Source organism: Mustela lutreola, chromosome 9, assembly GCF_030435805.1.
Source record: "Mustela lutreola isolate mMusLut2 chromosome 9, mMusLut2.pri, whole genome shotgun sequence".
NCBI lineage: Eukaryota > Metazoa > Chordata > Mammalia > Carnivora > Mustelidae > Mustela > Mustela lutreola.
In genome coordinates, this window is record NC_081298.1 from 28,534,479 (window position 1) to 28,605,215 (window position 70,737).

Sequence of the window (70,737 nt, forward strand, 5' to 3'; positions counted from 1 at the left end):
AGGCAAGTCCTTTTCCTCTCTGGACTTGGGTTTCTCCACCAGTAATAATCGTGAGGGTAATTTACCAATCCAGGTGCCAAAGACTGTTAGATAGCACAGATCGAAAAGCTGAACAATGTCCCAAGGCTGTGGGGACTCACAGACCCACTCCGCCGTGGGTTGGAGAATAAAGTGGACTCCCCACGAAGGCCAATTTTCGCTGTGAGTTGGAGAGTAAATTGGACTCCCCACAAAGGCCAATTTGACAATCAAATCAGAATTTGAGATGCCCATGCCCTTTGACCCAAGAGCTCCATTTCCAGGAAATAAGCCTACAGATACACTCATGTTTATGTGCAAAAGACAAGTTGTTCAATGCCCATTGTTTGTTACGGCAAGAGGTGGGAAACAACCTAAAAACCTAAAAGTCACACACAGAACGCTCATTAAATAAACTATGGGGAATGCACAAAAGGAATAATGGGCAGACCTTAAAAATAAGCTAGATCTAGGGGCACCGGATTGGTTCAGTCAGTTAAGTGTTTGCCTTTGGTTCAAGTCATGATCCCAGGGTCCTGGGATCGAGCCCCACACAGGGTTCCCTGCTCGGTGGGGAGTCTGCTTCTCCCTCTCCCTCAGCCCCTCTCCCTGCTCATTCTCTCTCTCTCAAATAATAAAATCTTAAAAAAAAAAAAAAAGCAACAAAAAATAAGCTAGATCTATGAGCCAATTTATCTCTCATAGATAGATGTGAGGATGAAGATGATGATGATGGCTAGAGAAAGATGTATGTGTATCTGTGTATCTCCCTTTCTCATATACATATATATGATATGTGTGTGTAGCTCATATGATACACATATGTATGATACATATATGACTAGGGGCTAAATACTGTCCTGATATGCTGCCATTTAGAAAAATATACCTGTGTCAAGAAGATCATACACACACACACACACACATGCACACACACGAATACCCATGTAGATATGCTTGTGTATCTCTGGAAGGATTTGGAGAAACAGGTTGCCTTTCAGGATAGGAAGTGGAACAGAAGTCCAGGTTGAGAAGGAAACTTACTTCTCATGGTAACATTTGTTTGTTTTCAACCCCCGGTATGCATTATTTATTTAACTAAACATACAATGTCTTGGGCATGCTTTATCTCATTATATCTTCAGAACAACCTAGAAAGAGAGTACTCTTACTATTCCCAAGGCACGGGGAGATTCACTCATTTGGGGGAGGGATGTGGGAGTGGAAGGAGACTTGATGTGTAAGGTTTGCCAATTCCCACAGGGTAACTTCTCCCACCGTGGCTAATTTCACGCTGCCAGTGTGATGTCACCGAGCAGAGCTGGGAAGAGATGCACATGATCAGCTCTCCTGGGCCCGGAGGAACCAGCTCCAGCACACACCTATAAGGGTCCCTTGCACTCGGAAGGAAGGCACTATAGACTTCCCACTTCAAACCTGAAAGGGTCGCCTTTCAAGAGCAAAACAAATATAAGTAAATAGATCACATCAGGACCTAAGAGCAGCTTCCAGGGATCTTTAGACAAAGATGCCGGAGCATTTATTTATAGTGTAAATAACCTGCCTTGTTCTGCAATGGATTTGAAACAGAAACCCAGAAATTAAAATTAAGCATCTGGGTTTTATATTTGCAAATTGCTCTGCCATTCTCTTTATGAAATAGTGCACACAGTTATACAAGCAGAAGGCAATAAAAGAATAATAAATTAATCAGTGTTAGCATTCTGTCAACACAGCCCCATAGACTTACCAGAGCCAGCCATCTAAATTAGGAAGTTGGTTTAGAAACTTTTCCAGTGCTTTAACGGGAGGGGTGGGGGCAAGAGGACCAGATACACTTGGATTTGAGCTGCGTTCTAGCTCTGCCACCTGCTAGGCATCTTGGGTAAGTCACCTTACCTTCTGCATCTCAATTTACACACGTGTCAAGTGAGGACAGCGGCACTATGCGGATTCGCAGACAGAGGCACCATGTTTACCAGGTGAGGTTAACCTGTGGTGTGTACCTGGACATAAGGCAGGGTGTTTTTCCCTAAAAAATTACCCCAGGTTATAAAGTGAGATTTGCCTTATATTTAAGTTCTGACAAAGGCTTACAGAATGTTACATATTCCCTAGACTCTTAATTACTTGATTTTAAGCAACAAAGTATCCTTTGAGGAGGACCAATTTATAGAAGTCACCAACAGAAGTGATTTAAAAAAGAAAAAAAAAAAAAGGCAAACAATCTCTGATACAGACATAGTCATTATCCTGGGAGTTGGCCTCATGCCCTGTATAATGAAGCCAGCCTTCTAAAGATGACTTTAAAAGCAATAAATTAGAAGCTAGGATGTTGTGATCGCAAATATAAACCGATAGGACCAATGGAAAAACAATAGTGTCCTAAGATTAAGTGAATCAGGACTTCGAGGTTAAAATCTTTCAGCAAGAGAATCAATACAGGCTCAAAAAGTCTTGCATCACACACAATTTCAATAGGAGTGAAATTTGCTGTTCTAGAAAGTGAGTTGGGTGATTCAGAAACCATCCCTGGCAATAATAATGAAGCTAAAATCAAAGACACACAGGAAGAGACGGAATAAAACTGGTTTGTGAAATATGAGAGCGGAAAAAAACCAGTATTTCCCAATTAAGATGTTATTTATTAATATATATTTAAATTTATTTAAATAATACCTTAATCTTGAAAGTACTGTCTACCTAAAATAATATTACACATAGATATTTGATTATTTCATCTCCAGCCTTAAGAATTGATATGTTCGAGTGCCCCCCCAAATACTTTCCTTTCTGCAATCTTCTTATTGTGAAAAATGAGAGGGTCGCTTTATATTTCTGACTTCCAAATACTGAGAGAAGTGTGTGCAGGCACTTAAAACTCAAGATAGTTCAGTGTGATTTGTGACAGGTGCTGTTATGGTTGTTAATACTATTTTTATTATGATTGTTCCGCCACAAGCTGGGCTCTTTGGTTGTGCTCCTCAAAGTACTTACCTGGATTAGGGTTCCCTGATCTTCTACTTCCTAGCTGTGTGATCTTGGGCAAGTTGCCTAACCTCTCTGGGCCCCAGATATTATTTCTATTATTATTCAATATTATTATTTTTAAAAAAAATTTATTTCTTTAAGATAGGAATAATAGTAGTACTTCTCAATAAATTAGTAAATATGTAAGAAATGTTTGAACCAGTGCCTGGTAAGTGCTTCTTAAATGTTATTACCATTATATTCACCAACAGAGAACTATATTTATAAACATGGCAGTTTTCCTCACAATGCGGTGAGATTTTATCAGCAGGGAACTTGTCTTGCTCATCCAGATCCCCAACTCACACAGAGGGCCGAGTGCCCAGTAAATGTTGGCTGAACCAATAATGAGTTCTATAGAGAGAGGAAGGCGATGTGCAATGTTGGGGTCCCAGCTCAGCACGTGGCTCACAGGTCACTGCAACGAACAACCCTTGGAGTTGGATACCTAGAGTGCAGCCTCATTCCTCACTGGCCAACTAAAATTGAAAATAAAATTACAGTGCAACACAGCTGGGCAAAACTGTAGACTGCGATTGGTGCCATCACTATGGAAAACGGTAGGAAGGGTCCTCAAGAAATTCAATTTAGACCTACCATAGGATCTGGGAAGTCCACTTTTGAGTATTTATCCAAAGAAAACTAAAACATGAACTCAAAAAGATACATGCACCTCCATGTTTATGGTAGTGTTATTAATAACAGTCAAGATATAGAAACAACCCAAGTGTCATGTCCATCAATGGATGAATGGATAAAGAAAATGTGATATATGAATATATATTTATATATATTTTATATATTATATTTATGTATTATAGATATATTTTCTAGATCTATAGATAGGAATATTATTCAGCCATAAAAAGAATGAGATCTTGCCATTTGTGACAACATGGACGGAATCTGAAAGCCTTAATGCTAAGTGAAATAAATCAGAAAGAGAAAGACAAATACTGTATGCTCTCACTTATATGTGGGAACCTAAAAAAAGAAAAAATAAAACACCCCAACAACCCAAGCTCACAGATACAGAGAACAAATAAATGGTTGCCAGAATTGGGTGGGTAGGTGACCTGAGTGAAGGGTGTCAAAAGCACAAATTTTCTGTTAGAAAAGAAGTTAAGTCATGGGGAGGTCAAGTACAGCACGGTGACTATAGTTAATAATACTGTATTACATATTTGAAAGTTCGTAAGAGTTAATCTTGAAAGTTCTCATCACAATAATTTTGTAACTATATATGATGATAGATGTGGATTAGACTTATTGCAGTGATCATTTCATTACACATACAAATAACAAATCCATACATACATGAAGCTAATATTGTATGTCAGTTAGATCTCAATTAAAAAAAATAAGACTATGGGGAGCCTGGGTGGCTCAGTCGTTTACTGTCTGCCTTCGGCGCAGGTCGTGATCCCAGAATTCTGGGTACGAGCCCCGCATCAGGCTCCCTGCTCAGCGGGAAGCCTGCTTCTCCCTCTCCCACTCTCTGTGCTTATGTTCCCTCTCTCATTGTCTCTCTCTCTCTGTCAATTAAATAAACAAATACGTAAATCTTAAATAAAAATAAACATTTTAAAAAAGACTATAGACTGGATCTTTCTGTCTCCACACTGAGTTCCTTCCTGACAGGAACTGGCTGTTGTTCATCTCAGTCCCCCTCGCTGGCAAACAGCAGGAGTCCATCAGTACTCCCGGAGCAAATGAGCAATGAGGTGCACTCTGCATTATTGCACAGTGCTTTTTAACTGAATTTTATTGTTTTATTCATCTCTATAAAAAAGTGCCTAAAAATTAATAACCAGGGATGCCTGGGTGGCTCAGTTGGGTTAAGTGTCTGCCTTTGGCTCAGGTTATGATCCCAGGGTCCTGGGATCGAGTCCCACATTAGGCTCCATGCTCAGCCAAGAGCCTGCTTCTCCCTCTGCCGGTTGCTCCCCCTGCTTGTGTGTTCTCTCTTCTGACAAATAAAAAATAAAATCTTCAAAAAAAAAAATCCCCAAAAATATACATTGAAAGTTTAAATTATACAAAAATGTTAAAAGTAGAAGAATCGTCTGGAAGGAATTCTTCTTGGCATCTAGAGTATTATTTATCTAAACATTCCTTTATGGATGCATGAAACTAACATGTAAGTACACATGGGCTTATCATGTGATGGTTTCAGACCACAAATCAGATATGCCCGGGTTTAAAATCAAGCTCCACCTATTTAGTCGCATGGCCTTGAGAAAATCACCCCTCTCCGTGCCTCAGTTTCTTTTTCTTTTTATTTATTTATTTGTGAGAGAGAGAGCTCTGCAGAGGGAGAGGGAGAAGCTGGCTCCCCGCTGAGCAGGGAGCCCCACGTAGGGCTTGATCACAGAACTCTGCGATCATGACCCCAGCCAAAAGGAAGGCAGATGCTTAACCCCAACTGAGCCACCCAGACACTCCCGATTCTAGGGAAAAATGGAGATGATGAAGCCCTCTCTCTAGGCTTATTGCGGTCTAAACAGAGCACTTAGGCTAGCGACAAACAAAGAGAAACAACTCCGTGAAGACTAGCAGTTATGAACTTACAAATATATATTAAGACAAAATATGAAGTCCCATTATAGATCCTAGTTTACATTTCCTTTTTTTTTTTTTTATGTAACAGCATGTTGTGATGGTTCATGCTTGTACATACAGAGCTAATTCCTTCTTTTTGATGGCTATGTTATATTCAAATGCGTATGTAACTAATCCCTGTCTGCTACCTGAGTATTTCTAACATTTTACTATTACAAATAACTACAATAAAAATCCTCATTGCACACATATTGCTCCACCCTTGGGGAAGAAGATAAGTTCTAGAAATGGGACCGCTGGATCCGAGTGCATGAATTTTTAACTATACGAATAAACAATGAGTTATCAAACTGCCTTCCTAAAAGGCTGTATCCTTTACACTTTGGTCAGCGAGTGTACTTTGTTGCCTTGTGGCTGTATACACTTCAGCCAGATTCCCCAACCGTTTCTTTTGAATGTCTGGGTTGTTAACAGAATCAGGGACTTCGCCCTGCTACTTCTGCATTATACTCCCTTATCTTTTCCCCAAACCATCAACAACTCCTAAGAACCTAGCAACCAATTTTCTGCAGCAAATGTTCAGGTATATAGCCTGGCGGAGAAGTTTTATACTATTCCCAGACGGGAGAGGAAGCAAGGTTGGAATTCCTGAGCCTTTTTGGAGGCCAATAGGAAGAACAAGTGAAATTAGAACAATCCATTAAGTTTGGGAAACCGGGTGCCGGTATCGGCTTGCATCTTTGTTTTCTGTGACTTGGACCCTCGTTAAAGAGACAAGAGGCCACCTTTGCGGAGTCTTGCTGGGGACCGGATGTCTCCAGCGCGCCCTGTCCCCAGGGTGGTGATTTGAGTACCTAACTACTTGCGGCTCTTGCGATGCTTTAGGTAATAATAGGACAACAGGTGCCCGTCAGAGCCGGAAGCTGAACAGCGCCACCAAGAGGACAGGCTGCCTTAGTGGTAGCTAAATCCCTCGCCCACTTTCATTTTTAATTTTGATTTTAATCCAAGTAATAAATATACATAGTGGTTAAGAGTGAGTACTACAAACCAGATCCTATGACAAGGCTTATAAGAAGAATGCCACCTCCAAGTCTCATCCATGAAGCAGTAACTCATTTTGTGGTTGTCTCTTCAAATCCGTTTATGGCAGCACTTCCAAGATTTTTAAATTTTCGGCTTTTCTATTAACTTACAGCAATGGAGAATAAGCACTTAGTTTCCCTCTCTCTCTCTCCTCTCTTTCTCTACACACACACACTCACACACACACACCCGCACACACAGACACCCTCTCCAATTTTCCCCAAATAATTACAGCATAATTTTTGGTTAAATCAATGGGCTGTTTTTACATTACAATGACAATGTAATATTATTTCCAGCTAAGTGTTGTAGTTTATGATGATTACAATGTTTTTCTTCTAAATCGTTTTTGTTTTCTTGGCTTTAATAATCACTGTGTGCCTTATTTGCTTAGTTTTCTCTGTAATAGCTCCAATCCATCTCCCAATTCTTTGCCAGAACACCAATCCTTCATAACGGCCTCAGCTTTGTGTTCAGTCTAGGGGCAGGATAGTGTAATGTTGTGGTTCTTAAAGCGTAGTCAGTCCCTGGACCAGCAACGGTACAGCATCGCCTGGGACCTAGCTAAAAGATGCAAACCATCGAGCCCTACCCAAGACTTACCAATTTAGCTTCCACTCTGGGGCTGGGGTCCAGCCCTCTGTTTTTTTAACCAGCCCTCCAGGGGATGCCGGTGTGTACTTGAACTTGAGAACATCTGTTTAAGGGTTAAGAGCTTGGATACCCAAATCCAAGGCTGCCAGAGGGCCTGGATCCCAGCTTTTGCACTCCTTTGGGATAGAAGAGCTTCCAGGGCCCAATCTCCCCATTCACTAAATGGGGACAAACCAGGTCTCCCACACAGTTGTTAGGAGCTCCTTGGCCTTGGGGAGCCATACCAACTCCAGTATTCCTTGGGGACACCCCTCCTGGAGCCCAGTGAAACTCGTTCCAGCACGGGAGGGGAGTAAACCTGGCTGCAGAGAGTCTCCCTGGGCCTTCCTGGGTCTTCTGCTCAGAACCTGCCGTCCATGAGCCTCTTCTAGCACCCCCAGGGTCCCCCGAAGTGAAGTCCCCTCCTCTACCCCCTGTAGGAGCCTCACTCCCCCTGCCACAAGCACCATTTCGCAGCATTCTCTGTCAGAGGCCCCTGCCACCTAGCCCCACCCCCCCCTCCTCCCCACGCACTCTGTCCCAGCCCTCTAGAGCCATCTCCTGCCCCTCCCAGCTTCCAATCCTCCCGCAGTCCTCCACTCAACCCAACCTTCCCCTCCTGGGCCAGAGCTCCTCCTTTGGCCACAGAGCCACCCCCATACTATCCCTGGGGCGCTCTCCTCCCCTGGAATACTGGGATGGGCAGGGAGCATCACCATTCTGCCTTCCTCCTCCCTGCAGTTCTCAGGGTGACTATCTCTGTAGGCCTCAGATTTCCTGCTCCTTTTGCTTTCTGCGGTGCTCGGCCTATCACAAAGGCTTGGGAGATCCCTAGTCCTCATCCTGGCCCACAAGTTCCCGTCTCACCACCAGCCCACCACATCTCTGTCTCCCTGTCTCCTGCCTCTCTTACCCCATTCCCTGCCTTCCAGCCACACCGGGCACCTTTGCACCGCTCTTCCCTCCGACACAAATGCTCTTCCGGTAGATAGGCATTTGGCTGACTCTTTTACTTCTAGCAGGTCTCTGCCAAAGGCTACCTCCATGGAGAGGTTTTCTCAAGCCACCATTCTAAAATGGTACCTGCTCTGTCCCTTGCTGTCCCTTTACAAACTGCTTCAATGTCCTGTGTAGAAGTGTTATTTACGACCACATAATCCCATTACGTGTTTAAAAACCTTTTTTTTTTTTTTTAAGATTTTATTTATTTGACAGAAAGAGAGAGTATGCACACAAGCAAGGGGAGAAGCAGAGGAAGAGAGAGAAGCAGGCTCCCCACTGAGCAGGGAGCCTGATTCGGGGCTCCATCCCAGGGTCCTGGGACCTCACAGCTGCCCCTCCTCCCTTTTCCTTCATTTTTCCGGTCACTGAATGCTGGGTTCCAGTCACGTGTCTGGCACCACGTGAGGCTCCGGGGATATGGAGGCGGGCATGCGTGCTGACAGAGAGAGGTGTGGAAGAAGGCTTGCCCTAATTTTCACAGAAATGCTTACCCTGGGGAGGGCTTCTCAGGAAAGATAGAGTGAAGAGTCTTGGGTCTCTGTTCCAATCCTAGCTGGGCAACCTCCTCCCTCCTCAGTCTCTTCATCTATAAAATGGAGCTAATGATAGTAGCAACCTCACGGGACTGGCATGAAAATACTTTGTTAATTCCAGTGGCTGACAGACAACTTCAATAGCTATTGGCAGTTGGTTATAAGAAGAAGAGGGTTCCTTCTGTAACTTAAGAAAAGCCAGAATAAAGAAAAAAAAAAAAAATCAGTCAAGCCATCAACAATGTTTCAAGCAGCCTGGCCCTTCCCCCACACACACAAAAAGACGTACCTTCCTCGTGGTTCCCCCAGAACTTCAGATCCAATCTCACTTTTAAGACTCAAGTGGGATAGGGGCACATGGGTGGCTCAGTTGGTTAAGTGCCTTTGGCTCAGGTCATGATCTCAGGGTTCTGGGATGGAGCCCTGCATCCGGCTCCCTGCTTGGCATGAAGCCTCCTTCTCCCTCTCCCAACCTCCCCCTGCTCGTGTTCCCTCTCTTGCTGTCTCTCTCTCTCTCTCTGTCAAATACATAAATAAAAATCTTAAAAAAATAAACAAATAAAAATCTTAAAAAAAAACATAAATAAAAATCTTAAAAAAAACCCTCTGAGGCCAGTAATGGCAAACACTGGGCCAACCTTGCCTCAGCACCATGCAGCCTTCCAGAAACTCTGAATAAAGATACAGGTGTTCATGGCATGACAGGATTTGGGTTTGCCTTTTCACCTTTTAAATCAACTTTATTGCAGTATAATCTCCATACAATAAAATTCCATCACCCAGAAAATGTGGGGGCACTCAACTCCCACCCCAAAGATAACCCACCGATGCGTTTTCTGCCACCATGGATCAATGTTGCTTGACTTTATATTCATGGAGTCACACAGCATGGACTCTTTTTAATCCTTTTTTTTTTTTTTTTTAACAGCTTTAATGAGGTAAAGCTGGAAAACTGACCTCTGTAAACCGCACCTATTTAAAGCGTCTGATTTGAAGCGACTCACGTATTTCCCAACCCTGGAAATGATCATGAGATAATTTTAAGATAATAAACATATCCATCAGCCCCCAAAAGTTTTCCTCACGTGCCTGCCTCCCCACCCCAACTACTAATCTGCTTTCTGTCACTGTAAATTAGTTTGCATTTTCAAGCACTGTAAAGAGAATCATGAGGTCTGTACTCTCCTGTGCCTGGTTCTTTCATTCAGCATCATTATTTTAATTGAACCATTCCACCCTGGCAGCATCTCACTAGATAGGAAGACCACAGTTTGGATATCCATGTACTTCCTGATGAACATTAGAGTGTATTCCAGTTTGGGACTCTTATGGAAAAAGCCACTATAAGCATTCTTATGAAAGTGTATTTGTGAAGATAAATTTTCATGTACCCTGGGTAAACAGAGAGGCATGAGGTGCTGGGCTGTAGGGCAGATGTTTATTTAACTTCATAAGAAACTGCCACACTTTGTTTTCTTTTGTTTTGTTTTTTTTCCCAAAGTGGTGGGACCACTCTACACACTCACCTGCTGTCTAAAGTTGAACATCAAGCTTGTTCTTGTCTCGTGGTTTCTAGGCTTCTTCCTGCTTCCTTAAAGCCTTACCACTAGTTTTAGCTTCAGGTGTCCTCCACCCCCACATTCATATGTTGAATTCATAAGCCCCAGTACCTTAGAATTTAACACATTTGGGGACAGGTCCTTAAAGAGATCATTAAGGAGGGTGTGGGTGGCTCATGTGATTAAGCATCTGCCTTTGGCTGGGAGCATGGTCCCAGGGTCCTGGGATGGAGCCCCGCATCGGGCTCCCTGTTCGGTGAAGAGTCTGCTTCTCCCTCTCCTTCTGTGTGCTTGCTTGATCTCTCTCTTTCTCTCAAATAAATAAATAAAGCTTAAAAAAAATAACGAGCTTATTAAGTTAATACAAGCCCATTAAGGCGGGGCCCTAATCCAATAGGACTTGTGTGTGTCCTTACAGTAAGAGAAAAAGGTACTCACACAGAGGGAAGACCTTGTGGGACAGTCAGAAGGCAAACACCTTCAGGCCAAGAAGAGAGGTCTCAGGGGAGAAACTAAACGTGCCAATACTTTGATCTTGGACTTTTAGCCTCCAGAACTGTGAAAAAATGAATTTGTTAAGCCACCCAGTCTGTAATATTTTGTTAAGGTGGCCCTGGCAAACCAACACAGAGGACTTCTCATCACCATTTTGCAACCATTATAATAATAATTGATCCAGGCAAGAACCTTCAATGAACGCTAAAACCAGCAGACAGAGAGTGAGATGAAAAGCAGGATAGTCTCAAAATATCTTCCCCCAAGATACTTTTTTTTCCTAAGATTTTATTTATTTATTTGACAGAGAGAGAGATCACAAGTAGGAAAAGCAGCAGGCAGAGAGATGGGGGAAGCAGGCTCCCCGCTGAGCAGAGAGCCAGATGCTGGGCTCAATCCCAGGATCCTGAGATCATGACCTGAGCTGAAGGCAGAGGCTTAACCCACTGAGCCACCCAGGTGCCCCTCCCCCAAGATACTTATTAATTACAAAGGGGAAAACAGCAACTTTTCAGTGGAGTACGAAGGTGGACATCATCTTAACCAAATGATCAAAGTAAATATCACTAATTTTGGGACAAACCAAGTTATGTGCCTTCTGATGGGATACACTCAGGACACGGTTTCTCTCAGTGGCATTCCTACCAAAAACGCATAACCTGAATCCAATCGTGAGAAAATAAAAGATTCAAATTAAGGACATCTACAAAATAACTCACCAGTACTCTTCAACAATGTCAAGGTCATGAAAGACAAAGGGTGAGGAACTAACTCCTTCTCCAGATTAAAGGAAACTAAGAAAACAGGACAGCTAAATGAAACCTGCCATCCTGAATTGGATCCTGGGGAATGGCTACATTATTGGGACAATTAGCAAAATTTAAATCTTAAAGGTGTATTAAAAGAATCATGTCAACACTAAAATTCCTGATTTTGATCATTACCCTGAGATACTGCAAGACAATGTCCAAGTTCTTAGGACATACACACAGAAGTATATCAGATAAAGGGGCAAAACGTCTGGAAATCCACTCTAAAATGATTTAGAGAAGAAAAGTATACGTACATATTATATACACAAACACATGCACAAAGGAGAATATGATAACACAAGCGTAGCTAAATACAACAATTTGTTATTTGGGTTAAAAATATCAGAATTCTTGTGTTCACTTTGGCAGCATATATACTAAAAACTGAACGATACAGAGATTAGCAAGGGTGCAAGGTTGTTACCCTGTGCAAGGGTAACACGCAAATTCATGAAGAGTTCCATAGTAAAAAAGAAATAAGTATATGAGAATTCCTTACTACTCTTGTAACTTATATGTAAATTTTAAATTTTAACTTCTCCCCACCCCTACCCCCCACGCCGCCTCGGGGCAAATTACATCCTTTCAATGGCTACACTATCAGAAGTGGCCAGCTCCCAAACCCAAACCCAAACCCAAAGTGTTCTTTTATTCTTTTTCTCCATTATACTTATCCATGTCAAAAATTATTGTTGGGCACGTGGGTGGCTCAGTGGGTTAAGCCTCTGCCTTCAACTCAGGTCATGATCTCAGGGTCCTGGACCAGCTCTCTGCTCTCTGTAGGGAGCCTGCTTTCTCCTCGCTCTCTGCCTGCCTCTCTGCCTACTTCTGATCTCTCTCTGTCACATAAAGTAAAAATTTTAAAAAATTGTTTAGTTAATAGTACCTGACATTTACTTGTGTGCAAGGTCCTGTCCTGTTCCAAGTGTACAACCACAGTGACTCCTCCGACTACTGTTCTTCCCATCTTGCAGATGGGAACTAAGACACGAGAAAGTTAATTAACTTGCACAAGATCACTGGTATCATGTCTCCTCCAGGGGCGTAGACCTTCAACTAAGGTAGACATTGTCTTGTTCACTGCCCTTTCCCTCTCACTTAGAACAGTGCCTAGCGCATTATAGGAATTCAATAAATACTCACAGATTCAGTTTAAAAATAATGGGTACCTACTAGGCAGTGGAGTACAAAGCAGTCAATAAAACAGCACTTGCATCCAATTAGTCACTTAAATATATTCATGTATACTTAGCCACTCTTAATATATGTATTTATATATAAATTTTGCATACACACATATTTTCTTTTTTTCAATCTGGCGCAATCGACGCTGGGAGGTTAAGGTCAGCCTTGCACCCAATTAGCCGCTTACATATATTCATATATACTTAGCCACTCTTCATATATGTATTTATATTTTTGCATGTATTTATTTTTATATTATATTTTTATATATTTGTATTATGCATTTATATATTATACATAGAGATTTCATTTGGAGCTATCAACGCCGGGAGAGTAAGGTCCAATCACCCATTCCGCAGAACAGAAAACGGAGGCACCGAACGGAACAATGATTTGCCCAGAATCAAGGGGCTATTGGCAGGCAGGGTGTGGATTCCAACGCCGTCCGGAAGGTTCCCAGGCGCAGCCTATGAATCAATCAAACCGCCCAATCCAACCGACCAATCGGTATTTATGAAGCGCCTACTGCGCGCAGCCCCTCTTCACGCCGCGGAGGCGGAGGAAGGAGGCTGTGGTGGGCAGGCAGCGGCGGAGACCGGAGGACGCCGCCGCTCGGCGGAATTTGGCGCCTATTTTTTGTTGGCTGGGTGTTCTCGCCTCTGATTGGGCCGCGGCGCGGCGTGCCCGGCGCGCCCGGCTGCGGCTGCTCTGTCGACCTTGGCTAGACCCGGGCGGCGCGGCGCGCGACCGGCCTCCCGGGGGATGGGCCACCAGGAGCCCCCGCTGGCCCGAGTGCGGGCGGGAGGTGCGGCTTATATAAACAGGTTATGTAAAGGGCTCAGCTGGCGCGAACACGTGGAGAGCCGCGGGAGTCCGAACACCCGGGTCCCCCCCTCGAGCGCCGCCGCCGCCACCCGTGCCGCAGCAAGCTCCAGCGCACACCCGGCCGGAGCCGCCGCCTCTCGCGCCGCTCCGTACCAGAGGCAGCCCTGGCCCGGAGCGGACCATCCCCAGCCCCGGGCGCCAGGGGGGAAACGGGCCGCCCGGAAGTGGCGGGACGCCAGCCAGGTAAGGACGCAGGCGGCCCAGTCAAAGCAGCCGCCGGGGCTGGAGCCACCTCCGCCCCCTCGGGCGCTTGGGGAGGGCAACTGGGTCCCCAGTTTGGCGGGCTCGGGGACGCGGTACTTTTAAGCCAACCTCCGCCACCCGCCGCCCTCGGGGACTTGGGTCGGTCCGCAGAGCTCCGCTCAGGCTTAATTCAATGGACTGTTTACACCCGGGAGAACCCAAGGCGGGATGCGAGGAGGGGAGTCGCAGAGGGGACCAGACAGGGGAAAAGATTTCCACAGTCAGAGTTACCTCTTAAGGCAATTTTCTTAAGTCATGAAGACTGCTGGTCCTCGTTTTTCCTACTCTTAGGCAACAGATTAACTGCGAAGGGGGGTGTGTTTTGCCTTTCTTTCCGGTTCCCCCTCTGAGCCACAGCCTAGTGGTTTCGTCCTTCCCGCTTTCTCCTCCCCTCCCCCGTTCAGTCAGCGGCGGCGGCTTCCGTCTTAAAGGGGCCGCGGCGGCCGGAGGAGGTGGAGGTGGGACGCTCTACGGCCTGCGCTCTTTTCCTTCCTGCTTCGGCCTACTTGGTTAACCGATTCTTTCGCCCGCAGGTCACAATCCAGGGTCCCGCTCCTCCGCGTCCCGGGGCCGGACGGAGGGATGAGGCAGGGGGGACCCAGGCAGCGCCGTTGCTGCTCCCCCCGCTGCCCGCAGCCATGGAAACGGGGGAGGAGGACGGCGCCCGCAGAGGTACACAAAGCCCCGAGCGGAAAAGGCGAAGCCCAGTGCCGCGGGCGCCCAGCGCGAAGCTGAGGCCGGCGGCGGCCCAGGCCATGGATCCGGTGGCGGCCGAGGCCCCGGGCGAGGCCTACCTGGCGCGGCGGCGGCCAGAGGGCGGCGGCGGGTCGGCGCGGCCGCGGTACAGCCTGTTGGCGGAGATCGGGCGCGGCAGCTACGGCGTGGTTTACGAGGCAGTGGCCGGGCGCAGCGGGGCCCGGGTGGCGGTCAAGAAGATCCGCTGCGACGCCCCCGAGAACGTGGAGCTGGCGCTGGCCGAATTCTGGGCCCTGACCAGCCTCAAGCGGCGCCACCAGAACGTCGTGCAGTTTGAGGAGTGCGTCCTGCAGCGTAACGGGCTAGCCCAGCGCATGAGCCACGGCAACAAGAACTCGCAGCTGTACCTGCGCCTGGTGGAGACCTCGCTCAAAGGTAGGAGCGCCGCCGGCCGTCCCGCCCACAGGGGACCTGATCCCACGGCTCTGGACCGCTCTGGACCGCTCGGCCCTGGCGGGCGCCCAGACACGCCCTCCTTCTCGGGGGCCTAGACGTTTAGACCCTTCTCTCCCCTCAGGACCCCGGATCGGTCCCTGGCGCAAACGGGAGCTGGTACTTTAGTAAAAAGGGGCTTATTGAGTGTTCACCGTTATCTTAGTTAAGTGCTCAGTGAAGGTGGACTGTTAGTGTCAAACTTCTAGTATTCTGAGTTTGCCTGGGAGATGAGGGAGATTGGGCTGAGTTGGTGGAAGAACTTCAGAACCCCCTCTCTAGGGCCTCTTCTCTTTCCCTCCCCAAACTAAAAGAACTTTGCTGGACCCACCCACACCCAGTCCCTGCCTGGTTCCAAATGTCCTGACACCCTTCAGCTCCACCCCCAAACTCTTGCTTCTCAGTCTTACCCCCCCCTCCCCCAGCACATCCCAAGGCAGTCAAGCAAACCGGTGGGTTTCCTGGCTAAGTCCTCTGGGGCCTGCTGGATAATACTCCTGCCTCAGGTGGGCCTAGAGCTGACACATAACACAGAACATCTTTTTTCCTCCTTTTCTCCGTTTTACATACTTTTTGTAAACCCCCTGAGGCTGGCTGGCTTGGGTGTTTATAGGGAAGATGGGCTTTGGGGAAGCAAGGGGGCTGCAATCGTGGGAGGGCTAATCCTGATTTCTGGGTTTTAGTTGCAGTTAGTTGCACTCAGTTAGGGAGTGAGTTCATCTTTGAGTGCCCAGTCTCATGTGTCTTGTTCAGACTGAAAATTGGCCAAGGATCTCTAAAGACAGGAGAGGGCCAGGGGCCTGGAAAGGTCTTAGGAGACTTTCTTAGGGGAGAGGTTAAGTGTTCCACCAATGTCCTAGATGTCCTGTAGAGTGACTTTGGGTAATAACTTTTAAAAGTAAATTCTCTCCTCTTTCTATACATGGAGAAACTAAGGATTAGAGGTAAACAAATATAAGTTGAGGAGGTTAATCAGCTTGTAAGGAGAGTTGGGATTTCCTTATAGATTTTCAGAGCGTAAGTGACATAAACCCAGATCTGTCTTGATTCAAGGTCTGGATCTTTTCATATGGGTAATGATGCCCTCGCTTCCCCAAGAATAAACTGGAACTGACCTTTAAGAATGGGAAGGATTTGGGGTGGAGTTGGACAGGGCATTTTGTTTGTGGAATTTTTGCCCAATTTTAAACATCCTGCAACCCATCCCAGGAGAACTCCGTCCCATTTTAAGTCTGTTGTTTGACAGTGGACTGGGGGATTTGATCAGTATCACTGGGAGTCCTTTTTCAAAATAGGTTCTCACTTTTTACCCCCAGCCCTGCCTCATCCATTCTGAAAAGCCCACCCTCTCTCCCCAGGGTGAATATATTTGTTTTGAAAAGACTTTCTAGGAGATTCCTTGAAGCTTATCTGTATCGTGCAAGCTATTCACTTCCATCCTCAGACTGTCTTCTCCACTATGATTGAACAATAGTTTGGACTTCATAATACATGACTGCCCTGGGATGTGGGAATTCACTTTGCCAATGATGCCCTTCTATCCTCAATTCTTTGAGGCCAGTCTTGAAACTTCCACCCAGGTGGGGAAGTCTTCGTTTCCCACACATAGATACTGCAGATTCTCTCACGTGTAGAATTTGTCAGAACTCCACAGTAAACGCTGGCAGTATAACCTCCTGGTTAATAGCCTAGGCTTTGTGTTTGGGCTCACTTTAAGTCATGGCTTGTCTGCACTGACTGCAGCAGGCATGGGACAAGTTGTTTAAAACCTCTGGGGAGCATTCCTTTATCAGTAAGATAAGGGTGCCTGTGTTCTCGAGTTGCTGTGCAGCCTGGGAATGTTCCTAAGTGCTCTGATAAGGAGGAACTCAGCAAGTTGAGTCCACGTTTTGAGTCCTCTTTCATCATCCCCTTTGAGATTCATTCACTGCTCTTGAGTTCAAGTTTGACCGTGGAACACATCCCATTGTCTCGGTTGTTAGTAACACCAGGTTGAGAGACACACTGGTATTTTCTGCCTCCCTTTGTGAGTTAAAACAGATCTAGAGAAACAAAATAATTTTGTTTTAGGTCATACACTTCAGTCGCCCTTTCAGTTGGGCCTCTTCAAAATATTTGATCCTCTGCTATGGGTCAGGCAATGTTGAGGGCTCAGAGAAAGAGCAGTCCAGGGAAGGGTGCACAACTAGCTGTTGAAACTGACATCGAAATTTACATGTCAAATGTTAATTTAGCAAGCAGTAAATAGGCATTGTTTTCTGCTATTAGTATTAAAGTGAAGAACAAAAAGACCCACATTGCTCTTAGGTAAGTTTTCCTGCCTTCAGCTTCCATAATTGGGCAGTCTTAATCAGCCCTGGGGCGCTGGATTTACAGCTTGCTGATATCACTCCCGAAAAGTCCCAAGAGCTGGGAGGAATCTCAGATAATCTGGTTCTGCCCTGTCATTAAACAACTCCTGTGCAGTCACCTTTTGCCCAGCCTCTTGCAATTTAGAATAATTTTGAAATAGACCAAAAAAGTGTTAATCTTTCTTAACTTTTGAACTAAGTCTGCATAGTTTTAGAGAGTCCTCAGAGTTGCGTTTTGGGTGGTTGGGGCGTGGCAGTCTTTGCCCCAAAGGAACTCAATTTGGAAAGTTTGAGCACCTGGAGAACTTTAAGTGCTAATCAGAGTCACAGGAGGGAAAGGCTAGTTGTCTGGTTAGCGAGGGCTTTCCACAGAGTGTTTTACAGGATAAACAGAAATGATAATCTAGAGTTAGCTAGGAGTTGGCAGAAAAGATAGGCTTGAAAGAAGGTAGAGAAGGAGTGGGATTTATTTTACAAAGGGCTGAATAGGGAATAGTTGGGATTTTTTTTCCCTCTTCAGTATCAGCATGCTTAGTGAATACGCAGAAGGTATCTTTGTAGTCTTAAAGAAATTATTTGACCTGTAAATCCAATATCTAAATATCCAATATCTAAAAGAAAAGAGAAACTTCTTAGTGCAGTTCTTAGGTTTATCCAACTTTGATAGCCTGTAGGTCTCCTGTCCTTGCTTTCTCTCTGAATGTAGAACAAACACATAGAGTGTTATGTAGTGAAGAGGAGTTCCAGGGCCAGTGGTGTCTTGGAACCCTGATCTGGCCTTCTGTTTCACAGGGAGGGAAACAAGAGACAGGACTTGCCTCATATGAATGAGTGAGTGGTAGCATTCAAACCAGCTCCTGGGACTTTCTTAAACCAGTTTAACAATCCTGTAAATTACTCTGTTGATGCGATGATGTCTTTGTTTAGCTTTCAAGTACTTGTCACAAGAAACAGGAGTTAAAGCATAAATAGTTTGCTTTATCCCCTTGTTTCCATTGCCAAAGGACCCTGTCCTGAATGTACCTAAAACTGAATTCTAGCTTGCTGCCACTTAGAAGATAGCAGGCAAGCCTCATTGTCAGACTAAATTCAAATTCCTGCATGCTCTCTAACGCACACACTGATCATTCTGACAGCGATGAATACGTTAATATGTATAATATATCGTCTTCAGGACAAACCCAGGGCTCATAAGGCCAAATAAGTCTGGAAAAGCTTGGCGGGGGTCTAGCTTATCCCATCTTAGTAGGACACTGGTTCTGCTTTACCAATTCTTTCATGTTTACCGCACTTAAGAGATCTTAGGCAGCTTCGCATGGGTAGGAATCAACGCCCTTGGGAAGTCAGGTCTGTGCCTTTGTGCCCAGTGGTGACTGTGAGCCAGGCACTGCGGAGAGGCCATGCAGTTTCCTCCATGAGGCATGCAGAAGACACAGTCCCACATGACCGCGGCTCAAGGTCCGAAATGATGGGTAGCCGCTCAGACCCTAGAAAGTGGCTCTGAATTCTTTACTATGGCTTGGGGCTCAGAAAGGCAGAGAGCCGGGCAGTGATGTTCGGCTACTCGGGCATAGATCCAAGGTGTCATTCAGGGTCTGAGAAATGAACGGGACACAACAGGGCACGAGCACTGTCGGGGAGCCCCCAGGTTTGGCTTCTACTTTCACCCTGTTAGTAACTGCTACAGCTTACTGATGGCTATGGGCTGGTGCTGCGCTAGGCTTTATATTCATTAACTGCTTCAACCCTCACTACCCCCTTTTGAAGTCGGTGCTATAATGACCCCTGTTTTACAGGTGAGGAGACCGAGGTTAGCAAAATTGCCCCGTGTAAAGCAGATAACCAAGCTGAGGTCTGAGCACAGGCTTTCAGGCTTGAGTCCGCGCTTTCCAACAGCTGTGCTGCACTCTTGGGACAGGTGGCTTAAATTCTGGGTTCTTCTGTTTTTCTTGGTTGTTAAACGGGCATAATCCCATTTTACTCAGAAATTAATGGCTGCTGTTTATTTTTTAATTAGGTGCTAATCAGTACTGGGCACTGCTAGTCTCAACAAGGGGTGTCTCCCCTGTGTCTTGGCTTCCAGGGACCCTGTACCTCCTTTCTGGTCTGTCTTGAGACAGCCATGAAGACTTCTCTTCCTGCTGCCTGCCTGCCTTCTGAGTGCACTGGGAATTTTAGATACCAGCCTCAGGAGACAGGAACAACCCTTGCTTAATTGAGAGTTTTGGCTAATTGGGTTGCACAGGATAGGGTTTTCCTTGTGTAAATTTCCAAGAATTGCTTAGCTTCCTGTAAAATAATGAGTTCACTCTTCTCTCAGATTTGGCCAGTTGGGGGGTCCTTCGTGACTCAAAAATCTTGGATCCTCACCTGGTTGTCTTTAATGTGCACATTCTACGTGGCCACTACTAGAACTTTCCCTGGTTGTTGGCTGTTTGTTGTTGTTTTGTTTTAAGCCTCTAGCTCAGTTCTCCTCTTGCTTCATTTCACTCAATTTCTGAGCCCCTAGTATGTGTGAGGCGGACCGTGAGGAGTACAGAGACCTGGTTTCCCTCCCCCGTGAGCGCGCAGGCATGGAGGAGACTTGGATGGAGCACGATGGACGTTACTTCACTGCGGCCTCTGAGAGATGCTGTAGGGGAACAGTTTCGAGGAATGTGGACTCAGTTGAGGGAAGGGAAAGACGAGTTGTAAAAGGGTAGATGGAAGCAATCCTGGCAAGAGGTGAGGTCTAGGTAAGTAGGAAGGCCCTCATGTGTGGAGAGAAAAATGGGCCAGAGCCTCTTCCCACTCTCTGCTTGGCTGGCAGAGTCTGCATTTTACCAAGATCCCTGGAATGTTTCAGGCCTAATAGCTAGGCTTAGTATTCTCATGCTTGTTCTCATTTAATCCCCCCACTTGAAGTTGGTGTTTTTGTAACCTGGTCTTCTACGGGAGAAAATCCAGATCCATCAAGGGCTGCCCCTGGTGTCCAGACACATTAACATAATTCACATCGAGTCCTTCGTTGTGTGTTTTGGTGTCCAGGTTCCATGCAAGATGCTTCCTGGATCACAGTTAAGCCTTGCAGTAACCCAGTGAGGTAGATTCTCCCTGGATTATGGATAATGAAACAGATTCATAAAGTCTTAAGACCTTTGCCCAGGGTCACATAGGCATGGAAGTGAACCATGGGGGTGCCCACCCTGGGCCTGGGAGGTCCACAGCCCTTGTCCTGTCTCTCATGTTAGGCCTGAAGGTTCTTGGCCCTTGGCCTCTGTAGGACACTGTGTCTTGTCTTGGCATTCACTCTCTGGGGTTGATTGTCTAGTGCACAATGACATTTGACTAATCTTGTGAAGTGCTTTGAACACACTCTGTGTTGTTACTGGTCCCAGTCTCTTTATAGTGACAGGACACAGCCCAAGGTCATTGAGACAGTGACCAGGGCTTGATCTTTGTGCTCCTCTTTCTTTGGAAGAAGAGTTTGTCTTGGGAAGGGGGCCTTGTCTTCAGCTTCTCCGGACTGATTTTCAGCAGAGCCACTTCTTTAAAAAATACATATTAATATGTAGCTTTTAACTAAGCAAAAACAGGGCTGGCTATAGTCATAATGAATTCAGAGTTCATTTTTCAAGGTTCCCCCCCCCCAACCCTTTTTTTTTAAATTGTAATTTTATGTTCTGTTTTTTTCATTTCCCATTAAACTTGCTTCTTACCTGTTATGTGACCTCCTCTTTGGACTCTTTATTTAAGAAAATTAGAAGTAGAACATGGCCCTTTAAAGCATTCAGCCAAGTGGCAGTGCCATAATTAACCACTAAGTCTTCTCAGGCCATTCTTCTCAAACCTTCACTTTGACCCTGTTGTTTAGAATACCCATTCTGGGTGCTTTGGGGCCTTGCCGTGACCTTTTTGTTGATGTCAGTGATGGGGTTTTGTTTGTTCCTCGGCTTTTGTGTTTTTGGTACTCTTCTTAGAAGAAATTCCTCCAGTGAGATTTTCTTTTATGTCCAGTGGATTGAGCAGTTTTAGGACTTGGTGATCCATACTCCTGAACTTGGCACATTCAAATCAAAGTCCTAATTAGTGCCCTACTGAGAAATGAATCTGCAGGTCTGTGGTTGGACCCTCAACATGAGGGACTTGGTGAACATGAAACTCCTTGGAGGCATAGGTCTGTGAACTTAACAGAGAAACTCTGTCAGCAGTGGACAGTAGAACATCTAGAATGTAGGATCATGGTTGGGAATCCGGGCCATAGAGCCTGGGCGCCATCTCCTACTGGCCGTGAGACCACAGGCAAGTAATTAATTTGGGGCCTTTGTTTCCTCACCTGTAAAAGGGGATGTAATTACGGTCTCAGTAGATAGGGGTTTGGAGTAAGAAGAGGGGATTGGGGGGTGCCTGGGTGGCTCAGTGGGTTAAGCCACTGCCTTCGGCTCAGGTCATGATCTCAGGGTCCTGGGATCGAGTCCCACATCGGGCTCTCTGCTCAGCGGGGAGCCTGCTTCCCTCTCGCTCTCTGTCTGCCTCTCTACCTACTCGTGATCTCTCTCTGTCAAATAAATAATAAAATCTTAAAAAAGAAGAAGAGGGGATTGGCCAGAGTACTCTCTCAATGTTTCCTTCCTGTCACAGAGGACATGTGAGGTTACTAAATTCTACTGATTCTAAACCCCAGCACCTTCCCTGCCCCCCGCCACTCCTTCCCTCTTCTCCCTTGCCAGCCCTCACTTCTTGGGGTTTCCGAAACTGACGAATCCCCTCAGCTGCCGGGCCGTCTTCCATCTCTAACTCCTCATGCCCGCAGAGGGAACTTGTGGCAGGGATTCTGAGACCTGCTGTCACACGTGGCAGCATCTTGGCTGTGAGAACCCAGCGTGTGTGTACACACGGTAGTGCTGTTAGCAGCCCGTGTGTCTTACTTAAACGGTAGGTCTTATAATTGGTCACTTTAGACTCAGTAAGCAGGATATCGTTCTAAAATGTGCCAAGAACTTGTAATTCCTGTTGCTTAGCGCCTAAGTTCAAATCCTTCAGTCTGCTGGACTCCCGTTTCTTAGGACCCTACTCCAGCGGCTTCTGCTCCAGCCTCCTTTCTGCACATCTCCTGCTGTATCTCCCTGTGCTGACCCCAGATGACTTGGGTCCCTCGCTGCGAGCTCACGCCTGTGGTGTGCTCACTCTCCATCCCAGGAGACACTGCTCAAGGGCCATCCATGACTGATCACAGGCTGTCTCTCTCCCAACCACTTTGTCCACTCCTCAGGTGGAATCACCCCCTATTCCTTGTTCTCATCGCCGTCGGCCGGCATTCTGTTTCTAATGACTGGAAGCCTGAACTAAGGCAGAGACGACTGTTGATCTCTCTGGTGTCTCACCAGCAGTGTGTGCCCAGGAAGTATTTAAATGGAATTGACTAGAGTGAAGAAATTCCAGCTTCTGGAGGCAGCTTGGGAATAGGCTTGTAAGGCCCTGGGTATGGTGTATCCCTTTCTAGGAGGGGCCTGCTGTCTGGAAGCTCACACTGACTCCTCCTTATCCCAAGCCTGTGGGCCTTGAGTTTCTGAACAAGGCAGGCCGTATTTTATTGGGTGCCACCTGCTTGACTTTTTCCCCCCATTTTCTCTGTCTCCCTTTGAACTGTGGCATAGAATGTTTTGAAACCGTTTATTCTGTGGTCTCCAGGCCATTGGACTTGGGAAGGTAATGAACCTGTCCTGAAGGTAGGCCCATCTCTCTGTAATCACAGTGTGTTTCTTAGCCCCCTGCACCCGGGTGACAGCATCGTGTTGTGGAAGGACTTGGCAGCAGAGGCTCATGTCTAACCCAGCCAGCCATGGCCATGATCTTGGGCAAGATCTTGGTTTGCCCACCTGTAAAAGCGTGTCTGCAGAGCTGAGATGACTCACACACTTAGCCTTTACATGGGGCCTGGAAACCAGTTGCCTGTCAGGTGAATTGATCTCCCATCCTTAACACTTCAGGGAACATTCCATCTTTTCTCTCCCGCTCTGGGAAGCTAAGTCTTTGACTCCCTCACCTTACAGAACTGTCCGGCTGTACCAAATCAGGGAATTACAAAATTTAAGTTTGTTTCTATCCACTCAAAACACTGTAAGCTTCTCGTGGGGATTCTGCTTCACTTGGTGTGTGTATTTATTCCAGTTCTCCGTCCTGAAATTGGTGGGGAGGCACAGGCAGGCTTTGGCGACCGCCGAGACAGATGAGCTCTGAAGCTGCCTGGGACCATCTGACCTTCATGAGCCCCTGCTGACTGGTGGATCGCAGGGATAGGTCTCCAGGAATCCCTGTCCTTGCAGGACCATGGACTGGTCATCCCTGAAAGTTTGAGCACTTTCTCTCTTGCAGATTGTAGTCACCGTGGTAAATTAGAAGGGAAAGGCTTTGGTCAGAAGAGGGAGATTACCTGGGAGGTCAGGCAAACATCAAGTAGGTTGGCATTCAGGCAGGGCATATAAAGGTGCACCAGCAGAGATTTGGGGAGAGGGAAGGCTTTCTAGGAGGCGAGTGCCCCAAAACCACCTGGTCTGGCTAGAGCATGGGCTTAACTATTTACAGCCTGAGCAGTAGGATATAGTGATCCACATTTTCATTTTCTGATTTCAGCATCCTCTGTTCCCTAGCATGTGAAGGCTTCATTCTGTGGCCTATATCCCCCGGGGTGACTGGGACCGGTGGATTCCTCGGACTTGGCTGAGGCCCAGTGGGGATGTTATGGATGGTCAGGATGTCCTCTCCCTAAAGTACCTGAGGCTCTGCAAAATCTGTTTCTTGTTTGTGACTTAACTCCCAGGAATACGTGGTGGCGGTGTACCTCTCAGTGTGGTGGAGGTGACAAGAGGCTCACAGCTTCTGCCATCTTTCCCAACCTCTGCCCAAGGTTCTTCCCTTGGTATCCATCTCCTCCATGTTTTCCTTTGAGCTGGGAGATTACCCAGTTCACCAGGGGGCAGAACTGGCATCTTACCCCAGCCTCCTCACCTAGCCTGGGCCCTTCCTGTGACTTTACCCTGGCTGGCTTCTCCACAGGAACACATCAGGGGCCACACGCCCCGCCCCCCAACCCCTGACCCCACGGTGAGGCCGGCAGGGGCCCAGGTGGGCAGTCTGCCCGCATGCCTCTCCTGTTTGTGAGTGGACAGCTGGGGATTCCTGCGTGAAAACACAATGTGTGGTTTCTGATGAAATGAGCCCAGGGCCCTGGCCCATGCGGGGAAGTCTTCTTGCCTCCTGGACAAGTAGCCGCCCTCCCTGGTTTTCCATTCTGTCATGCTCCCTGATGCTGGGTCTGATTCTGAGCCCGCTTTTTCCTGTCCAGCTCTTTCCTCTGAACAAACAGCCCCTCCTGTAGCATCTCCTGAGCTCAGCTCATTCCCCGCAGAGCAAGCTCTAGGGTCCCCAACCCAAACCCCACACACACCCCCAGGACACTTGTTTACCCTTCTTTTCTTTCTCTGGGTTCTCATAACCTGGACTTAACAATGTAGTCTGTTTTGCAGGCTTGTTTTCTTTTTACTTGAGTTGCCCTGGTTACCAACTTTGTGTGTAAAGTAATCACCATTCCCCACCCTTTGCTTCCCCACAGTTGGAGTGAAAAAGTTGCACTGTTTTCTGATGGTAGCCTTCACAGGAGGAATGTGATGGCTTTTTAATTGCTTCCTTTCCGGCTGTACCACCAGCAGACCTTTCTTGCCCTCCTTTTTATGGGTCTTTACTTTGGCGTCAGGCAGATTTGGGCTTCAGATCACCGCATCATTTCGCAGTGTTTTTAGATAAAGAGCCTCAGCCCACCAGAGCCAGTGACCTAGAAAGAGGATTATGAGATGGGAAAGAGCTAATTTTAAAATGAAAACACCCCATCTGCCCTAAACTGGTTCTACCTTTATTGTTTTGATTGTGAGTAATACAAACAAATTACATAATTACAGGGGAAGTGAGGTCTGTCAGATCATGGTCAAAACCCCGAAGCTGTTGCCTTGTCCATCTGTCTGTCCTGCCTCAGCCTAGAACTCACAGAGCAGTGGCTTCTGTAGACTCTGCTTTGGCAGAAGCTATGTAAAGAGATATAGCTCTTGTTTTCTGGTTGAACAGAGACCCCCGTACTAGGGATCAGAGGACTGATCTTCACACTCAGTCATGAATGAGCCATTCATATGCCCATCCGTATACCTTCTCATCAGCAAGATGACCTCTGCCTGTTTAGACTTTGGGGACAGTTGTAGTCCTCCGATAACTTCCGCAGAGGACCAGTGTTCCGTTAATTGCTTTGTAAAGAACATTGGGATTTGTTTGGAGATGCCAGTCACCAGCTTTCCTGGAGTTTCTGTGGTTCAGCAAAAGGAAAGACTTCTGCAAAGGCAGAGCTGGAGTATCAAGCCAGTACGACTTGATTCCAACTTCTGTGTCTGCTTTGGACTCCTGTTCCCACCAGACCTCCTTCCTGTTCACACCTCTCCTGTGTTCCATGCTCCATCCCATCTCTCAGCCTAGAATACTCTCTTGCCTCTCTGCACCAATCTACTGCCTGTCCTTTAGGTGGAACTCAGGTCCTGACCCTTCTAGTCTCAGACTGGGCATCTCCTACCCACGCTTCCACTGTTTGTAGTAAAAGTTGACCTTGATGCAGATACTTAAGATGCTTGCTGTCTTAGATACTTACCTGTTATCTCGTTGAAGCTAAGCTTTATAGAGGGAGGGGCCTGTTACAAACCTAGCTTGTGCTGGGCAGATATGTTAGTCGAGCAGGAAATACTGGAACATGCTTCTAAGATAAATAAATCTGTAGGACACATTTTTAGGTGCATCAGCAAGAGTCATGCAAGTTAGGAGAGAGGGGAGGAGAGGTCCTTTGCCTGGTATGGATTAACAGACATTTTTTATGGCCTTCTTGCACCCTTGACCTTGTCTCAGCAGCAATCCTGCGAGCCGTTGCTGGGGGGAGGGGGGTTGCGATGCTTGCTGCTGGTCTGGAGACTCTAGAAGGAGACAAAGTGCCTTCCCAGGCACATGGATTGAGTCCCTGGACCCTTTAAGTCTCTGGGAGCCTCAGGTTCTTCTATCTTTTAAGATGCGAGTATTTCATCCTTCCTCCCCCCATGGGGAGGGGGTTGGTAAATACTAGCTTGAAGGTCAGGGTCCAGTGTAGGTGTCCTGTGAGTGATGCCATGTGGCCATGTACAGGTGAGGCGGTGGAAGCAGAAACTTGGAAAGGTGAACTAAGTGCCGTTGCCTCCTGCTAAACTCATTGAACCAGTCAGCAGGCAACCAGTTACTTAGCCAGGCACCAGGTAATTCCAAAGCCGGATGCTTGACTCCAGTGCCCGCAGCCTATGTCATTCCTTAGCTCGCTAGCCCTTGACTCATCCTGTGTGAGTAGAGATGGGCCTGCTTGGTGCAGTGTTGGCTCTGTGCGGGTTTTGCTGGTCCCCTTGGCTGGGAGCCTGGTCCCCGTTGTCTGGCGTAAGCTTGTTGTGCTGCACGCGTGTGGTCGGAGAGTGGTGTGGGTGTGTCCGTGGCACTCAAGCTCTTTCCGGTCTTCCTTCGATTTAGGAGAAAGGATCCTGGGTTATGCTGAGGAGCCCTGCTATCTCTGGTTTGTCATGGAGTTCTGTGAAGGTGGAGACCTGAATCAGTACGTCCTGTCCCGGAGGCCGGACCCAGCCACCAACAAAAGCTTCATGCTACAGCTCACGAGCGCCATTGCCTTCCTGCACAAAAACCACATCGTGCACAGGGACCTAAAGCCAGACAACATCCTCATCACCGAGCGGTCTGGCACCCCCATCCTCAAGGTGGCAGACTTTGGACTAAGCAAGGTCTGTGCGGGGTTAGCCCCCCGAGGAAAAGAGGGCCATCAAGACAGCAAAAATGTGAATGTGAATAAATACTGGCTGTCTTCAGCCTGCGGCTCAGACTTCTACATGGCCCCCGAAGTCTGGGAGGGACACTACACAGCCAAGGCCGACATCTTTGCTCTGGGCATTATCATCTGGGCAATGATAGAAAGAATCACTTTCATTGACTCTGAGACCAAGAAGGAGCTCCTGGGGACCTATATCAAACAGGGGACTGAAATCGTCCCTGTTGGTGAGGCGCTGCTAGAAAACCCAAAGATGGAGTTGCATATCCCCCAGAAACGCAGGACTTCCATGTCTGAGGGGATCAAGCAGCTCTTGAAAGATATGTTAGCTGCTAACCCACAGGACCGGCCTGATGCCTTTGAACTTGAAACCAGAATGGACCAGGTCACATGTGCTGCTTAAAATTCAGGGCAAAGCATCTTGAGTGTTGTTAAACTAGGTGAGTGTACCCTTTTTGTTCTGCATGCCAACTTCCTGGACTGGATTCTTCATCTCAGGCCCTACGGTGGGCCCCGTGGAGCTGGGGGGAGGGTTGAAGACACCCGAGTGCTTATTGTGAGAGGACTCACCCAGGTCTTGAGGAGGAGATCTGTGGGGCGGAGTAAGAGCTGGAAAATCTAGAGAAGTACTCTGAGTGCACATCTCTAGTGTTTTAGAAATCCTTTTTCTCGACCATTAATAAACGCTTACTGAAGAAAGTGTGCAAAAGAGGTACGGACAGTTTTTTTCAGGGAATATATGCTGTCCCTAATTGTGTCTCCGATTCACATGTCCAGTTCTGCACAGTTGAGATCGTGCTATATTTAGGTCTAGTTTTGGTTCCTGCTCTTTGAGCACTGCTCTGAGCATCTCCTGTGTGATACTCGGGAAGTACGGTTTTCAGTAATTGGCATTCCACTATACGTACCGTAATGTGACCAGTCTCCTATTTCAGATACAGAAGAGAAGAAGGGTTTTCTCTTTTTTTAGATAGTGTTGGTGATGTGATGAGTGAGTTCTTAGATGGAAGTTTCTGCTTACTTAAGAGAGTGATTGTAGGCTTTTTTATTTGTCAAGTGTTACGCTAGGCTCTGAGGTAACAGCAGTGAGCAAATTTAAGAAAACAGCCCCATCCCCATGAATTCTCCACCTTCGTTGAATTAGTCAGGGAGAGAAACATTGATCGATAATCACCGCAGGTGTTTTATGACAAAGGAGAAATGGTAGGATGGGAAATTGGCCTTTTAGGGGGTTGGCCCCCCGAGGCAGGTGTAGGGAATTGGGGGTGGGGCAGGGAGGATTCCAGGGAAAAGGGCGACTAACCTCTGCTAAGGACCTGAAGCCAGAGGGAGCCCCGCACACCTGAGCACCTCCACGGGCTTGGGGTAGGGTAGTGAAGAGGAAAGCAGACTCGGAGTAAAAGAAACCTGCCCAGGGGAGCAGGCAGAGCTGAGGTGGAAAGTCCGAAGTGTGTACCAGGAAGGGCCATGGTTGTTTAGTTGGACCAGAGGCTGAAGTGAGCAAGGGAAATAAGATAGAAATAAGGTGATACAGGGAATTTGACCTTGGTGGGCATTTGGGAGCCATGAGCGGACCAGGGCAGAACGGTGCAGTGTTGAGGTTCTCAGGACAGGTGAGTTGGGTTGAACCAGAGCCTGGGAGACCAGTTGGATCCATGATTTTATTCCCACTGCTAGCACAAGGAGATGTTCTTGAACCTGAAATTGAGCAGCACTGAGGATGGAGGAGTGCCTGGATCATCATCAGGGCAGGCCGTTGGCAAGACAGCCGGCTGGATGTGGAAGCAGAAGAAAGTAATACACTGGGGGAGATTGACAGCAGTAGACGCAGTGGCTGGCTCGGGTATTGGTCAGATTTGACTTGTTTTCAAATAACGCAGTCTCGCTTTGTGGGGAGGGAGGAGAATGTTGACTGCGGTAGCAATCTGTTTGCCTTCGCCAGCCTGCAAGGGGTTAAGTCTTTTATCCTCTGTCCTTCTAAAGCAGGTGCAGGCATATCTTACTCATGACCCTCCTACCTTGTTTTCTTAATCTGGCGAGCTGGAAATAAGCGACTCTGAGATTTGCTGAAGCCCTGAGATGAGGGCTGGTGCTAATCCCAGGGGTCACCCTGCACACGAAGCTGTCTGTCACCTGGGTGGGTTCTTAGTCCCTTCCTTGCCCTCCACCACCCTCAGAGTGCCGTGGTGAGTGCTTGCTGAGGGGAGCCTGCTCAGAGCCTCAGTGCTCTCAGTCCCTAGGTTTACTTCTTCCCACAAACCTCGAGCTCTGCAGCGGGACAACAGGCCAGGTCATCCTGCTGCCCACTGGGTAAGCGCGTTCTCCAGAGCTCGGTTTGGGGCTGTGTTGCGTTAGAGCCCAGAGGGTTGGCTAGACCACATTTTAGTCGGATTTCATGCCACTGCTTCTCATTCCCAACTGATCCCTTCTGCTTTTAAAAAACCTCTTACAGGGACACCTGGGTGGCACAATCGGTTAAGCGTCTGACTCTTGGTTTCGGTTCAGGTTGTGATCTCTGGGTCATGAGGTTGGGGCCCTGCTCAGCGTGGAGTCTGCTTCAGATTCTCTCCCTCTGCACCTTCCTTCCCCCGACTCCCACCCCACAACGTGCACACGCACGTTCTCTCTCTAAAATAAATCTTAAAAAACAAACAAACAAACAAACAAGCAAACACATGTTGGAGTTCAAGTTTGTCCTGGGATAGGATGGAACTTGTCATTGGAAGAGAGATTTGAATTTGGGTAAGGATTTTGAGGCTGTCACAGCTTCTGGAGATCATGCCACTGCTGGGATTTGTGCAGCTTTGCAGGGCAAAGTTTTAGCTCCAAGAAGGGTGATTCCTTCACTTAGGAGAAATAGGTGACCTTGACATAAGAGAAGATGAGGCACATAATTCTACTGAGTGTCCCAGGCTCTGACCACTAGTGATGACAACAGTTCTTGGTCAGCTGGTGCCTATATGATCGTTGCCTAGCCTCGCCTGTCCCAGTGGGGCACTTAGACTTTGTGGGCCTGGGCCCAGGTCCCTATAACCAGGAGTTGCCCCTTTTATGTGCCAAAAGCTTCAAATCGTTTGCAGTGTCAACGAGTTGTGTCTCGCTGTTCACAGAATCAGAGGCTTGAGTTGGAAAGAGCTCTTGTCCAGACTACCCCTGCTCCCCACTTCAGTTTTATAGATAGAGAAGTGAATTTCATGTGTGTTCGTTCATTGATGAACTATTTGCCAGGGATAATTTTAGTCACAGAAGATATTTTAGTGGATAAAATAGACAGAAATTCTTGCAGGTGTGGCTCTTGCATTATTCTGGGGAGATAGACAATAAACATAAGTAATAAATGTTTGAAAATGCTGAGTGCTCTGGGTGGCCTTAGGGCAGAACAAGGGAGATCAGAATGCTGGGAGGTGGAGGGCAGAGGTGTACTTTTAAAGGGAAGAGATCAGGGTGGGTCTCTTGAGACCGTGACATTTGAGTAAAGGCTAGGAGTTGAGAGAGTGAGTCATGAGGATTTCTGGAAAAAGAGCATCCCAGACAGACAGGGATGACCAGTATAAAAGCTTGAAAGCTGCATAGAAAGCTGGGAGGGGAGTATATAGGAAAAGCAAGAAAGCTAACTAGGGTCAATTAGAGTGGGCCCGTAGGCCGTTGTAAGTATCTGGGGTTTGGGCCTGAGTAAGATGGAAAGTCCTGAATGCATGTTCATTCAGCTGTGGGATAACTAAGCTTTTGAAAGGATTGTTGTGGCTACTGTGAGAAAAGTAAACTTTGGGGGAACAAGCCAGGGGATATGATGGGAGGATTCTGTAGCAATCCAAGTGAGAGAATGGTGGCTTTGAGCAATGGAGCCCAGGAAGTGATACTAGATTGCAGGTGAACGTTGAAGTCAGCCAATCATTTCTTGCGGGATTGAATGTAAGGTATGACAGAAAGGAATCAAAGAATACTTGGAGGTTTTGGCCTTGGAAGCCTTTGGAAGGGTAGAGTTGCCACCAAGTGAGATGGAAAGGACATGGAGAGGAACAGGTTGGACCGGAGAACATCGGGCTTTGCTGCCATGTGTAAGTTTGCAGTGCCTGTTTAAAATCCAAGTACAGAGGTGGAGTGTTTAGTGGGATGAGTCTGGAGTTCAGGGGAGAGATCTGGTCTAGAGATAGAAATTTAGAAATGGCCAAGGTACCCAGAGTGGGTATAGAGATTTCAAAGAATGACTGGGCTCTGGGCCATCCCCCAGGGAGGTTGGGAAAAAGGAAAGGAGTCAGCAAGATAGGAGACCTGGGCTGTGGTTTCCTGGAAGCAGGTGAAGACAGTAGGAGGAGGAATTGGCGATGTGCTGGTGGATTGAGGGACATGGGGACTGAGGATTGACCTTTGGCTTTAGCGATTGGGAAGTCATTGGCACTTACGAGCAATTTTGGTGTGGCAAGTAGTGAGGAGAGTCCCTCTAACCACAGCAGGTTTGAGAGGGAATGAAAGGAGGAGAATTGGAGACAGAATCGACTGGAGACTCTCCACTTTTTTTGTTTAAAAGTCAGGTTGGTCCAGTTGTACTTGGAAAATTGAGGACTCTAAAAAAGCTTTTGTTTGGGGTTATATCTATGGATACTGGTAGTAGTAAAAATTAAAACTGAGAAATGTTTTAAGTGTTCTTTTCAAATGACTAAATCAGTTATATGTTAAGGATAAGTATTATAATTTATGAAAAATATTTCAAAAATTTAGCGAATAGAGAGGCATTGTTTTATATTAACAAATCTTTTCATTATCTGCCTTAATAACTGGGTTCTCACGTTTGCTTGTGATTTTAATCTGGTACCATGTCAGTCAGCATGTAACCTCTAGAAAACAGAGGATGTGAAAAAGCCAAACCCAGCTTGGTGTTACTGTGAGCAGGGTTGGCTTCGTGGAGTTCCGCACTCTGGACCACCCTTTTGGGAACTGGTGGTATAAAGAAATCTTCTGGAGGAATTTTCTGTGAAGGGGAGCAGCTGAGAAGTAGGGGGCAGCTGGAGACCTAAAAGGAATTATTCGAAGTCCCAAATGAAGGGACAGAACGTGTGTGTCCTTATTCCTTGTAAGCTTTCCCATTAGGCCTCTTGTTGGGACTCAGGCTCCAGCTGCATATAGGAGACACTCGTCCCCTGCACGGTGTGGTGAAGAACAGCGTCACTAGTCTGGTCTTGTAGATTTCAGAGTAGTGTTCAAATCAGTGCTCATCACATGTTTTAGGTTTTTGCAACAGTGAATAGATGTGCTTTGGGCGGGAAACATGGGATTCCTTTGAAAGGAGTATTGCCTAGTGGACTGTTAAGGACTGAGAGGTTCCTTTTTTTTTGTGGCTTACTGGCCATGTGACCTCAGGCATGTTATATTAGCTCTTGATTTTATCATCCATTAAGTGGGGGTAGATCATATTAATGAGGTTGTTGGAATCACAGGTTGGGAAAGTACCCTATATAACCTCCCTAATGAAATGCTAAATTTTAGATACACACTTTGGCTTGAGGTGAAAGTATTATCTTCATCTCTGAAGACAGTGGTCTTTAGTAGCCTTGCTTCAGAGGATTACCAAGTATCCCTTTAAAAAAAAAAAAAAAAGCTGGACTCCAGGCAACTCTGGCCAATTGCTTGTTCCGGAATACTTATCTATTTTTAAAGATTACTCAGTAGTGTATTCTGTCTCTCCCTTATTTGTCATTTTTTAAGGATGTTTAATAATTCCTAATGTTTCCTCCCAGCGAGCCACAGACCTTACCCAAGTGGGTAAGCTAAACTGCTGTTCCTAGGTGCCACCACCCACCTCCGTTACCAGGGAGGGTGCTGTGAGATGAGGGAGGCTGCATTCATGGCCAAGTTTGCGGTCTCAGATGAGCCTCAGTTACTAGGGCCTTTGGTAGTCAGGGCCCTTGAATGACATTTATCTGGAGCTGGCAGCTTGGGCCTGCTGAAGGAAATCAGATGTTGGTGTGGCCTAAAGGATCGTAGAAAATATTCTTTGTTCCATACGTGATCTTCGTAGCTACCTAACATCAGAGGAAAAAAAAAAAATCCAGCCTAATTTATTGTTGAAGTAATAAAGGATGTATTTATTCTTGGTGTGAGGTCCAGAGATGTGGCTCTGGGCTCCATGTTGGCGGACCTGAGTTGACCCCTTGACCTGGGCTTCAGATTTTTCACTTTTTACAAGATTGGAGGTGGAGGTCCCCAGGCTGCTTGTTGGACCCCTGATGGTCTTCTGGGGGTTCACAGGCTTCGACTTATCTAACTGACAGCAGCATGTTGGCTCACAGTGAAGCTGTAGAAACCAATTCAGATGAATTCATTACTTTTGGCAAAATTATACCCCAGTTGTGTCACATTATAGGTGTTGAGTTAAAAGTGATACTGGAAACCAAAAAATGGGAAAGAAATTCTCTAAAAAAAAATTAATTTTTTAAAAAGATTTTTATTTAGCAAGAGAGGGAACACAAGCAGGAGGAGTGGGAGAGGGAGAAGCAGACTCCTCGCCAAGCAGGGAGCCCGATGCGGGGCTTGATTCCAAGAGCCTGGGATCACGACTGAGCCGAAGGCAGATGCTTAACGACTGAGCTACCCAGGCCCCCCTGTGTGGTTCATTTTAATAGCAAAGTTTTCAGAATAGTCCTGGGAGGGTAAATTAGAACCGGCTTTTCGGTGAGCAGATGGGAACCTGGGATAAATAGGTAGGTATTCAGGACCTGTCTCAGTTGAGTGTGACTTCGTTGTCCAGCCGTGAGGACAGATGTGAGCAAATCCAGGAGCACCTAAGACATGCCCTTCACCTGTGGGAGGTGGCAGCACGAAGCTAAGCTGCTAGGGCATGAGAGCCCCCCCACATGGAGCCTCTCCTGGGGGGGTGTGCGGAGCCGAGGGGTTAGGTTTTCAAGGAGAGCAACAGTGCAGAAGATGTTGATAATCACTGGTCATCCCTGGGTCCAAGTACTTTTTGACCTTTATTTCAGCTTCCCGAAGGTCACAACTGATAAGGAGCCAAGTCTAGATTTGAACCCAGGTCTGAGTCCCTGGTGTGCCCTGCCCTGGGGTAATGTCTCATTGAAACACCTGCAGAAATCACGCGTCTTTTTAACGGAATTCAACAAACAGTTGCACCGAGTGGAGTCTGAGATGCATAACGTGGGCACGAGGTGCTTGGCCATTAGTAGCCTTCTGGTTGGGAGGGAGTCTCTCGTACTCCAGTAAGGTGTGCTGTGCTGCTCAGCAGGTAGGTGGCCGCTGGGAAGGATGAGCAAGGACCTCTCCATGAAGCCATAGCCTCCAGAGGAACTGTTTGGTTCCTACAGTCGGTTTGGTTCCTATACCCCAGAGTCTTATCCCACTTAGTCTCTGGTACAGCCTTGAACTTTCCAAAGAGGACAGAAGGCAGGAAATGCCATCCTCGCCCTGAAGTGGGCGATTAGATCCGTACAGAATAGGGCTTTCATTTAAAGTTGAGAGATCGTTGGGAGGGGGATGTATTTAGCCGGTAAGGATAAGTCCTTGGATCCACGCAGATCTGCTGTCTCTGAGCCTGTTTGGAGCCCCCGTCTACACAGTGGACGTCTCAGCCTGGGTTTCCTTGGCTCCAGCACTGCACAGGACTAAGAGCGGAGGATTGTGCTTGAGGATCTCTTCTCGCTGGGAAATTAAAGCTCTGCCTTCACTCTGAGGACCTGGTGGCCCGAGGTGCCAGCATCCAGGGAGACCGTGGGGACTGGTCTGTCTCCTTGGGTTTGCTCAGGGCTCCCCCAGGTCCAGAAGGCTGGTGTTTGTAAGGCCAGGCAGCTCCCTGGGGCCCGGCTTCTGCCCTTGCCCTTGCTGTCCCCTGACAGCTCCAGCTGTACCCACGGGAGGAAGCGGAGCTGTCGATTATGTAATGGGGCTGGTGGCCCCCAGGGAGAGTCTGTCCCTTGAAGCTCTGCAGGACATCAGAGCATCTGCAAGGGGACAGGCCTGCCCCAGGGCTGTTGTTGCTCACATTCTCCTCCCTGGCATCCCTGGCTCCTCCTGGCCCAGATGGTGGCCCTTTGGGCAAAGCAAAATCCCTTTTGTAATTGTCCAGCTATAAGCAAGGCTGCCTGATGGTTGGGGTCCTTCCAAGTCCCATTTCCTCTTCCCCCAGGACACAGACACTCCTACCAACGATAACAACTCCTGGGTATCAAAACCTGCATGCAGATTCCCCTTGGGTCACCCTGATACAGCTTCACACAGGCAGGTGAGGCTAGGCTGGGATAGTGAGACACCCACATAATCAGGGGTCAGGCCCTGATAGGCAGAAGCCACAGGGCAGCAGAAGTCAAAATTATGCAAAGGTCGGAAGGTGCGAGGCCAGAAGCCCGCTGCACATGATGGCCGTTGAGAGAGCACAGGCAGGAGGGAGTGCTGACAGCAGTCTGTGGCACCAGGCCAGGGAAAAGGCTCTGGTGTGACCCAAAGGCAGCCTACTGTCTCTGTTCCCCTTGCCAGGGATCCTGGCAGAAGCCCCTTCCCAGTGAACATAGCTGGGGCTTCTTGAGACTTGAGGACCCAAAGCAGAATAGCAGTCGCTGCCAGATTTCTCCCCAACAAGTCTCCCAGTTCATTTATGAGTTGTGGACTAAAGCAGGGGGTCTGTCCTTGGTGCTCCATCACTGATGTGGCTGCCCACATCAGTGGCTGTGAACACAGCCCTGTATTCAAAGATGCTGGGGCCAAGTTGCATTTGTTTGGTGAGCAAGAGCCCTCCTGGTAAATGCAGGCACTGGCCCAGGGGTGGTATTGACAGTGGAGACCCCCAGTGCTGTCCTCTAGGAGTTCACTGTGTAGCAATGGGGAGATGACAGTAGCTGTGGCTCAGGAGAGATCCAGGAAGCCTGGAGGGAGTGGATGAAAAGCTTCCTGGAGGAGGTGGCACCTTGGGCTGGTTCTTGAAGGTCACTTTAGAGGCCCCTTGTAAACCAGGTCATAAACAAACAGGTCACAGCTCAGGGCTCTCCAGAAACTGACCTTTCGCGACCTGAGGCTTTTTGGGTACAAGACCCAGCTGGCCAGGGGAGAAGGTACTGTTCTAGTTATGAAATCCCAACCAGAGATGCCTCCTAGACCCCAGGCGTAGGGAGAAAGCCCACAGTTCCGTCTTGATAAACCAGGGCAGCAGCATACAAGCTCCTAGCCCCTCCTTGCCACTAGTGAGTCCTCTTTGGTATTACAGAACCCAAGGAAATGGAGACCTCCTCCAGCATCTCTCGGATTCAGAAGCTTGGCAGGCCTTAAAACTGCCAGCCAAGTTTAAAATAAATCAATACCATAAAATACTGCAATGAATTTCCCAACTTTAAAGGATTTCACTTTCAGTTAGAGGTGCCAAGGGAAAGCTGTAACTCAGTCTGCATCATACGCAGGTCAGATTTCTGTGTTTTGTTTCTTTGTAAAAGAAAATGCTATTTAGGGCCTCGGGGGGCAGGATTAGAGCCACCCAGGCACACCACAGGGCATGGGGAGGAAGGTGAAGATGCTTCTGTTTTTCCAGGATGCAAAAAGGAGCTGGATATGGGGCCCCGGGTAATAGTCTCACGAAGGGGAACCTTGGCTATTCATCATTCTGAGGCCTAGCTCCACGGCTGTGATGGAAGGCCGGTCAGCTTACGTGTATGGTGGTGGATTTTAGTATTAGCCCGTTTCAATGGGAAAGTCACAGATATGGTGTGAGCCAGGTGACTCGCTCTTCATTTACTTCCGTCCATTTGGAAAAAGGAAATCTTTTCATGTCATGGACAGCACCCTTTTGTTTTTTTGCCTTTCTGCTCTTTTCAGACATGTCTAAGACATGTCCTTCCTTCCAGAAGGCTCTGGTCTGGGGCATGTCTGAGGCATGGGCTGTGAAAGTACAGTGCAGTCAGATCTTGGCAGAGGGCATGGGCCTTACTGGCCCAGCCCAGCCTTGTCCAGACATAAGGAGAACTGGAAGTCACAAGTAAAGACTCATTTGTTGTTAGTAACCAGATTGCATACTTGGATTTGATGAATGTTTGGAAGGAACCCTTGGTTTGCATGGGGCAGCAGAAATGAGTGTGAGTATACCACACCCCAGACAAACAACACAGTGACTCTTACCTTCTAGAAAAAACTATTTGGGAGTTTAAGTCCGTTGCCTAAACTGAAATCCAGATGTCACCGCCAATGTGATCCAGAGCTTCTCCCTCCCCTGCCCTGAGCGCACCAAGCAGGTGTAGCACCAAGAGCCCTTGGAGAGCCTGTCCCTCCAGCCTGGTGTCTGGGAGCCCTCTTGCTGTGGGACAGCTGTTCTGGAACTCTGGTTTCCCACCTGCTCATAGAGTGTCACTGAGTTGGGCATGAGCTCAAGGTTAGGCAGACTTAGATGTGAGCATTCGGGATCTACAAGCCTGATGACGTGGCCTGGGCCAAGTTTAACCAGAATTCAAAAGATGGCTTCCTCTCTGTCAGTGGGAGGGACGGAGGATATCACGAGTAAGATGTTTCCTACTTGGCAGATCACGATTCTACCCTGCAACCTTGAAGATGTTGACAAGCTACCGCCACGCTCCTCCCTGCCCCTCACTAGCTCACCAGCACACACCGTGTCCATGACCAACCTTCTTCGAGTGTAGTCCCCAGACAGGCAGCGTCACTGGGGAACTTGTCAGAACGCATATTTCTGGTCCACTTTATGTAAGAGCTAGGAAAAGGAGGGGTCAGCCTGGGTGGTTCAGTGGGTTTAAGCCTCTGCCTTCGGCTCAGGTCATGATCCTAGGGTCCTGGGATCGAGCCCTGCATCGGGCTCTCTGCTTGGCAGGGAGCCTGCTTCCCTCTCTCTCTGCCTATTTGTGATCTCTGTCTAATCAAATAAATAAATACAATCTTTAAAAAAAAAAAAAAGAAAGAAAGCTAGGAAGAAGGGCCTCAAGTCCTGATCCTATCACTGCCTTCCAAATTACCTAGCACTGAGCAAGTCACTTCTCTGTGGGCTGTGGTTTCCTTGTCTAGAAAGCCAGGGCACCTAAAGGACCACTCTCAGCCCTTCTCTGCCTGCTCCCCCATCCCAGTTGTGCTCGTAGGTTGCAACATGGATGAGTTTCTAGGAGTTGGGACTCCTGATTCTTGCTTGATTTCTCCCTCAGTGCCTGTGTCCTTAGCGTGAGGTGAGTCCTGCAGCAGCCCCCTGCTCCTGGGAAGAGAAAGAAAATAATTAAATTTCTCCATGGGCTTCCCTGGCCCTGAGAGACTAGACTTCTAAGCCATAATAACAATGAGCATCTTGGGATGATCTCCAGCAGAGGACCCTCAGGGGAATACAGGCCCTGTGGGGTCTGTGTGGTAGGATGTGAGATCACCCTTCAAGAAAGGGGAACTTGAGAGGCAGCTGGGCATAGGGGATGGGGAAGCAACAAGATGCACAGGTCTGGCTTAGGTCTCTAAGTGGAGTCTCAGACATGGCTTTGAATCCTGTCTAGAAATCTTCACTTGTTCATTTTCCTGACATGCGGTAAGCACATGTTCTGTGCCCTTCTTGGGCCATGGAGACGGAGGTAATCCCTGACCTCGATACAGTTAAACCAGGCATCTTCTCTGAGCCTTCGAGTCCTCATTTATAAAGCAGGTTACTAATGACATTTACACCATAGGATTTTCCTGTGGATTCAGTGGAAAATGGATGTAAAGCCATCATGGGGATGCTAGATGTGCATCCTAGGGTTCTACCGTCTTTTCATACTTTTCATACTAGTTCTTGGCCACCTGGTGACAGAGCTCGAAGTAGTCTCCGAATGCTTCCCACCCACCCCATCAAGAAAGAAAACACACACCCCAGAGGGACCCATTCATGTTTTTGGTAGCTTATGTACGGTGCAGGCACTGGTACGTGCTTATAGTACGTCGGGGACAGCTCAGACCTTGTCCTCACCCTCTGGGCCCTTAAACCTCAGTTGGAGAGAGCGGTCCGAAGGGAAAAACTACAGGTAAATTTCATGCCTGTATGGGTAAAGGAAATAGCAGACCCTTCCCATGGCCGGAGGAGAAGTGCTGTTGAACCTGAGACCTGAAAAATGAGATGTCTACCAGGCAGTGGAACAGTGAACAGGTAGGGGCAAGGTGGGAGAGCCTGGGAGGAGACAAGCCTGATGTGCCCAGTGTTGGGGGTGGGGGGGTGAGTCAGGGATCCGCTGCCCCCATTGTTTTTTTGTTTTGTGTTTATGTGAGCACTCTGGCTCTGCTGCTGGAATTGGAGAGGGCAAGCATGGACCCTGGGGGCCCAGCTAGGAAGTCGAATTCCCTGGGTTAGAGCGAGGGGTGCACAAGGAGGGGCAGAGTGAATTTAAGGTGCCTTTGGAGATTGCTGGAGGACTGCAGGTGGCTGGAGTGAGGGGGATGAAGGCAGGGTGGCTCCACAAATCACTGCCCTGGGAGGCAGAGCTATTTACAAGACTGTGAACACTGCAGAAGAGGGGCTTTGGCAGGAGTGGAAAGTACACAGATGAATCCTGGATGTTTGGTCATCATCCTATCCTCTCTTCTCTAGATGGGCACTTGGTAAGTAATTATCTGGGTCTTTTTGGGGTGCCGCTGGATCCCAAATTTGGAACTAAGTCTAGGATACCTTCATGAGCCCCAAGTACTCTCCTTAGACCCAGGGCTGCCTTCACAGCTTTCATCTGACGGCTGTGCCTTGCTGTGTTTTGTTCTTTCCTTCGTAATCAGCTTCTCATTAGGTGACTGATGTGTCTGGCTCTTCTCTGTGTTTGCATATGCACCCTGCTATAATTATGTCCCCAAAACATAACGTTTCATTGTTTTTTTGTTTTGTTTTTTTTGTATTTGCTTTTGCTTTTCTGAGCTGAAAACCTGTGCAGTGTCCCGTCACATGGGCAGGCTGGTGGCTCTGCCAGACAGCAGCTTTCTAGCGCCCGCATCGCTCTCCTGTCCCCCCCCCACCATGGTTATATAATACCGGGACCATGATTGCTGGCTATAAAATTGACTTTGAGAGCCGCTTTAATTTGTGAATTGGCGGATAGTTTCTATTTTGGGGTAAGGAAAGGAGAAGAGGGAGAGGTGCGGGTAGCTCTGTGGTCATTTGTCTTTGGGCACTTAAAGTGCAAGAGCTAAGGGGCGACCCCACAGCCTGAACTTGACATGAGGCTAGGGGAAGGGGGCTTTAAGGTCAGTCCTGCAGCCATCCTTGGACACCTTGGTTTGAACTACATGTAGGGCGTAGGGTAGAAGTTGGCCTTACCTGTTTGCCACATCTCATTCCCTGGAGAGGAGATCTGTGTTTTATACACATTTACGAGTGCTCGCTTCGGCAGCACATATACTAAAATATACTCATTTACGAGTGCTTACTGGGAGCTTGTGCAGTTTGCTGGTGGGCTTACAGTTGCTGTATTTGTTTCAGTGTGGAACAGGCCTGGGGCAGCCTGAGTCTTTAGCATCCTAAGGCATGAGGGTCGGGGTCGGGGGACTTCCTCTCAGTTTCTGACTTACTGAGCGCACACCCCGTGCCAGACTTCATAATCTCCTGTTCTGTTTCTTATCTCATCCCATCCTCCCGTGGGTCCTGGGTAGGATGTCCTTCCCACTCTGAAGACAGTAAGTGATGTGCCCCCCTGGCCACATGGCCAACAAGGGCCAGCTCTACGGCTCTGCCATCACCTTCTGAGGACAGGTCCCATGCACACACGTGTAGTGAGCGGCACCATGCGCGGTGCTCCCAGGAGATTTGTGGAGGGAACGCTGGCTTTTGGTTGAAGAAATCGGTAATGGCAACAAGTAGGACCTGTGGCTTAAGATAGCCCTGGAAGAAAGGAGGGCAGGCCAGGGTGCTGTAAGCAGGGACACCGGGAGAACATTGAGAATTTGTGTCAAGAGCAGATCTTCGGGTTGGCTGACACAGAGGGAAAGGGGGAGAGTGAAAGAGTGCTAAGTTGCCCAGAGCCTTGAATGTCAGCCTAAGGAGGGTGACCTTCACCCTGGTGGGGGGAAAAGTGGATGCGGGTGATAGTGGTGCACAAAGGCTGTTCTTTCTGGCAGATGAGTAGGTCATGGTGAGGCGAGAACCGTCAGCTTCCCGAGGGAGGGAGGACAAGCGACACCTGACAGGGCTGGCCTTCAGAAGATGCAAGGCAGCACAGGCACCCTCCTGAGTGAGGAGAGACCGGGCAGAGGCTGATACGGCCATTGGGAGCCCTGTGCTTCCACGTTGGTGTCAGTAAGGGACTGGCATCGAAACCCAGGATGTTGGTAAATCTAGGTTTACATTGTAGCTCTCCCACTGCCCCGCTGGATGACTTTGAGCAAGTCTCCTCTAACTTTTCTGGGTACCCATTTCCTGTCCTCCAAATGATGCTGTTTTAACACTGGTGTTTGCTGTCCACAGCTGCAAAGACCAAAGGCACACGAAGTAGGAAGTACCCACTGCCACTCCACGCACACAGCGAGAGCTCGGGGCAGCTCCATGCGTTGTCTCTGTGCGGCCTGTTTGTTTTTTCCAAATCCCTACAGGCTCATTCATTTTCACTAGCAATCTGCAGTGCTCTTCTTTTCCCTAAGAGAGCTCCAGGCCCCTTCACCATGCGCCCCCTCCCATCCCTACGAGTTCCCCTGGCACATTGAGCTTCGGTCTGGTTGCTGTAACCAGAAATCCATATGGTCCCCTCTTGCCCAGACCACTCTGGGCATGACCTTGTTTGAGTCTTGCCTTTTCTAACCACAGACCGTCCTATCACCGTATGGAAGAGCGACCTCTCCCCTTCAGCTGTGACAACACCTTAGGCATGCTCCTGGCAAAGGGCGGGGGAGGAGGGTTCTCCCAGGAGCCCAGCCGCTCCCCAGAGCCCTTTGCTAATCACAGCAGCCGCAGCTGAACCTCAGTCTCTTTGGGGACCAGTCGAGGCAGTTGGCAGCTCTCGTTTCGTCCCCACACTTAATAAGTTGAGGAAGGGAATTAGTTAGGGTGTCTCTGTAGCCAACTGCCAATTACCAGGGCTCTTTCTACAGATAGAAAGCTCCCCCTTCGTTTGTCTGGAGTGCCAGCCAGTGCCTGTTTACCTGCTCAGCTCCCTGGGGGCCCCCAGACATGACTTCCCAAGGCCTGAGACACTGGCTTTTAAATGGGTCTCCATCCTCCAACCCCAGTGGGATGACTTGGGGTGTAGCCCTGTGGCTTGCTGGTCACCAGAGAGCCCTCCCGATCTCAGACTCTTAGGTCTTGCCAGCAGCTCTTCCTTTGTTTTGGCGTTTGTTTTTTAAAGATTTTAGTTTTAAGTAATCCCTCCACCCACCATGAGGCTCGCGTTCACAACCCACAGAAGAGTCACACGCTCCACTGACCGAGCCAGCCAGGCGCCCCAGCCATTCTCCTTTTGTGCATTTGGCCAGCTTTTGAATAGCAGCATTTGGGGCAGCTCGCTTTGAGAAATCAGGAGGTTTAAAACAGTATTGGGCCAGCCCACCACGGTGACAACATGAGCACCGCTATAATGTGACCAAGTCTCCGAGTCTGCAAGCTTCCATGGTAACAGGCTGCCACGTCTCCTGTGGGGGCGCTCCCTGCCCTGGCCCCGCTCCCTGATGAGCCGGAGAGGAAGCTGGCATCTGTTGGCAGCAGCACACGCCATCTTGCCTTTAAGCTCGGTGCGCTCCCCTTGTTCACAGGAGCCCAGGGCCCGCTGTCCAGCCGGCCTGCCAGCTGTGGCCTCAAGAGAGCGTGTGGCCGCATGGTGCTGAGTGGGCCACCGATCTAGCTCTGCTGACTCGGCGGGGAGCCTGTAACCTCTCCATGGCCTCTGTCTGCTTGCAGAGTCTCAGGTTTGCCTTGAAAATCTGTAAGGAGAGGGGACCCCCCCCCCCCCCAGCCCATTGCACTGGTAGGCAGGGCTCTGGTGCCATCAGCTGCCTCCTGCTTCCCCCCACCCAGCTTGTCCTGCTCCGTTGTGCCAGGGAGAACCCCCCTTGTAGCCCTCTCGTGTTGTTTTCTGGTTAGTCTTTGATAGGTAGGAACCTGCCGAGGTGCTCGTGATTCTTACTTAGGTTCCTCATGCCAGGGCTCGGGGCTGTCTCTCCAGAGAAAGGCACACAACTGACACGCCCCGTGATACTTCATATATGCCTTCCGGGCGTTTGGAGACCCTGTGTCTCCTTGGGAGTTTGAAGGACCCCAGATGGAGAACCCCTGCCCTGGTCCCAAGCCCCCATCAGTGGCACAGGAAGAGACGGGGTCCCCAGCAGAGAGCAGGGAGAGCCCTAGGTGGGACTGGTAACTGGGGTCCCCAGCACTAGGCTGGGTCCTTCATTTTTCTGCACTTTTGCTTCAGAGTCTCTTTAGTAGGTCGCTGCACAGGAGTGAATTCTTCTGGTGGCATCTGTACTCTTCCAGCCTGGGCGACAGTCTGCCTTTCAGAGTTCACGGGGCTGCCCCTTCTGGACATGCAGAAGTGGGCGAAGAGGGTGTGGAGGATGGGAGGGGTGGCCTCTGAGACGGGGGTGGGCCCCCAGCTGCTCCACAGCTGTTGTTCAGTTTCTCTGTGGGGGGATTGCCCTGCCCCTTTCCCCCACCCCCACCACTGGTTTCCGTGACCCGTGGGCTTCAGGCATGGGGTGCAGAGCCCACCCCACCTGCAGTGTCACCGGTTGGCTACGGAGTGGTGGTGGGCATCATTGCGTTTTGCAGGGGGTGGGTCCTGGAAGGAGGCCATATGGGTCTTGACAATCTGGAGAAGACCACAGAGTTGAGGCCAGAGCCAAGGCTTCTAGTCTCGAGGGCACCGTTCTCATCTACCTCCTCCTGTGGCTGGCCTGCCCGGGGGAACACACTGAACCCAGGCTGGCTCCTGCTGGCCACTACCCCTGGATTTCAGGCTTCCCTCTCCAGATTGAACAGAAGGCCTTATTTTTGTCCCCTTTGAAAGGCAGTGAGAGGAGTGGCAGGCAGAGCCCGCATTGGCCCTAGAGCCTCCTGCTCCTATAGCAGGTTAGGGAAACCCTTCGTCCTGTGCCTCATTGGGAGTTGGGGGGTAGCCTGCAGGGTGTGGCCGGGTACAAAATGAGTACGAGCCGCCTCCTAGCTCTTCCCTACTCCTCCCTGCCACCTGCTGGAGCCTGGACGAGTGGCCCAGTTTTCTGAGGGGAGGATGAGCATCTCTATCTCCACGTGGCCTTGGTGGTGTTCAGTGGGAACTCAACTCTAGGCAGGGATTTTATAACCAGACTTTTGAGTTAAGATCCTGTCATGCTGAATGATTTCGTGAAGTTCGTAAATTAATTCTTCTATTGCCACGGGCTAGCTCCCGGTTCCTGTCAGTCCGCCAGCGTTTGACTCGTGCGCTTGGCAACCTGAGAGGCTCGAGAGAAGCACAGGCTGTCCAGTCCTTTTGGGGTTAGGGGTGGGGCGAGGGCATGGCTCGTGGGGGTCTGCGGTCATTCTCTTCGCTGGGGTGCAGGGACTGGGGCCCTGGGGAGAAGGCACATGGAGGGAGCCGGGGAGGTTACAGGTGGACCAGCACTTGCTGAGGCCCAAAGCAGAGAGGAGGCTGGCCTGACGCCAAGTCGTCTCATCCGGAATTTTTGTGTGGGCCGGCCAGTGAGGTGGTGAGGTTTAGGGTTGGGGTATGATCGAAAGCTGCCATCACCACGTGTTAACTGCTTCCTGTATACCTCAATGTGCCCAGGACAGAAAATGTCACTGGACCTCACACCCTGCACGGCGGACCTGGCCACCTTGTCAGCTGAGAAAGCTGAGGATCGGGGACCTCGATTAGTAACGGGGAGAGCTGGGATATCTCTGTAACCCGACGCTCTGTGGGTGACATTCTCCCCACGTTCAGGACCTGCTCCCCAAATTTCTGCCTGCCTTTGGCCTCCTCAAGGCTCAGAGCCAGTCGCAAAGGATGTCCCTGGCCTTCCAGAGCATCGTGGTGGCTGTAGAACCCCTGTTGCGGGTGCTTTGCCCAGACTCCTATTCCCTTTTACCTTCTGTAGACCCAAGGACGGACAGCATGGCCACCCCATCCAGCACGTCCACCCCCAGGTCTTTTAACCCTGACCCTCCCATGAGCCATGCTGTGGGCCGCTTGTCGCACGGTGGTCCCTAGCTTTGGCTCACTGGCCTCTGTCCCTCTGACAGATGGGAATGAACAGTAGTGCCGGGGCCGCTGAACCCCCCAGGCCTGGCAGGTCATTGTTTCAGTGTGAAAAGCTGTTTTGGTGTATTAAGCAAGCGAGGAATGCCTTTTTGAAGCTAACCCTACTTAGGAGGGGCCCGCCCTCTTGGACCTGACATTGCCTTGCCTCTCTGTGCCTGCATATCACAGTGTGATATGCAGACGATGTATACTTGAGCCTTGGTTTGCCCATCTGTGAAATGGAGATCATTCCTCCATGCTTCTTTGTTTGGGCCAAGTAAGCATTGCTCATGAAGCCTCACATGGTGTCTGACATGTCAAGTAGCCTTAACTGCAGGAATAATACCTCCACCGGGGGTGCACAGACGACTTATTTTAAGAGTGAGTTCTTGGCTCCCCCACCCAGGAATACCACAGTTTGAGTTTATACTGTAATCTATGAGCATGCCAGCCTGATGCCTTCCTTTTCTGTTGATGAGATGAGAGGGATAGAGAAGATAGGACTTGAGGTTTGAATCCCAGTTAAGCATTGACGAGTCATTGAACCTTTTTGCACTTTGCCGAGTGTTGAGAGTGTATGCGTCACATGTGCTTACGGTTGCTGCCTGCCTCCCCAGCAGGTGGCATGAGCTCAGGTGCTCTTTGCCACCCTGGACCCTGGTAGGACCCTGGACCCTGGGAGCCCTCCTGATATGTGCCAGTGGCCACCTGCTGGTCTGGCACAGCCTTTCAGTGGGTAGCTGTGACGTTTTTGTACACTATCACGGAAAATAGATCCTCGCAAACATCTAGGTCATATTTTAGATCTCGAGGCTCATGGGCTTTAAAAATCCATCCTTAGGTCTGAGCAGGTTGAAAGGTGCTGAGGATACCTGTGCCACCTGCTGGCTGTCCTTGAGGCATGACAGCAATGGTGTGAGGAAGGCTCCCTTTCAGAGGGCATATTGGGAGAGCTCCCCTCCCCTCCACTACCACCTCCACTGCCTTCCTCCTGCATGTCCATACTGCAGAGAAAGGACAGAAAGTTCCTGAATTAAGCCTCATCTCTAGATAAGTTGTACAGATCGGTCTGAGAACCGAAGTGACTATTAACACAGTGAACAACATGGTAGACTGTACGGATCGTAGTGCTGTGTACCAGGTGCTGGGGTAGGCAGCTTACTTAAATCCTCATAGCAGCCCCTAAAAGGGTAGGGCAGCATCCCCACTTTGCTAGCAAGGAAAGGGAGGTTCAGGTATAAGCGGCCAGTAAGTGGCAGAGGCAGGATTTGAACCATGTGCTGTTGCCCCGCTAGAGCACATGGATGAAGACGCTCAGTGGAAATGCAGTTGTGGCTCCCAGAGATTATCACGTCCTGCGGCTGCCAGCCCTACACAGTTGGAAGGATGGTGCCATTTGACAGTAGAGGCGGAGTAGGAGACAGGGACGCCAAACCATTCCCATTTAGTTTCATCTAAAAACGACATTTTAACAACAGTGAAGTAGGAGGGGCCACACTTCTAGAGAAGGATAGCCTTCTCCCCCCTGCAGATTTCCGTCTCTGTGGGCTGGGGGTTCGGGGAGGAGGTGGGGGGGGGTCTTCATCCTCACTCCCCACCCCCTCCCCCACTTCCCTTTTGCAAACTGCTGGTGGCATTCATGGGAGCACTTTGGTTCCCCCATCTCTTCGATAGGACCAGACAACTGCTTAGCTGGCAGAGGAACTTGCTAGAAGGCTGCTCACTGCCTGGGGGCTCCACCAGCCTTGTGCGGAGGTACCTAAGCCAAGCCCTCCATGAACCCTTTTCTGTGTTTGTAAATGAAGGGATTAAATGGGTTTTAAACTCCACCTAAGCTCTTGTCTCTCCAGGAAGGGATTTCCCAGGACAGTTAGATGCTAAAAGCAGGAGGTGTGAGGTGAGACTGACCCAGGCCCAGACCCTTTTCTGTCCCACCCATTAGCCGTGCAGCCCTTCTCTCTGAGCTGCTCTGGAACTGGGTGATGGCAGCGCCTACCTCATCGGGTTGTGGGGTGAGACCAGGCCGTAGCTGGAACACGCGGGCTCTGTGCAGGGACATAGTGAGTGGGAAGCAGCTTGGAAGAGCTGAAGTTTGCCTTAATGGATTGTTCCCTACAAAGCCCTTGGAACGTTCGATGCTGGGTGAGCGATCGCTGGGACAGTAATTACAGAGAAATAAGGTCGGGCGTGCTGAGGGAGCTTTGTCTGGGAGTTGAAAGAAGGGGAAGGATTTGCCAACACTTCGGGATCCCTGGCCCCTCTCCGCTCAGGACCGTGGCAGATGCCTGCGGTGGGGGAACCCCTGGCCAGTGGCTTAGTGGCGTTGTGGTGTGGGCTGAGCCGCTCCGTCTCTCTGGGCCTGTCCCCTTGTTAAAATGGGGCAGTCAACCTCACAAAATGAGATGATCAGGAAGGCGAAAGATGGGGCGTGCTGAGGACATCGCATGGAGGTGAATCACACACCACTTTTCATTCTGCCCAGCAGCATGGCTCGGCCTCTGCACCAGGCTCTGCAGTCAGAGGTACAGGTCCCACTGGAAGGGACAAGTCAGGCCCTGGTCCATGCTGGTCACTGGGCAGCCGGGGAGTCGGGGTGTGACATCTCCTAGAATGAAGTCGGAGGGGTCCCCTCCCCCCACCCCCACCCCTGGGCTGAGCCCTTACTCCATTTACTGCCCCAGCATGTGCCTGGGATGGTCTGCTGCTGCTCTAACCCTGAAGCAGGTGCTCTGAGCCCTTCCTGCTCATAACTGCGAAGCTTGTCTTCCCGTGCACCTGCCGCCATTGGCTCCCTGGGCCGGGTGGACCTTCTGTAATGGGAGACAGGAGAGGAGCCCGAAGCCAGGGTCCGTTCCCTGAAAGAGAGCACTCTTAACGTTCCTTGTCCCTGCCCCCAAGAAGGAAGCAGACCCAGACCTGTAGGCCATCCTGAGGCATCCTCCCAGGAGGGCAGGACCCGGTGCCCAAACAGGGGGAGGGTGGAGGAGCCTGTGGGAAATGTCAGCCTGGCTTCCTGGCAAGGGACCCAGTGAGTACAGCGGTCATTATACGCTGGTGTCGCGGGAGCTCTCATGGGGAGCTGTGCTGTTGCTTTGACCTTCTGCGGGCACCCTCTGTTCTCCTAGTTAATTATGTGAAGAGGGACGTCCAGCTTCTGCATCTCTCGGCCGCCTTCGCTGCTGCTTTTCTGCTACCACGGGCCACCTTCCTGCTGACGGGCGTCCTCTTGAACGGGGTGTCCTCAGCTTGGGGCCTGCCAAGGGAGGGAGGAACGCAGTGTTGGAAAGGTCATAACTCGTCCCAGAGATAATCTTAGCAGATCACACATTCGCCTCCAGTTTCCTGGGCTTTTCTTGTCCTGTTTCACAAGGACGTGGAGTATCTTGGATGGTGAAGTTCCCCGCAAGCCCTCCCTCCCCCTGGCTGCTGGGTGTTCTGCTTTGTCTTGACAGCACGGGGAGAAGGTCATGGGCGTGCGGAGCAAAGCCAGTTGGCTTCTAGGTCATCCCAGGATGTGCTTCTGGTGACTTCATTTTACCAAATCAGAAACCAGGATACAAGAACCACCAATGACTTTTTTGTTGTTGAAGGAGGGGATTTCACAGGCAGGGAAACAGAAGCAACAGAGGGAAAGACTGAGGCTGAGAAAGCCAGTATTTTCTTGCAGATCAGATACTTTTCCAGCACCTTTATGATTCACCCCCACCCCACTCCCCATATGCAGACTGGGTGTCCCCTCCCTCACCTTGCGCTGGAGGAGGGAACTGCACAGTCTGATGCCACCTGACAGCTGTGGAAAATTCTCTGCTATCTATCCAGTGTGTGTGGAGGAGCCCAGAAAAGAGCCTGAGTCTGGTCTCTTGGACTGCTTCTCCAGGGACCTTTCTTTGGGGCTACGAGCTTTTCTTGTCCCTTCAAGTACGCCCATTTTCCCGCTATAAAGCATGAAAACGTGATGTGTTCTCAGTATTAAGCAGGCGAAGGAGAAAATACACCCACAACAAGTACAACATTTCGATGTATTTCTTGACAGATTTTCCTGAATGTGGAGGTTTTTGTTCACTAAGGGTTCTGCTTCTACTGTATGCCACAGGACATTGTAGCCTGCTTATTTCTCTTTGATCCCACGAAGCGCTTCTGCTGTAACCTGCCCTCTCATTGCCTCTCTAATACTCCACAGAGTAGATGGATCGTCTGCTTAAATCTTGTCTTTTTGGGTTTGTGGATTGTTGCCTCATAATGTAGGTCATAGCTTCAGCGAGCATCTTTCTTTGTAAAGTCCTCTCCATTTGTCAGTCTAGGTTTCTGGAAGAAGTTTAGGGTGTAGAGGTCTGCACACACCTGAGACTCTGATTGCTCTCTGGAAGGCACTGGTCCACATCCCTGGCAGGGTGTGCATCCCTTCCATGCCTCTCCCCCAGCTAGCAGCAATTAGGGTGGTCCCGTGGGTGGGGACAAGGACAGGGTGGGTTCATGGAGTCAGTCAGTTCCTGCTGGAGGCCAGGTACTTCACAGTCTTTACTCCGGTCAGACCTCGTAGGAGAACCGACCATTTCCCACAGAAGGAGACAGGCTATCTCCAGTTGCTAGACCCCACTGCCTCCCATGAGGACCAGACGGGCATCTCCTGGGGACCTGAGCACGGTGGGTCCAGGTGATCACACTGCGCAGGGGACAAGTGACAGGAGGGTCGGGAGGGCCCGGCTCCTCGGGCTGCACGGAGCTTATACAGGAATGAAGCCAGTGTGGGAGGCGAGGGCCAATATGGAGGGATTTCAAGCGCGCTATGAAAGACTCAAGTGATGCTGTCATCTGTCAGGGTGAGAGCAGGCACACTGGAACCCCAGGGTGAGTCCCTGTGCTGTGCAGAGGGAGCCCTGCTGCCTGGGCTGGGGCCCTGCTCAGCCCTGATCAGGCGACTCTGACTGGGACAGCGGGCTGGCAACAGGTGCCGGCCCAAAGCTGTTCGCTGTAGGCTCTTGTGTTCTAGGCATCCACTAAAAAGGGTCCCTGAAAGGCTGGTGGCAGGGCCTATTCCTGAAGCCTGGTTCCACGGCAGTTCCTAAACAGTAGCTAATCATTATAGGAGCAGGCACTGTCTCAGGTTACATGTCTTAGTTATATGGTCCTCATAATAATGTGATTTGGTGCAGGTGACAAGACTAAAGAGGGCTTAAATTTGCCTGTGGTCAAGTGACAGAACCTCATTCTTAACCCTAGCCCTGAGTCACCCCAGTTCCAGCTATGGGATTCTGGTCCCTCTTAAGACCTGAGAGCTTTGGCTAGCTGGGACAGGTTCTTGGGGGGGCTGAGCCTTAGTTGTCTGTGAAATAGGATAAACCCGAGAGCATGCGCATGAAGCTTCGGTACAGCACAGTTAGTCAGAGAGGGACTTGGGCCAGGGTCTGGAGTGACCGATAGCTAGGGTCCTGTGGCATCTTGTCCTGATAGCACAGGGATGGAGGTCACAGTGGGATTGGCAACTGTAGCCGGCAAGCCTGGGTTCCCAGCCAGGGTCTTCTGCTTCGTCAGTGCAATATTAGTCATGTGCCTTATTAACCCATGCCTCAGTTTCCCTTTGTGACAAAGGAGGATAATGTGTATCGACGACAGGGTTCTTGTAGCAAAGCTAGATCCAGTCCCTGTAATATTTAGAAACCTCTTGGGGTTGGGTGCTGGCACCAAAGTGAGATGTCCGGAGCCGGAAGGTGCCCCGAGCCCACTGGTCCAGTGTCCACTCATCCCCGGCCTTCTGTCTTCTGTCTTCCAGGTTCATCCTCGGGACAGTGTCAACGTGTCTCCCACAGAGGACGGCCGAGGGTGCAGGTGGTGGCTTGGTCAGTTGGTGATCTCCCGACAGCTGGATCTCCGGCAATGTGAAGCTTTTATTTGGGTTTCCCCCTCTCCTTTTAGTTCTGCTTAATTTTTTAAAATCTTATTTTTGTCTTTTTTTTTTTCCCCCTTTTTTAATTTAAACAATAAGACTTCAGAAGAGCAGGAAACTATGCTGTGGAGAAACAACATGGACAAAAGCATATGTATAAATGTCATTTTTAATTTTTGTAAGGGGTTAGGGAGCTATTCTGTTTTGTTCCTTTATTTTCCCCCTGTCGTCTTTGTTTTTACCCATCCTTTCGTTCTGCTTAGAACACCTCACTTCCCCAGAGAAGGCCTGCCTCTCCGTGGAGAGCCGGGGTGGGTCCCGGCCCCGGGGGGTAGGGACACAAAGACAGAAGGCAGCCTGTGGGCCACCTCCCCGCACCACAGACACGGGCACTGCCGGACTCTGGTGGGCTGCTCCTGGCCCACCCTCGGGCCTTAGAAATGGTCAAAGGCGAAGAACCACCTGGAAGAGGAAGACAGGGTTTGGCCAGGAGGACTCAAGAAAGAAAGTCTAAACTGCGGGTTTGTTCTCTTTCAGCTGCTGGAAGCCCTGGGCCATTCCAGGACTCCAGTGGTGGGAGTCCATTCCCTCTTCTGCCCTTTATAACTGGGAGTGTTGGGGGGGGGGGGACAAAGGTGACTATCCCCCCACTTCCCAGCAGCCGAGCGCCAGCCCAGCTCAGCTCTACAAGCCTACCTTTCTCTGTTAGTGGTTCCCCTCCCAAAGGAAGACCCCCAGGGGAAAAAAAAAAAAAAAAACTGTTGTGCCAAACCTCTGCCTGGGACACAGCTGGGTCTTCGGAGGGCATCTGTCACTCCTGTGAGGTCAGCGTCCATCACCTCCTGCCTCCTGGATCGTCTCCTTCCCGCGTGTGCCCGCCACGCATCCCGGTTGTCACAGAGACTGCCTAAGTCCCTGAGAGCCGATTGTGACCTGGCCATAAGAACAGGGTGTGCCGAACTGGCTGCCACTGTCCTCTCCCTGCAGTGAAGCGTGTGCCCTGTATGTGGGCCCGTAGTGTCCCAGCCGGCAACAACATCAAGCACCACCTCCGTCACCCCCAGGGACTCGCTGTGAGGTGCCCTCCCTCAGTGCACACGTCTGGTGGGACAAGATTGGACCCACCAAGAGCAGGGAGGGGAGGACGGGGTGGACACCACCACCACTGCTGCCATCGCCACTCCCCCCACCCCCGCAGCTGTCAGGTGCCCATGCGTGGCCTGCCACCCTTAAGCTTCCCCAGTGTGACCTTGTTGACCTCAGCACCAATGTCTATGCGGTCATCCCACGCTCTCCAGCAGGCACATGCCACTCCCTCATCTCGGGCTTCTGAACCTGAGGGTTTTTGCCCCTCTCCACCCCACCCCCAACATCGCAGAGGCAGGTGGCTGGCCTCGTGTTGTCCCTCTCACCCGCAAGCTCCTGGGGCTCCTCCAGAGGCTTTATTACCCCCATGATGACCAACCAGAACAGGGTCTTGGGGAAGGGGAAAGGAAATTCTTTTAGGTTTGTTTTTCATTTTCTCTAAACCAGCATAGGATCGATAGGGGAATTGGTCAGAGGGCGTTCAGGTTAGTGTGTGATCAAAGGGAGGGCTCCCCCCGCCCCGAGCAGCAGTCCTTTGGCCCTGGGCATTTGGGAGAGACCAGTGCGACACCGCCCTAACCTTGCGAACTCACCACACGTTTGCTGGCATTCTCTCGCCTCTTCTTAGACCCCTCACTGCTGCTTCCTCCTGGGCAGACTGTTGGCTGCGGTGAGCAGGGGTGCAGGTGGGAGGCGTGCCCTTTCTTGTGAAATCCTTGGTGCCTCTCCATCCCTTGTCTCTACGGCTTCTCAGGCCACTAGAGTGCGCCCTGAGCCGCCCCCCTCCCCTTGGGGGCAGCAGATGGGAAAAACAGTCCCCCAGTCCCCTCACCACCACCCCCACCATGTTCCTAGCTGCAGCCCCTGTCCTCAAGTTACTTGTGAAGGCTCCGGCCTCGCAAGGTCTTCCCTTGGTTTTAACTTTGCCTCTGCCCTCCCTGGGTCTCTAACCTCCATCTGATCAGGTTTTGGAGCTTTGGAGCTGCAACCATCCCCTTTCGTTTTTCTCTTGGCATCAGCCCCCAAGGGTCACAGGATGTCTCTGCCTTTTGGATAAGGCAGGCAGCCTGGGAAGGCTAGCCCATATCGTGCAGGACCCGGCTGACCCTTGCTTGGTGGCAGGGCCTCCTTCCCTGGCTCACGATGGCCAGCTCATTAGCCCCAAGTGCCTGTCTCTCCCTCTTGCCCCCTCCACCCCCCCACTTTGTCCACCTCGGGTGCCCAACCAGCCAGGAGGACGTCAGCCCAAGGTGAACGCCAGCTCGGCCCCCAGCCAGTGGACTAGTCTTGGTTGGACCTGGGTAGCTCCCATGTGCTTCTCAGCCACCTTCCCCCTATTTCTGCTGTGGGTCAGCCTCCTGCCTCTTCATCCTCTGCACCCAGGGCCCAGCGGCAGCTCCATACTGCCTCATCTTGGTGCCATCATATTCATAAGGCCTGTGCAAGTTCCAGGAGTCTCCAAACCTTGAAATAGCAGTCATTCATTCTCTTGTCCTTGGATCTGTGAAACGGTTAGCCCATAGCGGGGAGGTTCTGGGCCTGAGACTGGTGGGTCTGGAGCTCAGCCTCCCCCCACAAGAGGATTCAGCAAGACAGATCCTAGTGCCTTATTCCACTGCCCTCCTTTGAGCAGACCTGCTAGCTCAGCTAGAAGTCCATGGCATCCTCCCCCCCGTCTATGTCCGTCTGTCGCTTAACCTCGAGGGAAGTGCCCCCCCTGCCCCATCCTTCCCCGAGGGCTGCAGCCAGGCCCAGGGCTCCTGCCACCACCGAGACACTAAGAGCAGCTTTCAGCGGAGGACAGAACAACCACTTTCCACCAGCTTGCCGCTCTCTGCCTCTCACTACCCAGCAGGCCCCCTGCCTCTTACCTCTATAGCCAGGAGGATGCTGCCGTCTTTCCATTCAAGGCTGGCTCCATCTGACTCCTTTCTGGGCACCAGGGATGAAGGGCGCAGGCCTTTGCCCCCGATGGCTGCCTTTCTGAGGGCGTGTATTTAATGTTTACTTGAGAAATACCCTGTTTACAGCTGGAGGAGAAACGTGCCCAACACTGGTGGAGGTCAGGCTCCTGGTGGGGCCTGGCCTCCTCTCTGGCACTGCCAGTGGAGGTCCCAGAACGAATGAAGGTAGAGCCTGCAGGGGCACTTGCCCCGCACCCCCTCTGCCCCCTGACCCTGCGGTGCTAAGACCACTCCCCACCACCATCCTCGCAGCCTTCCTGCCCCTGGACATTCCCCGCCTCTACCATTCCCTCCCTCCAAGGTTCTCTGCTCCTTGACATATCAGCTGTCTCCTAGAAAACCAGTGTTTGGAGCAATAAGATAATTTTTGCTTGAGTCTTTTTTTCTGAGCAAAGGTAAAGAGCTGGCATTGTAGGAATGTTCTTTCTTTGCCTTTGCAGTTTACCTTTTAGAAGACAGATCTTAGCAGGATGGATGTCTGGGTTTCAGCCTCAGAGTATCTTGGAAACTTGGAACAGAGGAGTTGGGCCTCCATCCCCTAAGAAGGGGTCCCCCCCCAACTCTCTGCCCTCCCCTTGCTCCATGCTGCCTGGGCTCTTGGCCCTGCCCACCATGGGCACCTGCCACCTCTGGTCCTCCTTGTGCCCCCCCCCCACCCCATACTCACCCATCTGGGGGCACCGGTGGCTCCTGGGGTATTGCTTCCCCCGACTCCCTTCCTCTCCCTCAGCCCGCGTGGTGGCCCCCAGATCACAGTGCTCCTGGAGTCACCTGGGACCTGTCAGCCTGATCTCCTGAGGCTGAGGCCTGGAGAAGGCACCTTGGCTGTCCTCCCACACTGGGTGGAGGTACAGCCTCCTGGACACCAGATCCGTCTCCGATCCTGCCTGCCGGGCTTGGAGCACAGGGACTCCCGTCTGGAGAGATGCCCTCAGAGGGGAAGCGAGGAGATGGGACAGGACCGTTGGCAAATAATGTAAGCTCCCCCAGCCACCGTGGAGAGGAGAATCCACTCCCGTTGGTTGCCTGGAGGCCCCACATCTCTCAGGAGGGAGTTTGTTCAGGAACATTTTCAAGAACTCTTCTGTGCCCCTGAGCGTGTCTTTCATTAGAGCAGGGGAGTTCGGGGCCCCAACTGAACAGGCATGGGGGGCCCACTTGGGTTTGAGGGAGGCACAGGGTAACCCAGGCACAAAGTTAGCTTCAAATACTAGTTAATAAATCTATTTTTCTTTATTTTCTTTTTTTGCACAGAAGCTGGTAATCTAGGACCTACGTGTGAACAACTTTATATGAATATTTTTTGTACTTGGTTTACTTGGGTTGGTATGATACATTATATTTAAGTTCCTTGAACACTGTGGATCCCCCTAATGTGTATGAATGACTGAGGCTTTGTAAATTATGGGACGTTTGTGTGAATAAAGTTATTTGATGGGGTCAGAGAAGCCATACGTGATTTGAAAACGAGTGCTTCGTGGTTTTGTTGGCCCTTATTTGGGGCAGGGTGAAGCCGCAGCTCCCAGGGCCTGGTGGGTGAGCAGCCCGGAAAGAAGGACTTTCCCGCCCCACCCCGGGAGTAGGCCCTCTGGAGGAACTTGCCCATGGAGCGCGCGAGTCAACACTGAGCCTGGGTGGCCCGTAACGGGTTCCAGGACTGCAGGAGACCACTCAGAGGTGCTTCGTTTCTGCAAGTTCTGCCCGGAGAAGTTCTAACAGATAAGGGGGGTCTCTGAACCACACTGACAAGGGAAGGGGACAGGGACATTCTTGGCAAAGGTCAGGGTGGGTGGGGGGAGCTCTGAGAGGAGCAGGACAGAACGGCTCTGTGAGCTGAAAGGGTAACAACCCTGTCCGGAGAGCACCAGGAAGAACGGGAACTCCTGCCACTTGCCGCCGGGAACTGGGGACTTTGTCTCACCTCGTGTCCCTTTTCTCCAGCAAAATGGTAGCGGCAGCAGCTCACTCCAGAGCAGTTGAGGCTAAATAGGAAGCTTGTGTGGAGCCCAGCACTTAGTAGGCTTTCAACAAGTGCTCCTATAATTCCATTTCCCCGGAGGGCCAGGTTTGGGATGTTCCCGGAGTCTGCTGGCACGGACTCCCGGCCCTGTGCAGCCTCAGGAAAGCTGCTTGCTCTGGTAGAGCAGCAGACCTCTGGAATGTGTGCCGGAAGAACAGATAAGTCCGCCTTCCGGCCTGATCTGACCGCGCGCCGCATTCCAGTCCCGGGCTTTGGTGTCTGGGGTCGGAGCTCCTTGCAGAAAAGGATCCTGATGTGCTTAGCCTGGGGCTTGGGGAAGGACGACCCACAAGTCACTTTAATAACTTGGCAGAGATCGTTCACCCTTTTGGAGTGTGCGAGTCAGTAGTTTTTCATACGTTCAGAGCTGTGCAGCCGCTGCACCATCCAGTTCCAGAACATTCTTACCACCTCTGAAAAGAAATCACACCCGTTAGCAATCACTTATCCCCTCCCCAACGCGGCCCACTCTCGCAGCCCAAGGCCGTGGCTAATCTACCTTTTGTCATGGATCTGCCTATTCTGGACATTCCATGTGAATGGAATCACTCTGTGCCCTTTGGCGTCCTGTCAGCACGCTGTTTTCAGGCCCCGTCCATGTCCTCGCATGTGTCCGCTCTCTGTCCCTGCAGGTTGTTGAATCGTAATCCATTGTGTGGAAACACCGCGTCCCTGTATCCATTCACGGTCCGTGGACACGGTTTCTGTGTGGGGCCCTTAGAAGGAACATGGCTGTGGTTTTTGCACAGACCTCGGTTTCTGACCCCCTGGGCACAGATCTCGCGGAATTGTGGGGTCCTGCGGTAACTGTACAGTAGTTGAGGAACCCCCAGATTGTTTTCCAAAGACGCAGCACCATTTTACTTTCCTACCCACGAGGTGCGAAGGTTCTCCTTCCTCTGCATCCTTGAGGACACTTGCTACTGTCTTTTTTTATTGTCATCCGGCGGCGGGGGGGTTTTGGGGGGGCTTATAGATGTGGACACCATTGCACTACTTAACTAATGGCCGATGAGGGGAGAATAGCAAATAGGTACTTGAGACCCAGACGCAGTCACGGGCTCAGCCTGGAGCCGGTACCTCGCAGAGTCCTAAGAATGCAGACTGACTCTGCTACCTACTCGTTCCCTTGACCTTGAGGCAGATCACCTCTCTGACTTCATTTCCTCATCTATAAAGTAGGAAATGCCCACTTCATAGGGTGGTTGGCAGGACTGAAGGTGTGTCATGCAGAGGACATGGTGGGCACTCCTCAGGGCATTTCCTTGTCCCTGTGTCCTAGGCACCCAGGCTAACTAGGGCGTGGCTCAGAAATGAGGCTCTGTGAGCTCCCAGTGTGTTGGGTTCAGTGTGGGTGATGAGGAACAGGTTACTGCAATGTGGGGTCTACGGAGGGCCACACCACGCTGAGCAGGAAGTGTGTCACCCTGGCCCTGGGAGGGAGGGATCTAGGCGTCTGGAGCTGCCAGCGCCCGCTCAGGTGGAAGAAGGTAGACATCCGGGCCTTTGCTGACCTTCCCCTCCTGACCAGCTCCCGCAGGACCCCAGCTCTGCCGGTGAGGAACTCCAGGTTTAGGGGATGGATAACTATGAGAGGACAGGTAGGGCAGAGTGGCGGGCTGGGCGGTGCAGGAGGGAAGTTCCAGGGACCACGGAGTGAGGAGGTGGAGACCTGAGGGAGAGGCCTGAGACCTGAGGCCACGCTCGTCCATCCGGTCTGCCTGACTTGGGCCCTGGGCTCTCTCCCGCCCTGCTGGGGCCCCTGAGCCTGCAGCGCCTGGACAAACATTCCGCAGCAGACACAGACCCCGTCGTCTTCACTGGCCACTGGGAGCGTTGCAGTGCCTCCCTGGTTTCTAGGAAATGTTTGCCTCACCATGTCCCACCCTGAGGAGCCCAAGGAAGGTGGGTAGCATTTGTGACCTAGCCCTCAATCCAGTCTCCTCACCGCAGAGCAGGCCAAGGTGCGAGACCCTCTGGAGATCTCCATTGCACGTAGACCATTTCCCAGACCCTCCCCTTGGCCTGTAGAAAGTGCTTCTCTACCTTACCCCTCTCCAGGTGCGTACTCCCCAGACCCGGTTGCTTGCCAGTGCCCACAGGTCTACCCGCTGGTGCACTGGCCTTATTGTGGTCCTTTATTCATTCATTCATCCATCCATCCATTCATTCATTCATTCATTTGTTTGTTTTTTTGAGAGAGGGAGGGAGGGGCAGAGGGAGAGGGAGAGAATCTCAAAGAGAATCCCCACAGGCAAGAGCCCCACACAGCTCGATCCCACGACCCCAAAATCATGCATGACCTGAGCCAAAATCCAGAGTCAGACGCTTCCAACTGAGCCCAGGCACGCCTATTGCTGTCCCTGAAGCACACACGGGACATTCCCATCTCCGGGCCTTTGCTCTCGCTGTTCCGTCTGCCCCAAGCACATGACTACTAGCTTCATCTAGGTCTCCATTCACACACCTGAGAGATCTCCCCTTAAAGAAACCTCAGCACCATCGCTATCTCTGTAACATGCTTTATTTTCCTCTTTAGCACAATCACCAGCAGGAAGTTTTCTGTGTAACACACATATGTATGTATAATGCATATACACACGTGTGTATATACATAAAGAACCTCTCCTATCCTTAAACAGTACCTGACATGGCCCAAAGTAGACATTCAAGATATGTTTAGTGAGTAGATGGATGAGAGCAGGTGACATCAGTAGGAACACAGCCCCAGTGAAAGGAACTTGTTCAGGAGCCCACGGCAGCATGGGGGGTGGGGTGGGGTGGGGTGGGGTGGGAAGCATCCGTGAGTGGGGCCTGTGGTGGACAGCATGGGTCATACCTGATCAGTCTGGTTCAGGGACGTGTCCCTGTGTCATGGGTCAGATCCACAGAGACAATGTGGGTGATCAGGCAAGAAGCTGGTCCAGAATCTCTACTTCATCTCCATCTGGTCTCTTGGCCACAGCTCTAGGTGTGTGGGAGGGAAGGGCAGGGTAGGGAGACGGAGATCACTCCCCATCTGACATATGTTCGTGAACCTACAAAAATCTGATTGGAACAAGAGTGAAGAAACCTAGGTGCAGATCTAGCACCGCCTGCGGCCAGCTATGCGGGGTGTGGCAAAATCTCTCCTCTCTGGGCTTCCCGGTATCGTGGATTCTGGAATGGGGCAGGAGGGTTTGGATGACTGCTTTACCACATACTTCAGCATGGTAGCCTCCAGGCCCGTCTTCGGACAATACCGGTGCCCACTTCATAGATTTTTCTGAAAATTCATGAGGTGATGCATGTACCAATCATAGCACAGTGTCTGATGTGAAGTTAATTGTCCATAAATGGGAGGTAGTGATAGTATTCTTTTTAAAGATTTTATTTATTTATTTATTTATTTATTTATTTATTTGTCAGAGAGAGAGAGCGCGCGCATAAGCAGGGGAACAGCAGGGAGAGGGAGAAGCAGGCTCCCGCTAAGCAAGGAGCCCGATGTGAGACTCGATCCCAGGACCCTGGAATCAGGACCTGAACCGAAGGCAGTCGCCTAATGCCCGAGCCACCCAGGCATCCCCTAGTGATAGAATTTTTTAAAGGGAAAAAATCCTCCTTTAAGATGTTTCTCTAGAAAAAGTGCTTGGACAGTTGCAGAATGTCATGTGTCTCATTCCTGCCCACCACGTTCCAGTGCACACTAAAAGCCCTGAGAAGGCCTGTAGGAGCCCAGTTTCTCCAGCTTCCGGGATCACTGACGCTTCCACACGGGACACCTAACAACTGAAAGTGGGGTTCTGGGGAATCGCTTTGGGGCCCACTTCAGCAGAAGCTAACCAAGACCATCTTTGCAGCTCTCAGATCCTAGCTACCCCATCCTGTCTCACATGGGGCCGGAATGACTTCCCTCTTGCAAAAGCCTGCAGCAATTGCCTCTGCTTGGTCTACTGGTTCCTTGAGGGCAGATCAGAATATGAGGAATTTAATAACCGCAGTCTGGATCCCCTGCCAGAATGTTGGAGGGCCCTGGGCCAGCCTCGAATGTGGTGAGAACACAGAGCAGCTCCCCCAGCCCGCAGGCCAGGCCACTGCCAAAACCCTCAGGCTCCCGGTGCCCGTGTAGCTGAGCCCAGCCACTCCGCAGCGAGCCCTGATCCAGCACACCAAGCACTTAGCCTTCTGCTGGGGGGCACTCGCCCTTCCGTGGGTACACATGCGGGCCCTGCTGGGAGACCACCAGAGCTCAAGTTGCTCTATCTCATTAGGACTCAGTTTCCTCAGATGAAAAATGGGCCTCAGAACCACACCCGTGCCTGTGAGGGTTAGGATTATGGCTGCCTGATCAGGAGACCCCAGACAGCAGCAGCCAAAGCAAGAGAGAAGCTGGAGCTCTTGCCCATAAAAGAGATACGAGGGGGCACCTGGGATGCTCAATCCATTAAGCGGCTGCCTTCTGCTTGGGTCACGGTCCCAGGGTCCTGGGATCATGCCCCACGTCAAGCAGGGGAATTTGGCTTCTCCCTTTCCTTCTGCCTCTCACCTCCGCTCATGCTCTCTCTCAAATAAATAAAATCTTAAAAAAAAAAAAAAAAAGAGGAAGCATGAGGCTATCAATCCAGGGCCATCCAGGGGTTCATACATGGGGAGATCCCTAGAGATCCCATCTCCTGTCTTCCTGTTGTGAGCTTTTCAGCAAGTGGCTCAAGTTCAAGGTCCCTTCCCAGTCCAGGACAGCTGCTAGAGCTTGAGGCACGTTCCACCCATCCCTGACATCATCAAAGAGGGAGGGAGGGAAGCAGAGAGCAGGCCCCCTCCTTCCATGGAAGCTTCCCTGAAGTCCCCCCCATCCACCCCGCCACTTATATCGCGTGGGCTAGAGCTTAGTATGGCCATGTGTGGTGCCAAGGAGGCTGAGAAGCAGCAGGGAAAGGTGAGCAGCGGCCCTGTTATTAAGGTTGACAGAGTCAGGTGGGCTAGTAGCCATCTGTGCCAGGAGCATGCCTCTAGCTCCCTCCAGTAAAAGCTAGGTATTATCATTAATCATAGTCCTGCAGGCCTGGGTTCAAAAGAAACAAAATAACTAAATTAGCCAGAGGACCTCCTAGGGGGCTTGTTCAGAGCTGAGATAACAGTCACAGTGCACCCAGCAGAAGATTGTCGACTTGGGTTCCTTGTCTGCTGGTATGTCATCTCTTCAGTTACGGTGCACAGAGCACCCCTTTCTTAGGCTGGGGGTACAGAGGAAATGGCCGAAGAAGCAGTGTCTCGTGGTGATTAAGAGTGGAGTCTGAGGGACGCCTGGGTGGCTCAGTTGGTTAAGCAGCTGCCTTCGGCTCAGGTCATGATCCCAGCGTCCTGGGATCGAGTCCCACATCAGGCTCCTTGCTCGGCAAGGAGCCTGCTTCTCCCTCTGCCTCTGCCTGCAATTCTGTCTGCCTGTGCTCGCTCTCTCCCCCCCCCCCGCCTCTCTCTCTGATAAATAAATAAAATCTTAAAAAAAAAAAAAAAAAAAAAAGAGTGGAGTCTGGTTAAAGCCCCAGTTCTGCCACTTCCTGTGTGATCCTGGGCAGCTTACTTAACCTCTCTGGGCTTTGTTGTCTTGGTCTCTAAGATGGAGAAGGTGATAAACACTATCATAGGATTATTCCGCAGGTCAAAGGAATTAATACAAACAGAGTGTTTTGAGTACTGAAGAAAAAATCCCTCTGATCTCTCCAGTAGACCCACGAGCTTCTCAATACCTTACCCTCCCCACCCCACTTTCTTCCTGCCCACTCTCGTTGTTCACTGAGCATGTTCTCCACTGCTCACTGGAGGTTCCAAGATGAAATACACCCTTGCCCTGAGTGAATTCCTTCATCATAGGGCTGTTTCCTGAGCCCCTACTGTGTGCCATCTCTGTGTCGCAAGCTGACAGTCCTGAAGGAAATTAGGCAGAGGTGTGGAGTCTGGGGCGGGACACACAGAGGACCCTGGATCAGACATGGATTGGCAGGGCTAGGAGACTTGGGGTCTGGGCCCAGCTCTGTTGGTAGCATGCGGCCTGGAGACATCTGTGTCCCGTGATTCTGGACGGGCAGCCCGGCCAGGCCTGTGGACAGGGCCCAGGAGAGGAGGCCACCAATTCCAGCACAGGAAAGTGGTCCTTTATTTTTCTGGGTCATCGGATGGGCAGTAAACTGAGAATAAAAGGTGATTAGCGGGGACTGGCCGCAGACCTGAGCCAGTTGCCCTCACCCCGGAGCACAGCCAGTTCTCTGCTGTCAGGGCCCCAAGCTCGCTTCCCCAGAGAGTTCCCTTGACCTCTTCCCCATCCCTGCCTATTCTTGAAACCTCCTACCCCTCTCCTGCCAGCTTCAGAGAGCAGTGGAAATCCGCGCTTCTGCCCACCTGTGTCAATTACTAATTCATTGCCCCTCAGTTCCAAATAAATGCTCCTTCAATAGATATTCTACGGTGAGTAACAGAATTCCTTTAGGCCTTCCTCCTGTAAAGTGAGCACAATTTTAAGACCTCAGTAGAGGACTCTGGAGGGACATTGCAAAAGGAAAAGCCTTCCTGCAATTTCCAGCTTGGGAAGTGGGGTAGATGGGGGTGAGGGGGGATGTCCTACAGTGGATTCTTATCCTTGCCAAGGGCCCAGAATGGGATCCACCTGTGACCTTGCAGCTTCGGCCCTTTCTACAGCCCTCCCGAAACCGAAGCCCGTCCATGGCCTGTGTACAGTTGTCTGTGGCCCGGGGGTCTCGCAGATGCACCACTGCTCTCTCCCCAAGTCCATGTGCAGCCCAGGTAGTCTGAAGCCACCTGCCTGCTGGCACCCAGTCTCCTGATGCCCATGATGATTGGCTGAAAGCCTGCTGCCCCCCAGTTGTACCCTCTGGAGGGTGGCCTGTTGCTTCCCCTAGAACCTCCGGGCCAGGTCCAGCCTGGCTAAGCCTCAAAATTCTCAGCTGCCAGTGACTGAACTACACCTTTCCCAACAAGGTCTAAACCCCTTGCATGGTGTCCTTCCTTGGGCATTTGTGAAAAACTACAGCTAACATCATACCTAAAGGCAAAAGACAGAATACTCTTTCTCTTACATCAGGAATAAGAAAGGATATCCAATCTTACCATTCAACATCGATTGGAGTTTCTAGCCAGTGCAAACAGCCAAGAAATACAATGAAAGATAAGGCATGAGATTAGAAAGAGGTAACTGTCTTGATTAGCACATAACATCACCATCTATGTAGAATATCCAATGCAATCAATGAAAAACCTCCCAGGATTAATTGAGTTTTGGCAAAGTTCCGGGATACAAGATCAATATACAACAATCAGTTTTGTAGTTTTATGTGCTAGCTATGAATAATCGAGAATTGAAACAGGAAAAAAAAAAAACCCATTTACAATATCATTAAAAATGTCAGCCTACTTAGGGATAAATCTGGCAGAAGCTAGAAAAGACTACTTGTGCAGTAAACACTACAAAGCATTGCTAAGAGAAATTAAGGAAAGCCTAAATAAGTGGAGAGTTAGAAGTCCTCATCATTTGCAGATTCCACACTTGGAAATTCACATACTCGCTGAAATGTATCCATAGTCCCCAAATCAATAAGGGCAGTGCTTTCGCAGTTATTCACAGACGTGCACAGAGCAGCAGAAAATGTGAGGAGCCCAGTGCACATTCCCAGCCGAGGTCAAACCAGGCAATGCTCTGCCTTCTTGTTTCACCTCCCATACCATAAGCAAGTGAGCAAATGTCCTTTTTGCAATCTATTTAGTTAGTGTTATGTTTTTCACATTTGTACTCTTTGTTGGTGATTTTTAAATGGCTAGCAAGCATCATGCCGAAGTGCTATCTGGAGTTCCTCCATGCAAGAAGGCTGCGATATGCCTTACTTAGTAGATCTGTGCATTGAACTTTATTCAGGCATGAGTTATAGCCCAGTTGGCTGTGAGTTCAATGGTAATAAATCAACCAAAGATATTACATAAGTTCCTTTTAAACAGAAACACACATAAAATAAGGTTGTTTATTGATCCATTGACAAAATTTGACCAGAGGCTCTAGGAAGCTAACCTTGTATCTCCCCTAGAAGCAACAGTTCGGTATTCGCTAATTCAGCACTCATGGAGACTTTAGAGACCATTAACTACTGTGAATAATGAGAGGCAACCGTACTTTGTTTGGGATGAGGAAACTCCACATTAAGATGGCAGTTTTCCCCAAACTGATCTATAGGTTCAGTGTAATCCCAACCAAAATCCCAGGAGGATTTCTGTAAAAATTGACAACCTGGTTTTTAAATTCATATGGAAATAAAAATATCAAAGCAGATCTGAAAAAAAAGCCCAATAAACTTAGAAGGCTAACAATGTCTGCTTTTATGAATTATGAAGTTACAGTAATCAGAACAGTATGATAGTGACATAAAGATAGACATATAGATCACAAGACAAAACAGAGTCCAAAAATAGACACACACATGTTCAGACAACTAATGTTTGACAGTTATGAAGGCAACTCAGTGGAGAAGGGATCACTTCTTAAATATGGTGCTAGGAGGCACCCGGCTGACTCAGTCAGTGGAGCTTGTGACTCTTGATCTCCAGGTCATGAGTTTGAACCCTCATTGGGGGTAGAGACTACTTAAAAATAAAATCTTTTTAAAGAGGGGTGCTGGAATAACTGGATAAAAGTTATTTAAAAAGTTATTTTAAAAAGTTATAAAAGTTTAAAAAAAAAGAATTCCATTTATGCCTCACACTGTATATACAAATTAACTCAAAACCATTCATAGAACTACAGGTAAATCCTAACACAATACAACTTCTAGAGAAAACGCAGGAGAAAATCTCTGATCTACAGTTATGCCGATACCTCTTAGATATGCCACCAAAAGCACAATCCATGAAAGAACAAGAGAATGAACTGAATATACATCAAGATGTAGAAATTCCACACTTTGAGGGACACTTGAGAGAACATGAAGACACAGCACAGACAGGGAGAAAATCTTTACAAAGCACATATTTAATAAAGAACTTGTATCCAGAATATTTAAAGAACTCTCAAAACTGAAGAGTAAGAGAAACAACCCAGGACAAAATGGCTAAAGATTTCAATAGACATGTAACAAGTGGAAATAAACATAGGACAAATGCATATGAAAAGATGTTCAATGTCGCTTGTCACTAAGGGAAGTTAAATTTTTTACGTTTTTAAAGTTTAAATTTAAAAAGGAAAAACCCAGTGAGATATCACTACACGCCTAATAGAATGGTTACAATTCTTTAGACTGACCATGACAGTCAGGCTGGGAGTTGGATGTGCAGGAACTGGAACTCGGACACTGCCGGCGGGAGTAGAAAAGTGGTACAACCACCTTGGGAGCACGCTGACAATTTCTTAAAAATTAAATGTACGCCTCCCACATGATCAAGCCATCCCCGTCCTCGGGGTTTACCCAAGAGAAGAAGGAAGTATACATTTTTGCAAAGACTTACACGAATGTTCAGAGAGGCTTTATTTGTAATAGCCCCAAACTGCAAATAGCCAGAATGTCCATCACCATGTCGACATGTGGACAAATTGTGATGTGTCCATCTAATGGAATGCCATTCAGCCACAAAAGTGATGAAGTCTGGGTACCCGCGGGAGCAGGAAAGGGTCTCATTGATGATGCTGAGTGGAAGGAACTAACATGAAGGAGTGCAGAAGGGTCCTTCGGTTTCTAAAATGGAAGCTCATCCACATGACTCCAAGCAGATCGGTGGTGGCCTGGGGATGGTGGAGGTCTGGAGGGGGAGGGAGACCAGAAGAAGACGGAAATGCACCAGGAAATATTTGAAAGGACGGATGTGTCCGCTCTCTTGAACATGGTCATGATTTCATGGGTGTGGACATATGTCAAAACATATTAATTGTACACTTTAAGCATATGCAATCTATTCAATGTCAGGTATGCCTCAATGAAATTATTATTGAAGAAAATGTTGGGGCACATAAGGAGTCAGCTGGAAGGGACTTTCACAGGCCAAACTTGGAACAATCTGAACATCAAAAAGAGAAACGATCATCATAGATTTTTTTTTTATTTTTTTTTAAAGATTTTATTTATTTGACAGAGAGAGATCACAAGTAGATGGAGAGGCAGGCAGAGAGAGAGAGGGAAGCAGGCTCCCTGCAGAGCAGAGAGCCCGATGCGGGACTCAATCCCAGGATCCTGAGATCATGACCCGAGCAGAAGGCAGCGGCTCAACCCACTGAGCCACCCAGGTGCCCCCATCATAGATTTCTTAAAAATATTTTTATTTATTTATTCGACAGACAGAGATCACATGTAGGCAGAGAGGCAGGCAGAGAGAGAGGAAGGGAAGCAGGCTCCCCGCTGAGCAGAGAGCCCGATGTGGGACTCCATCCTAGGACCCTGGGATTAAGACCTGAGCCGAAGGCAGAGGCTTTAACCCACTGAGCCACCCAGGTGCCCCGATCATCATAGATTTTTAACACATTGAGTAGTAATCATGATAAAACAATCCATAAGTGCATGGTAATAATACAAAAAGTTGGGGGCCACTTTTCTTTGCTAAGGAACATAGAAAGGTTTATAGAGTTAGAAACATCTCCACATTGCAGCCCCCAGTGCAGTCACTGATTCAGGTAAGGTCTCGGGCAAGGCGGTTGAAGTCAGTGTGTGAAAATTTGTGGGGGAATTCACACAGGACATTCACACAGCCTCAAACATCATAATTCATTACACAGATGGATTATTACTTACAAAGGGAAAGATCAACTTTACAATGGAGAGATCTGTTAGAACCACTCAAATCGAATGATCACATTTAACATCACTAAAGATAGGACAGGCGGGCATGATGCCCTCCTTATGTAATGCACAGGGGCGGAGGGGTGGGGAGTTGGGGGGGGCACAACCTCACCTCCGCAGTGTTGTTGCCCAGAATGTTCCACCCAAACCTAATCACGAGGAAACGATCAGATACGCCCAAATGGAGGGTCATTCAAGACAACTGGGCTGTCTCTTCAAAAATGTCAGTATCATGCAAGAAGGAAAAAAAAAAAAAAGGCTGAGTGGGTGGTGCTCTGGGCACTGTTCATTCTGCATCTGAGGCTGAAGGAATGTCACCAGCAAAGGAAGTTTCTAATCCTTGATGGAATCCCAGATTGAGGAAAGGCAAAGTGACACAGCTGTAGATGACATGGTGGGGACATTTGGGCTCGATGCTGACTGACTTCCCACTGATGGATGGTACCAGCATCCGAGGGAGGGAGAAGGAGAAGGGAGAAGCTGTGGGACCACGGGCGAACAACTGGGGTTAAGGGTATGTGGGTGTGTTCACTGCATGATTCTTTGAACTCTTTTGTCGATGTGAAAACACTACAGTCAAAAAGGGGCAGAGAAGCAGTCCGGTAGGTAGTCCACAGGGTCTTTCCGGCTGGAGGGTCAGACCCTTGACTCTCAGGCAATAAGGGGGCCTCTCCTGACCCCAAACCCACCTAGAGGGCCTCTTCTTGCCTTCAGCAACCACAGTCCTGCCTGATCCCATGAGGCCACCAATGGCGGGACAGGAAGGTTATCCCCTCCTGCTGGGCTCTCCCCTTCCAGAGCTCCGCGGGGCTTGGAATACAGCATGACCCAGCTATGTGGAGCTGGTGTGGGAGGGCAATAGAGCGGGAGACCGCACATGCCTTCAGAGGTACTGGGCCACCAGCTCTGTTTGCAGACGAGCAACACTGGATAGGCTTCCAGGGGCAAGTTGGACACAAGATCCTTCGCTAAAACCCTGCCTTGCCTTCCATCTCGTGGTGGGTAGTCCTCTCCATTGCATACAGGCCCTTGCAGGCCCTTAGTGGGCCACTGTCCCTGTCCTGACCCGAGTACTCTCCTCACCTCCCTCATACCGTTCCCATCCCATGCACCTCGGTCTTAGTTCTGAGGACTCACATCATAGCAGCACACTCCTGCCCCAGGGCCTTTGCACTTGTTTGCTCTCCTAAAATTCTTCCCCTCCTGTCCTCGGCCCCAGTAATCACTCAGCCCCCTCCCTCCCCTCTTGTCTTTTTTGCTGGCTTTATTTTTATCTTTCTCCAGAGAGGCTACCCCCACTTCACACTCTAGGTATTTGTCATGTACTCTGTCTGTCCCACCCCCCCGTACCACTCGCCCACCCCAGAGTGCCAATTCCCAATTCCTCAGTGCCAACTTCATCTTTGTCTATCGTGCTCCTTACTGTCGCACACCTAAGAGAATGCCTGCTGTCCTAACAGGTGCTCAATATGGATTTCCTGAGTGACTGAGTCCAAAGCCAGGTTTCTACTTTTCTTTTGAACTGTGGTGTGTTGAACTGTGGTGTGCGTGCGTGTGTGTGTGTGTGCGTGTGTGTGTGTGTTGGGCAGGCTGGCGGGTGGTGAGCCTGGAGCCCAGGAGCTGGGTCAGTCTTCTGAGACTCATTTCCTGGGGTGTAGGCAGAGTTCTCAGAGGGTTGGGTGGATACTGTTCATAGCATCAACACATTACATAATCTGGCACTGGGCAGGGGTAAGAGGGGCGGGCAGAGGCCTTTATTGTGTGTTTGCCCAGAGAAGCGTCCCCGGACCACATCCCAAGCTGCCAACCCTTCAGCTTTGTGGCCTCTAATCGCCCCGACAGGGTCCACCGCCCATTCACCCTGCCCACTGGCTCTGAAAGGAACCTGCACGGACGCCTGGGGCCAGGGAGGAGCAGATGGCCCTGGTAGCTGATGACCCTGGTATGTCCCTGACATTGTTGCCCTGGGCCTCGGCCCCACCCGAGCCTTGATGACCCTGCAAGACCGTGTTTGTCCGTCCAGCCGCTTGCACAGGCCCTGGAGTTCCAGGTGCACACTGGGGACCCAGCCCGCTGGCCCGCTGACCTTCCCTGCGTGGGGTCTCCAGGCCTGAGCTGCCTCTAGGGGCCCCACCCTGTGCCTCAGGCCTCCTCTTACCCACAGAGTGACCCAGGACACATCCTGTCACGTCCTGACTTCCCAATGTTACGGGCAGCAATGCCCAGCAGGGGTCTGCTCCCTCTTCGGGGGCAGCAAGCAAGAGCCACTAAGTATGGTCCCAGTCACAGAAGGGCCAATCGGCCAGCCCAGGCCGGCAGCCGGGGACCCATGGCCAGTGTGCCTTCAGCTTCTGCTTTCTTGGCACTTAGGGCCCAGTGCAGGGAGACAGATACAAACAAATGGAAGTATGCAGCGGGCAGTGAGGGCTTTGAAGAAGAGAAAGCGGGACAACGGGATAGAGAGCGTGAGGGTAGCAGGGCCGGCTCCCCTGCGGAGGGGACAAGGTGCAGAGGCCTGACTGAAATGAGGGGCAAGCCAGGCCATGGCTGGGGAGGGGGCACAGCATGTGCAAAGGCCCTGAGTGCCGGGCGTGGATGGGGCGGGGGCTAGGGTGGCTACACCAGGTGAGGGGGGACCAGCTTTAAGGGCCACAGCAGGGGCTCAGTGAGAGGGGAATATTCGAACCCAGGGCCAGGTGGCATGGATCCCTCACTGCCCTCCTTGGAGAGGTTTCCTCTGCAGGGAGGCTGTGGCCCAGGCCATGGCTCGCCCACTTGCAGCCACACTCTGTCTCACTCAGGCTGCACACAGCCCTTTACTCCTGGAGAACACGGTGGCCCGACACCAGTTTTGCATCTCATTATAGGCTTCGGGAACCCTCCATGTCTTCTGCCCACCTGCACCAGGGACTCCCAGCCAGGGTCCTGCCCTGCACCTCGGTGTTCCCAGACCTCCACTTACCCATCTGAGGGCACCTCCAAGTCCACAGGTTGAAGTGGAGCTGACCTTCCCTCCCACGTTCACCCTCCTCGCTTCTCTTGCCTTCCCGGGGTGGGTGGGGACCCTGCACTTCACTCCGCATGCAGGCAGGTTAGCTCACTCCCTCCTGGCATCTACTCTCAGAGGAAGATACCAGGGATGGCCCATTGCACAGATGACAAAACCGAGGCACAAAGAAGTGAGCTGGCTTACCTCAGCTCAGCTGGCTGGTAGGGGGCAGATGTGGGATTTGAATGCAGGCTGTCCACTCCAGAGGCTAACTCTACCCTCAACCATACACCAGCCAGGACTGGGGAGGCGCTAAGCCTCGAGGGACAGGGAAAGTGCCTGACAAACATCCACTCCCCCAGCCCCTGCCCTTGTACAACTTCCTGCCACCTGGCACAGCTCCTTATGACACCCAGC

General features: G+C 50.0%; 1 protein-coding gene across 2 annotated transcripts; it reads left to right on the forward strand.

Annotated features, from left to right (window-relative positions):
- The first annotated feature begins 13,534 nt into the window (after nt 1–13,534).
- Nucleotides 13,535–52,230, forward strand: STK35 (serine/threonine kinase 35). 2 transcript variants are annotated; one of them, XM_059133749.1, is made up of 4 exons: nt 13,535–13,983; nt 14,577–15,174; nt 27,138–27,887; nt 51,346–52,230. In XM_059133749.1, the coding sequence occupies exons 1-3, from the start codon at nt 13,678–13,680 to the stop codon at nt 27,848–27,850; spliced, it is 1,617 nt and encodes a 538-aa protein (XP_058989732.1). In that variant the 5' UTR covers nt 13,535–13,677; the 3' UTR covers nt 27,851–27,887; nt 51,346–52,230. The 2 variants fall into 2 exon arrangements, with proteins under 2 accessions (XP_058989732.1, XP_058989733.1); XM_059133750.1 differs by lacking the exon at nt 13,535–13,983 and adding an exon at nt 14,486–14,501.
- Nucleotides 52,231–70,737: the final 18,507 nt, after the last annotated feature.

Coding starts and splice junctions, on each gene's coding strand:
- STK35 (XM_059133749.1), top strand. CDS start 13,678: ATGGGCCACCAGGAGCCCCCGCTGGCCCGAGTGCGGGCGGGAGGTGCG. Junction 13,984..14,576: donor AGTGGCGGGACGCCAGCCAG/GTAAGGACGCAG, acceptor TTTCGCCCGCAG/GTCACAATCCAGGGTCCCGC. Junction 15,175..27,137: donor GGTGGAGACCTCGCTCAAAG/GTAGGAGCGCCG, acceptor CCTTCGATTTAG/GAGAAAGGATCCTGGGTTAT.